The 72,089-nt window shown below is 45.1% G+C and overlaps 1 protein-coding gene and 1 long non-coding RNA gene across 2 annotated transcripts; both read right to left on the reverse strand.

The window, feature by feature from the left end:
• Positions 1-19,198: 19,198 nt before the first annotated feature.
• LOC109939529 (uncharacterized) lies at positions 19,199-29,061 on the reverse strand. Its single transcript, XR_002261999.2, has 2 exons — positions 28,615-29,061; positions 19,199-19,446 (listed from the first exon to the last, which is right to left on the reverse strand). It is a non-coding gene; the product is annotated as an uncharacterized lncRNA (long non-coding RNA).
• Positions 29,062-58,794: 29,733 nt separating this feature from the next.
• LOC100283627 (uncharacterized) lies at positions 58,795-60,405 on the reverse strand. The gene is made up of 4 exons (NM_001156528.2): positions 60,178-60,405; positions 59,971-60,060; positions 59,686-59,773; positions 58,795-59,503 (listed from the first exon to the last, which is right to left on the reverse strand). The coding sequence occupies exons 1-4, from the start codon at positions 60,289-60,291 to the stop codon at positions 59,076-59,078; spliced, it is 720 nt and encodes a 239-aa protein (NP_001150000.1). The 5' UTR covers positions 60,292-60,405; the 3' UTR covers positions 58,795-59,075.
• Positions 60,406-72,089: the final 11,684 nt, after the last annotated feature.

The raw sequence follows: 72,089 nt of genomic DNA on the forward strand, positions 1-72,089 counted from the left end.
ATACACACGCGACGTTACACCTTAAACAACCTGAAACAAAATGGATCGTCGCGCGACGAAGCGCACGACGCAACACAGGATAGAATCTGAATTTTAGACAAATCCGTCGCGCGGCGAAGCGCGCGACGCAACACGCTAATTAACAAATAATCACCGCGAGCGCGGGCGAGCGGGGACACGGTCGGGCGAGGCCGGGACGGGGAACGGGCGGCCGAGCTGGGGCCAGGGCGGTTGAACCGGCCAGGGGGCGGTTGAACCGGGGGCGGGGGGCGCGCGGGCGAGCGGGACTCGCCGCGCCGCGGGAGGGCGCCGAGCCACGAGGGGCGGGGCAGGCGAGCGCCACGCGCAGGGGCCGGGGCAGGGGCGGGCGCCGCCGCGAGGGGAGGCCGGGCGGGGGGCCGAGCGCCGCCGCGAGGGGCCGAGCGGGCGGGCCGAGCGCCGCCGCGAGGGGCCGAGCGGGCGGGCCGAGCGCCGCCGCGAGGGGCCGAGCGGGCGGGCCGAGCGCCGCCGCGAGGGGGCGGGCGGGCGAGCGCCGCCGGGGAGGGCAGCCGGGCGGGGCCGAGCGCCGCCGCGGGCGGGAGGCCGGGCGGAGGAGCGCCGCGCGGGGAGGCCGGGCGGGGGCCGCGCCGCCGCGCCGAGGGGCCGAGCGGGGGCCGCGCCGCCGCGCCGAGGAGGCCGGACGGGGGCCGCGCCGAGGGGCCGAGCGGGCGGGCGCCGCCGGGGAGGGCCGAGGCGGGGGGCCGAACGCCGCCGCGGGGAGGGAGGCCGGGCGGGGGAGCGCCGCGCGCCGCCACGGGCGAGCGCCGCCGGGGTGGGGTCGCGCGCGGGCAGGGGGAGAAAGGGGGCGCGCGGGGGGGAAGAAGAGGAGGGAGAGGGAGAGAGAGAGGAGAAGGGGAGGGGAGGGGAGCTCACCTCGGGGTCCAAAATCCGGTGATCGCCGTCTCCAAATCCTAGGGCACCACGGGGAGAGAGAGGTGGAAGAGGGAGAGGAGAGGTTGTTGCGCGGGAGATCCAAATGAGAGAGAGAGAGAGAGGAGGGGGGCGCATGGGGGGTTTGGGCGCCAGGGGCGCGCAGGCCGGAGCGGGCCGGGCCACTTCGCGGGTCGAAAACCCACGACGAGCGCGACCACTAAACGGAAGTAAATCGCGAACCGAAATCCGGAACAGAACGAGACGAACATTCAACATCAGACAAAGAAATGTGCTTCGGCATGATGCAACACCCATGACACTTAGGTTTTGGTTTATACATGACACGGACACCTGCCGCTATACTGGTTTGAAATTGGAAAGAAGGAGCAAACGAGGAAAGAGAAAAGAGAGTAACGCCCGAATTTGGTGAGAGAAAAGAAGAAAAAATTCTGCCCCCCAAATTCAGGGCGTTACAAACCTATCCCTGTTGGGGACTTGCTCTCAAGTGCTATGAGTTAAGAACAAGGCAACATAGAAAATGTTAATCGTTAAAGTCCTTCGTCCTCCGAAGCATTATTTCCCTTAGGATGTAATGACTTGCGGACGAAGGTTATGAAGGACATACCTTCATATATTCATTAAACAATGACGAAGGATGAAATATAAAGAATATAAAAGACAACATGAACAATCATATATTATTATCGGGCATAAACAAAAACATTGTTGAATTACAAGTGTACCTTCAATCGGAAGGAGATGACAGTACAGGTGTGACGCAAAAAGCGAATGTCAAGTCAGCGTGAACAGTACGGGGGTACTGTTCACCTATTTATAGGCACGGGACGCAGCCCATACAAAATTACATTCATGCCCTTTACATTTGATAATAATTCTATGGTAATCTATCGAGGTCTGAATAGCCTTTTCATCTTTAAGTCGGTTTCATTTTCTGCAACCACGCCGAAGCTTTCCTGCTGACATCTTCGGCGTTGTATCAAGACCTTCGTATTATCCTGGTCTTCCCCTGGCGTGATGACGACTTGAGTTCGAAGGTACCTGCTCACACATTATACTTCCAGAAATACTGTTAAATCCTGTTTTTGAGGACCTTCGGATGCCGAAGGTCCCCAACAGTAGCCCCTCGCAATATTAATTTGTTTAAAATAACGAATTTAAATTGTGACGCGAACGAAGGCTTTTCGCCGAAGGTCCGAAAAAACACCTTCCCTTTGCTAGAATAGCAACAATCACTGACAAGCGGGGTCTTTGAATTTTCAACGCTTTTGGCGTATAAATACGGGCATACCGCAAACTCATTTGACACGCTTTCTGGCCGACTGCTCTCGCTTACTCAATTTTTAGCTCTTGTGCACTACGATTTGCTAAGCTTTTATTTTTGAAGCTTCGGCTTTAAAAATAGTTTTTAGTGTCTCCGAAGATGTCTGAAGATAAGAAGACTGCTGCTGAGACGAAGCTGAGCCTCGACGAAGAGAAAAATTTGGGTTTTCTTATAGCGATGTCAAAGACCAACACAGAGAAAATTACCAAGGAGATTCTGGAAGGTTTATCTGAGGATACTGGTGACAGTGACAGCTATGATGTGGACAGTGGTGGTGAAGACTCCGAAGATCGTCCATGGCGACCAAGCCATTCAATTTATGGTAAATCGACCATCAAAGAGAATCATCTTATCAACATGAAAGGAAGGTATTTTTGGGATTTGTCCATTGTGAGGGCCGACGAAGGGGAGAAAACTTGCCCCCACCCTGAAGAGAATGAAGTCGTAGTGTACCGAAGCTTTTTAAAAGCTGGACTGCGATTTCCTTTGAGCAGCTTCGTTGTGGAGGTGCTGAAAATATTCGAAATTTATCTCCATCAACTTACCCCGGAGGCAATTATAAAGCTGAATATCTTCGTGTGGGCCGTGAGAAGCCAAGGTCTGAAGCCTGACGCAAAAAGCTTCTGCAATATACATGAATTATCATATGAAACAAAACCTTGGGGTAAGGAACAGTATCACAACAATTTTGGCTGCTACAGTTTCGTTTCTCGGTCCGGGTCAAGCTGCCCCGTGCCAACCTTTCGGAAGAGATGGCCCGGAGACTGGATGACAGAATGGTTCTATGTGAAGAATGATCTGACAATACGAGAAGATATCAAAGGTATAATCATGCGCCCTATTTGGCAAAGCTTCGGCCTTCGGAGGCCGAAGGTTGAAATGAATGAAACTGCCGAAGAATGCCAGAGGGCCTTCGGCGCAGTCTGCTCTTTCATCGGAACAAGAGACTTAGTTCAAGAGCATATTGCCTTCAGGGTATGGCCACTTGCGGAGAAATGGGAAATGCCACAAGAAACCGTAAAAGAAGCCGACGAAGGTGGACTTATCAGGTTGAAGTACACTTTTAAATTTGGAGATAAATTCGTCGAGCCAGATGACGACTGGTTAAAAAGTATTGAAAATTTAAGTGATGAACTGCTTGGGGCTTATTCAAAGGCCGAAGACACTGCAATGTCAGTAGCCTTCGGAGGCCGAAAGAAGAAGAGGCTGAATCGGGTATTCGATGCAATCGGGTTTGTCTACCCTGACTATTGCTATCCCATTCGAAGGCAGAAGAGGAAAAACACAACCTCTGCAAAAGAAGAAGCTACAATTGCTCCTAGCGAGCCAGAACCGAAGAGAAAGAAGATAAAGGTCCTCACACATCGGCCGCGCTATATTGAACTAGCTTCGGTGCCTGAGTTTACTGGAGAAACTCCTTCGGCCACCGGAGCTGAAAAACCAACCGAGCCAACCTTGCTGCCAGAAGTCGCGGAAACGGCCGAAGTGCCAACAAAGACAAAATTGGAGCAATCAAAGATTTTGTTATCAGAAACGAAAGAGAAGGCCGAAGCGCCGTCCACAGAAAAAATGGAAGAGGTAAAGGAAGCAACTGAGGGCTCCAAAACATCAGAAGTTTTGAGTCCTGCAGCAAACATTGAGACAGCAAAAAATCAAAAAGTGCCAGCCGTAACTCCGAAAAGAAAGAGAATGGCTAATGTGCTAGATGTACTGGAAACGATTAAATCTTCAAGCACACCTCCGAAGAAGGCTGCTGTCGCTCCTGAAACAACAACTGAAATTTCTTATTCTAAAGCTCCAGGGCAAGAGACTGAAACCGAAGCTGGGCCCTCAGAGTCCGCAAAGATAAAACCCTTGGAAAGTGAGGCAGAAAAAATAACAAAGCCAACTTTTGTTGAAGAAACCAGTGATATTGCCCCCGAAGCGTCCCCCAAAATTCGTGATTATATTATCCGTCATGCTTCGGGGAAAATACTATCAGAAAAAGAAGAGCAAGAGGCCCAGCACTACGCCCAAAAATTGAAATATCCAAGGGGGGCGTTAATATTCAATGGCAGTGGAGAAGAAGACTTCTTGTATTGTCTTCCCGACAGCAAGGAAATTTTTGTCTGTTGGGAGATGAGCAAGAGCTTCGGATTTCCAACTTTAGAAGACGGGCTCTCGGTGCTGTCGAAGAACGACCTGGCCGACAGCCTGGCTTACAATAGCTTAAAGGTGCGACAAATGAAATCCTTGTATTTTTTGTTGAGTCCAAAATTTTTCGTTTGTTTAAACCTTTTGACGCACTCATATTTCTCTTTGCAGGGCCTGATACTTAGCAATGCCCTCCGGGCACAGAAAGATGCTGAAGACGAAGGGTGTTCTATAGCTCTGAGCAACCTTCGTTCCGAAGTTATTGAACTGAGGAACGAAGGTCTTGAAAAAGATAAAATATTACACTCATTGATAAATAAAATAAAGGAAGACGAAGCTGCTTTTAAAAGTCAAGCTGAAGCTCAGAAGCGCGAAATTGAAGACCTTCGGAAACAACTGGCCAGAGCCAAGGAAGAACGTATACTTGAAGAAACAAAGCGTGAACTCAGCGATCAATGGGCAGATCACCTAGAAGTGACTGTTGAAGAGCTTCGTTCGTCCAAAAAGAGATGCTACAACAAATCTATAGATTGTGTTAAGAAGTTAAAGGCTAGCTTCGCCAAGGTCGGCGCATTCTCAAGTGAGGAAAACTTTTCGAGAGGCAATCCCGAAGGTGTCATTGAATGGATTGACCACGAAGCTGAGGCCTTCGAAGAAATTTTAAATAGCCGAGGAGATATATGTGCCTTCTCTGGCGCCAGAGGGATTGCCACCATCTTAGAGAAGAAGGGCTGCGAACATGTAAAAATTTTAGCTCAATCCGAAGCTGCTTTGCCCTTTGAAGATGCAAAAGATCCTTCGGCTGAAGCTAGTATAATTGGTGGAAAATTTTTTACTGATATCTGGGATAATGGTGGCCGAGAAATAGCCGGAGAAATTATTCGGAGAAGTGAAAAGGGCATTCACGACGCTAGAGAAGTAGCTGAGGCCGCTGAAAAGAGCACAGAGGCCGAAGGTCAATTAGGTATTAACTAATAGCTTTTATCGTGTTGTAATCTTAGGTTTTAAGATTTGTTTGCAATTTGTAATAGCAATGTAGCCGTATTCTGTATTGCTTCAGATCTGACTAAAGCGTCTTCGGGCCCTCAACCGAAGGGAGACGACGAAATTAAAAAGATGGCTGAAGATATTATGGACGAAGTCGTCAACCGGCTCCTGAACGAGGCTGCAGAAGTCGTTTTGAGAGAAGATTAAATATTTTTGTAAAAACTTCTGAAATGTAATATAGTGTAACATTTTGTAACCCCAAATGTAATATACCTATTTTTGTTACTCAATTCTTTACGATGCATGAAACTTTATACATACCGCTTTTGAGTCTTTTGACGAAAAAAACACCTTCCCTTCTTTTCATGCTTCGTGAAGAAGAATTTTTCTTTGTCACAACAATATCCAATATTCTGATGAATAATATCCAGGCTTCGCGTAAATATTTTCCGAAGCTACACTTCCGAAGATCAATGATGTATCTTTTTGTGACTATGATTTCTCCCTTTTTCAAAACGTTCTTCTGTAGATTGATAATGTGTCCACCTCTTGTGCCATATGCAAAATGATGTATGATGCTTATGCTATGCGAAATGATGCGATGATGTTATGTCATGTGAGATGATGTTTATTCCGAAGATACATACGCATCCCTGCAATAAAACACACAATCTTTTATAAGCCTCCCTTAGGAGCTTCTTCGCCTTTTACTTCAGCGGAATCAGCGTTTATTTTTCGCTGTAAGCCTCCCTTAGGAGCTTCTTCGCCTTTTACTTTCAGCGGTATTCGCGTTGACTTTTCGCGCTTCGCCTTTTACTTAGGCGGTATCAGCGTTGACTTTTCGCTGTATGCTCTGCATTCCCTTTGGAACGACTTTGGAGCAGAAAACTTACACTGCGCTCCCTTTGGAACGACTTTTTGTGACTTCAGCAAACTTACTCTGCGTTCCTTAGAACGACTTTTTGTTGCTTCGAAGAATTTTCGATAGTTCGAAGGTCCTCTTTGTTATCATAAGCCTGTGAAGAAAATATATTTTCCTTGTAGGATTCAACGAAACTAATTACATGAAATCTAAACAATGTCCTTTATTACAGAAGATAAAACTGAATGAAAAAGATTGCTATTGAGGTAGGATATTTTGTCAATAGATGTGCTTTGACTCTGGCACAATGCTATTGACTGTACGAGCTTCGGACTGCTCTCTGAAGTCCCTCTGGTGTGGAGCATACTGGCTCCCTTCTGGCTGCTGGCCTTGTTGCAACGGAGGTGGAGGCGGAGGCTGTTGCCAAGAAGCTTGAGGCTGACTCGCCGAAGCAACAGAAACTGCAGGATGATTGCCCACATATTCTGGAATGTAGGGCGAATGATACGAAGCTGTATGCATGACTTGCTTCGGCTGAGCTTGTTGTGCTGCTGCTTCAGCTATTTCCTTTTGCTTCTGAATAGTAACATGGCACATCCTGGTAGTATGGCCTTTGTTCTCACCGCAGAATAAGCAAAAGATTCTTCTCGGTTGATCGCCAAATCTTCCTCCAAAGCCCCTGGCGCCTCTGCCTCTTGGAGCTGGTGGTCGGAAAGAGTTTTGCTGTTGTCCCGAAGCCTGTGATGAGCATTGTGGCCTTTGCTGTTGGCTTCCTCTGTCATCATTTTGTGTAGAGTTATGAATTGATCTTACGTGCCTCGGGTAAAACCTCCCTCCGAAGCCCCTGGTCATTTCAGAAAACCTGAAAGCCTCCTCCCTTCTTTGGCGAAAATCATTATCGGCCCGAATGTACTCATCCATCTTCTGGAGAAGCTTCTCCAAAGTTTGAGGAGGCTTCCTGGCGAAGTACTGAGCTGACGGACCTGGCCGAAGCCCCTTGATCATGGCCTCGATGACAATTTCATTGGGCACCGTTGGTGCCTGTGCCCTTAGACGTAAGAACCTTCGGACATACGCCTGAAGGTATTCTTCATGATCCTGAGTGCACTGGAACAGAGCCTGAGCAGTGACCGGCTTCGTCTGAAATCCTTGAAAGCTAGTTAGCAACAAGTCCTTCAGCTTCTGCCATGAAGTGATCGTTCCTGGTCGAAGGGAAGAATACCAGGTTTGAGCAACACTTCTGACAGCCATAACAAAAGATTTGGCCATGACTGAAGCATTGCCACCATACGAAGACACTGTTGCTTCGTAGCTCATCAGAAACTGCTTCGGGTCTGAGTGGCCATCGAATACAGGGAGCTGAGGCGGCTTGTAGGATGGAGGCCAGGGTGTAGCCTGCAGCTCAGCGGACAGAGGAGAAGCATCATCAAAAACAAAATTCCCATGATGGAAATTGTCATACCAGTCATCTTCGTTGGGAAAACCCTCTTGATGAAGGTCTTGATGCTGAGGCCTTCGGTGTTGCTCATCCTGAGCAAGATGACGAACTTCTTCAGAGGCTTCGTCTATCTGCCTCTGCAGTTCAGCTAGCCTGGCCATCTTTTCTTTCTTCCTCTGTACTTGTTGATGAAGCATCTCCATATCTCTGATTTCTTGATCTATCTCGTCCTCTGGTGGTGTCGGACTGACAGCCTTCCTTTTCTGGCTTCGGGCCTCCCGCAGGGAGACTGTCTCCTGATTGTGGTCCAGTGGTTGCAGAGCTGCAGCCCCAGTCGCCGAAGCCTTCTTCGGCGCCATAACGAAGGTTTATGACCGCCGAAGGTGTTCAAAAAACTCAGAGTGGAAGTGAGTTCACCGGAGGTGGGCGCCAATGTTGGGGACTTGCTCTCAAGTGCTATGAGTTAAGAACAAGGCAACATAGAAAATGTTAATCGTTAAAGTCCTTCGTCCTCCGAAGCATTATTTCCCTTAGGATGTAATGACTTGCGGACGAAGGTTATGAAGGACATACCTTCATATATTCATTAAACAATGACGAAGGATGAAATATAAAGAATATAAAAGACAACATGAACAATCATATATTATTATCGGGCATAAACAAAAACATTGTTGAATTACAAGTGTACCTTCAATCGGAAGGAGATGACAGTACAGGTGTGACGCAAAAAGCGAATGCCAAGTCAGCGTGAACAGTACGGGGGTACTGTTCACCTATTTATAGGCACGGGACGCAGCCCATACAAAATTACATTCATGCCCTTTACATTTGATAATAATTCTATGGTAATCTATCGAGGTCTGAATAGCCTTTTCATCTTTAAGTCGGTTTCATTTTCTGCAACCACGCCGAAGCTTTCCTGCTGACATCTTCGGCGTTGTATCAAGACCTTCGTATTATCCTGGTCTTCCCCTGGCGTGATGACGACTTGAGTTCGAAGGTACCTGCTCACACATTATACTTCCAGAAATACTGTTAAATCCTGTTTTTGAGGACCTTCGGATGCCGAAGGTCCCCAACAATCCCCCTTAAAAGAATCTCGCCCTCGAGATTCAGGGTTGGCTAGCAAAGAGCTCAGGGTATTTAGCCATCAGATCATCTTCACGCTCCCAGGTTGCTTCTTCCTCAGAGTGATGATCCCATCTGACTTTGCACATTCTGATGGTCTTCCTTCGGGTGACTCTGTCTGCAACCTCAAGGATTTGCACTGGCTTCTCAACGTAGGTCAAGTCCTCCTGGACTTCAAGACCTTCCACTGGCAACTGCTCTTCTGGCACACGCAAGCACTTCTTCAACTGAGACACATGAAAGACATCATGCACAGCTGACAAATTCTCGGGCAAACTGAGCTGATAGGCCACTTCTCCATGTCTTGCAAGAATCTGATACGGACCAATGTAGCGGGGTGCTAGCTTGCCTTTCACTCCGAATCTTCTGACTCCTCTGATCGGTGACACTTTCAGATAGACAAAGTCTCCGACTTCGAAACTCAGCTCTCTTCTTCTTGTGTCTGCATAGCTTCGCTGCCTCGATTGCGCTATCTTCAGATTCTCTCGGACCATCTTGATGTTCTCTTCGGCTTCAAGCAAAATGTCTGGCCCAAACACTTGCTTTTCTCCAGGCTGATCCCATTGCAACGGAGTTCTGCAACTCCTTCCATAGAGCGCCTAAAATGGTGACATCTTCAAACTGGCCTGGTAACTGTTGTTATAGGAAAACTCTGCATAAGGCAATCTCTTATCCCATCCGGACTGATCTTGCAACGCACAGGCTCTCAGCATGTCTTCAAGAATTTGATTGGTCCTTTCGGTCTGGCCATCTGTCTGCGGGTGATAAGCTGAGCTGAAATTCAGATGCGTGCCCAAAGCTTCATGCAACTGCTGCCAGAAATGAGAGGTGAACTGCGTTCCTCTGTCTGACACTATCTTCTTTGGCACACCATGAAGACAAACGATCCGAGACATATACAATTCTGCCAATACGGCACTGCTATAGTTGGTCTTGACAGGTATGAAGTGGGCTGACTTGGTCAAGCGGTCCACTACTACCCAAATGGAATCGTAGCCGGCTCGAGTGCGAGGCAATCCGACTATGAAATCCATACCGATTTCATCCCATTTCCACTGAGGGATCTGCAACGGTTGCAACAATCCAGCAGGTCTCTGGTGTTCTGCCTTAATTCTTCGACAACTATCACACATAGCCACATGCTCTGCGATTTCCCTCTTCATTCCGTACCACCAGAATTTCTTCTTCAGATCCTGATACATCTTCTCACTGCCAGGGTGAATCGAATAGGCTGTCTCATGAGCTTCCTTGAGAATCAACTCCCGAATGGACTGGACATTGGGAACACACAAGCGGACTCTGAACCATATCACGCCTTCTGCATCTTCTCGAAAATCTTTGCCTTTGCCATGTAGAATCAGTCGCCGGATCTCACTGATCTTCTCATCATTCTTCTGCGCTTCTTTGATTTCGCGCCCAAGGTAGGTTCCAACTCAACTGTGACTCCTCGCGAATTGTTCAGAAATCCGAGACTCAACCTGTCAAACTCCTTGGCCAACTCATAAGGCATCGGACGAGCGACCATCAGATTGACTTGACTCTTTCTGCTCAAAGCATCTGCCACTACGTTTGCTTTGCCTGGATGGTAATGAATCTCCAACTCATAATCTTTGATCAATTCTAACCATCTTCGTTGCCTCATGTTCAACTCTGACTGAGTGAATATGTACTTCAGACTCTTGTGGTCTGTGTAAACATCGCATTTCTGTCCATACAGATAGTGCCTCCATGTCTTCAGTGCATGAACCACTGCTGCCAACTCTAGATCATGGATTGGGTAATTCTTCTCATGAACCTTCAGCTGTCGGGACGAGTAAGCCACAACTCTTCCCTCTTGCATCAACACACATCCCAAACCTGTGTAACAAGCATCGCAATACACCGAGAAGGGCTTGTGCACATCAGGCAAGACTAGGACAGGCGCTGTAGTCAACTTCTCTTTCAGCGCTTCAAAGGCCTCTTGGCATTTCTGGGTCCACTTGAACTCAACTTTGTTGCCTAGCAACGCTGTCATTGGTTTCGCAATCTTCGAAAACCCTTCAATGAATCGCCGATAATATTCGGCCATTCCGATGAAACTCTTGATTCCTCTAGCATCTGTTGGCGCTTTCCAGTTCAGAATGTCTGCCACTTTCTTCGGATCCACAGCCAATCCTTCTTTGTCGATTATGTGACCCAAGAACAGGACTTCACTGATCCAGAACTCACACTTGCTCAACTTTGCATACAACTGGTGCTCTCGCAATCTCTTCAATACCATCCTCAAATGATCTGCATGCTCTTCTTCGCTTTGAGAATAAATCAGAATGTCATCAATGAATACCACCACAAACTTATCAAGATAATCCATGAATACACTGTTCATCAAGTTCATGAAGAATGCTGGCGCATTGGTCAAACCAAAAGACATCACTGTGAACTCGTACAACCCATACTTGGAAATGAATGCCGTCTTCGGAATGTCCGAAGGTCGGATTCTGAGCTGATGATAACCTGACCTCAGATCAATCTTGGAAAACACACTGGCTCCTCTCAACTGGTCGAACAGATCTTCTATTTTGGGCAAAGGATACTTGTTCTTGATCTTGACCTCATTCAAAGCTCGATAATCGATACACATCCTCTTGGTGCCATCTTTCTTTTCCACAAATAAGACAGGGGCGGCCCAAGGCGAGGTGCTTGGCCGAATGTAACCTTTCTCTGACAGCTCATCAATTTGCTTCTTAAGTTCATCCAACTCTGGTCCAGATATTCTGTAAGCTCTCTTGAAGATAGGGGCGGTTCCAGGAAGAAGCTCTATAGCAAACTCAACTTTCCGCTCTGGTGGCATACCCGGTAAGTCCTTTGGAAACACATCTGGGAACTCGGACACAACCTTGATCCTCTCAATCGGGTCTGCTTCACTGCTATCAACAGCTAGCTGATAACAACTTCCTTTCTTTGGCTCAGGCGGGACTAACTCGGTCACCACTTCCTCTCCTAGTGGGGACACCAACTTGATGGTCCTTTTATCACAACTGATAACTGCCTGATACTTATCTAGCCAATTCATCCCTAGGATGACATCTATTCCCTGAGTACCCATTACTATAAGGTTGGCGGGAAACGCTATCCCCCTTATTTCCACACTTATATTCAAACAAATGCTATCGGCTCGAATTCTACCACCGGCTGAGTCAATTTGAATGGGGGTTGACATGGTAGTAATTGGAAGATTATGTGCTTCTACCCATGATGCAGCAATGAAAGAATGTGTTGCTCCAGTATCAAATAACACTTCTGCAATATGGGAGTCGACTGGGAACATACCTACTATCATGCCGGGGGTCTCCTGAACTGCTTCAGCCTCCAAGTGGTTCAGCCTTCCATGATTATAGCGCGGCTGAGAGCGATTGCCTGCTCCAGGCTGAGACACATTCTGCTTTGCTGGGGCATTGGGGCCTGACTGCTGCTGGGCTGCCTTCTTCGGACATTGCATCACCCAGTGGCCTTGCTCTCCACAGTGGAAACATGCTCTGTTTCCAACCTGAGCTGGTGCTGCCTGACTGTTCTGCTGGTTTGCTGGGGCAGGAAGACGAGGTGCCTGCTGATTCTGCCTCTGAAACTGACCTCCTGACTGATTGCTCTGTCGGTTCTGGTACTGGTGCTGAGGATACTGCCTTTGAAACTGCTGATACTGCTGAGGTGGACGCTGGTTCTGCCTGAACTGCTGAGGTTGATTGCCTGAGAAACGAGGACGACTACTGCTTCCAGGCTGGGGTCCACTGATCTTGCGCTTACGATCCTCCATCTCCTTACGCTTCCTTTCTGTCATGATTGCTCTGTCAATCAGGTGCTGGAATGTCGGGAAGGTGTGATTCATCAGTTGGTACTGAAGAGGGTCAACCAAGCCTCTCAGGAAACGGTACTATCGCTTGGCGTCGGTGTTGACATCTTCAGGAGCATAGCGAGACAATTGCAGAAACCTGTCCCGGTACTCACTGACAGACAATGACCCTTGCTTGAGGGCCAGGAACTCCTTCTTCACTGTCATCAGACCTGCAGGGACATGGTACTGACGAAAGCTACTTCTGAACTCTTCCCAGGTGATGGCGTCAGGGTGGGCATGGGTGGCGAGGTAAGACTCCCACCATGATTGGGCTGCTCCTCTCAACAGACGGGGACCATACAGAACTTTCTCCCTGTCATCGCACTGAGCGGTATGCAACTCCCGCTCCACAGTGCGCAGCCAATCTTCAGCATCCATGGGGTCAGAAGAATGAGCGAACGTTGGTGGATGACCTCTCATGAATTCAGCACGCTTGTCTCTGGGCATCTGAGGCATCTGAGGCTGAGGTGGAGCCTGCTGCTGTTGCTGCTGCTGCTGCTGAATGGCGGCCAAAGTCTGACCGATGGCTTGAACTGCCTGAGTCTGCATCAGAAACATCTGCTCGATCGACATCGGGGGCGGGGGCGGCAGGTGCTGCTGCTGGGGCACCTCTTCCTGTTGAGCGGCTCGCTCCTGCTGAGCACGCCTTCCTCCTCTGCGCCTCATCTCTGACATCTGCAGAATGCAACCACACATCAGAACTGATCTGGCAAATCTTGCAGCATAAGGAAAGAGAATAGAATTCTTCAACAGCACTGAACAGATGAGCATCTTCACTGATCTCCAACACAGACCACACAGCTTCTCAGATAAAGAGGAAAGTGGAATAAAAGGTTTCCCAACTATATAGCTAACTCCATTAACATACTAGATAAACCAAAATGCAGGGGATACCCACACTCTGGTGACAATCATTACAAAGACCCAAACCAAACATAGTTCATCATGACAAACATAAATGCACAGGATATAGCAAACCACCCTGTCTAACTAAGACTAACTAAGACCGAGACTAACGCTAAGACTGTAGCTTCTATGTATATATTTTGTATTAATTACAAGATCCAACTCTAACGATCTATGGTTCTAGAGTTATCTTGGTCTTGCAGTCGGGATTGCCATAAGACTGGTGTCCACGCTGAGGTGAGCGGTACGGGTGCTGAGTCCCAACGGGAGCGGGGGAACCACCATCCAGGTGACGACGTTCCGCGCGCTCAGCCCGCAGCAGGGCGATCTCAGCACGAGCCCTACTCAGCTCATCTAATGCATGGTCCAGCTCCGTGTTTAGCACGGCGGCTAGGTTGACTGTGCTGCTCAACCTAGGATTGCCCTCACCAACAGGTGAGACAATCACGCCTCCTGTGCTGCCAGATGGACGGCGGGGGTAATACTTCAGGTCAAGACCATCAGCTGCCCCACCGAAAACCGAGCAGTAGTGCGAAAGCGCACGCCGTGCAGCATCTTGCATGGCTGCCTCAGCTGAGTCCCGTTCAGAGATAGAATAGTGCTCTGAGCAGGCCTCCGCACCCTGGAGACTGTTCTCCGGGCAGCGCACCAAGCAGGTCGCCTCCCAGCGGTCCGGGTAGACCCCGCGACTATGCTGGTAGACCACACAGCGATACTCGACGGACCAAGTATGCCGGTTAAATGCCCGACGTAGCAGGGTGTCGAGCGCATCGTGGAAGTGACACCCGCGAGCAGCGTCGCGAGTGATGGGTCGAGCAACCCATCCTTCCGGCTCAGGGTTAGCAGAGAAGTCGGTGTCGTGGCTTGAGCTGTCGTCGCCATCTCCGTCGTCTGGGTCTCCTCCAGCAGCTACTCCAGAAGCTGGGGCGCCCAGTGGTGATGCAGGGGGCGGCTCCAGAGGAAGCACAGGGGAGCAGCTCCTCACAGACTCTATCTCCTGTTGGAGCGAGAAAGAGGAGCTCTGCTGCTCCTGCCGTCGACGTTCCTGCTCCTCACGCAGGCGGTGGTGTAGTCTCTCCAAGTGGCTGGACTGTCCGGCCATGGGACGGCGAAGCGGACGCTCAGCAAGGCGGGAGGGTAAGAAGGGGATGACTGACTTTCGTGCAGTGTGTCTAAGTCGAGCCATCTACAAAAGACATCGCAAGCAAAAGGGGTGAGAACAGAATTAATATGACCAGCAAATAGTGAATCATAAGTAAATGAAGGATTAGAATAAAACATGATTTTCAGCAAGGTATAATATATAGTAGAACATAGGTTTGGTCGGTATGACCAACTTTTGAAGGGATATCAAAGTCAAGGCAGAGACAGAGGTCTATAGTCCTTAGAGCGACCATTCTACTCTAGGTTAGCGGTCCTACAGTCAGCACGGCTTTGATACCACTTATGTCACACCCGGTTTTAGAAGGTAAACCGAATGCGAACCATGTACGTGCCAGGATCAGTTATTCACGTACACAGCAGTTACATAATATGGACATCATCACACAGTGCTCAAAATAGTATTAATAAGGGAAATAGTCGATTACATCATACGTCTGAGACGTCCATATAGTTCTTACAATAAATCAAAGTGCGGAAAAGAAACGTAGATAACCGCGGCCTTCACAGGCAGCCGACTGGGGGTTGCCGCTAACCCACACCTAGAACTCGTCGTAGTCTTGGAACTCCTGGAAGTCTCCTTCCACAGCTTCATCTTCGCCTGAGCAGTGGTTGCAATGCTGACAACCTGGGGATGGGGGGGTTTGGTGTGTAGAGCAAGGGTGAGTACACATCAACATACTCAGCAAGTATCCTGTTTGGCTGTAGTGGACTAGCTGTATGTGGGGATAAGTCAAGCAGTTGCTTTTAGTTGGTCAGATTATTACTTACTAGTAGAAAGCCAAGTTTTAGCATTAACCCAAGTTATTAACCCGATGTACCCTTTCCAAACGGAAAGAATACCACTTACCAGCACCATAGTCATAACCAGAATCATCGATCTCATAACCACCTGTACCAAAGTATCTCTGATCAAGTACCACTAATCACTGGAGCTCCCTTGGCCGCTCATAACCGCGAGCACGGCTGATATATCAGTTTTCAAACACTCTGCAGAGGTTGTGCACTTTACCCACAAGCCGTGATTCCCATTCTGCCCGGAGATCATGACTCTCCATTGATCACTACCAAGGTGACCCAGCAGGGCATCACTACGTAGCCTTTACAAAGATTCCCCGGGACTGTAGCCACCCGTTAGGTTTCCTAAATGCACCGCACTCCTCCCCAAGGGGCGAACCCAAACTTGGCAGAGCGAGCCGCATACACCGAGCCCCATTGACGGCACGACGGCTAAGCGAACTACACCCGGGTCCTCTAATTATTCAGCTAAGGGCACCCCATTCCACCCTCATGGTTGCACTGTTTTCCTGGGCAGTCATCCATAGAACAGGTCCTTACGGAGAGGCACTCGAGAAACCGCTCGAGCCCCCTTGATGACCACAAGCATAACATCATAATAAGAGAAGGGAAAACAGCGTATCATAGATATTCTCATCATGTTCATTGATTAGAGTTTGAGCAATAGCATAAAGCTAAACAGTAATAATCCAACCCAAATAGGTAAACAAGGACATGGATAACAAAAGCTAGTCAATCCTTAGGCATAAATGTGTAAAGCGGGAGGTGAATTAAATAATGAATAGGACATAGATAGGTCAAAGGACACTTGCCTCCACCAACCGACTGCTGCTCAGGGGCTTCTCCTGCGAGTTCCTCGGGCTCTTCAACCGGATCGTTCTCTATACGAGCGCAAACATACATACATCCACATATTTAATACCAAAGAACAGTACACCATACAATAGAATGCAATAAGTAAACAGACGTTCCACGCGGGCTCGCAAGTACGGTTAAGAGAGAAAGAGGAAAAGACAGTCGAGAAACGATCACGTTACATGATTATAAATTAACCACTCGCTTAATGGAAGGAAATTTAATGTAGACACTATGTTTAGCGTAAAGTAAAGTCATGTTTCATGTCTAATTATTATAAGCAGGTGGAGATAAATAAAAGGATGGTCGCGCGGCGAGACGCGCGACAAAGCTCTCTAAAACAAATTAAGAAGTTAACGACTCGTCGCGCGACTGAGCACGCAGCGAGATACTTCGCCTTAGTTAAGAGGAGACGCTAAGCGTCGCGCGACGAAGCGCACGACGGCATACGTCGACTAAACTGAGTCCAAAGTGGAACGTCGCGCGAATACACACGCGACGTTACACCTTAAACAACCTGAAACAAAATGGATCGTCGCGCGACGAAGCGCACGACGCAACACAGGATAGAATCTGAATTTTAGACAAATCCGTCGCGCGGCGAAGCGCGCGACGCAACACGCTAATTAACAAATAATCACCGCGAGCGCGGGCGAGCGGGGACACGGTCGGGCGAGGCCGGGACGGGGAACGGGCGGCCGAGCTGGGGCCAGGGCGGTTGAACCGGCCAGGGGGCGGTTGAACCGGGGGCGGGGGGCGCGCGGGCGAGCGGGACTCGCCGCGCCGCGGGAGGGCACCGAGCCACCATGGCCGGCCGGGCCGAGGGGCGGGGCAGGCAAGCGCCACGCGCAGGGGCCGGGGCAGGGGCGGGCGCCGCCGCGAGGGGAGGCCGGGCGGGGGGCCGAGCGCCGCCGCGAGGGGCCGAGCGGGCGGGCCGAGCGCCGCCGCGAGGGGGCGGGCGGGCGAGCGCCGCCGGGGAGGGCAGCCGGGCGGGGCCGAGCGCCGCCGCGGGCGGGAGGCCGGGCGGGGGAGCGCCGCGCGGGGAGGCCGGGCGGGGGCCGTGCCGCCGCGCCGAGGGGCCGAGCGGGGGCCGCGCCGCCGCGCCGAGGAGGTCGGACGGGGGCCGCGCCGAGGGGCCGAGCGGGCGGGCGCCGCCGGGGAGGGCCGAGGCGGGGGGCCGAACGCCGCCGCGGGGAGGGAGGCCGGGCGGGGGAGCGCCGCGCGCCGCCGCGGGCGAGCGCCGCCGGGGTGGGGTCGCGCGCGGGCAGGGGGAGAAAGGGGGCGCGCGGGGGGGAAGAAGAGGAGGGAGAGGGAGAGAGAGAGGAGAAGGGGAGGGGAGGGGAGCTCACCTCGGGGTCCAAAATCCGGTGATCGCCGTCTCCAAATCCTAGGGCACCACGGGGAGAGAGAGGTGGAAGAGGGAGAGGAGAGGTTGTTGCGCGGGAGATCCAAATGAGAGAGAGAGAGAGGAGGGGGGCGCATGGGGGGGGGGTTTGGGCGCCAGGGGCGCGCAGGCCGGAGCGGGCCGGGCCACTTCGCGGGTCGAAAACCCACGACGAGCGCGACCACTAAACGGAATTAAATCGCGAACCGAAATCCGGAACAGAACGAGACGAACATTCAACATCAGACAAAGAAATGTGCTTCGGCATGATGCAACACCCATGACACTTAGGTTTTGGTTTATACATGACACGGACACCTGCCGCTATACTGGTTTGAAATTGGAAAGAAGGAGCAAACGAGGAAAGAGAAAAGAGAGTAACGCCCGAATTTGGTGAGAGAAAAGAAGAAAAAATTCTGCCCCCCAAATTCAGGGCGTTACAGAAAGAGACCGAGGGGATGTGTCAACATCTTCAGTGGGTGGAACCCACAGAAGGTTGTAAGAGCCAACATGGCTACGACCTCCGTGGTGTTGTCAGCTCAAATCCCGACCGTTTCGAAGTCCAGCCAGCACCAACCTGGTTGTAGGGGATGAGGCTCCAAGGTTAGCCACACCCTACAACGAGGCACTCAATGCTCCTCGTATAGCTACACTGCTTACTGAGGAGGTGTGGGGTACCCAGCTTCGCTCAAAACCTCCCACAAAATAGAGGGGAAACCCTCCTGTGAAAGGTAGTCAAAGTTGAAGTGGGTGTCTCATCTGTCACTGGATGTAGGTGAAGCCAACTATGGAAGGGTAAGTGTAAGTGAGGGGAAAACTGGAAGAAAAAGGCGCTGAGTGTAAGAGACTAGAAAATCCTTTTAGGTTTGAGCTTATCCTGAATTAATTAAAACTCTCCTTTAATTATGGTTTGTTCCTAACCATGGTTTAGATAAGTTTTACTGGGTTAGGGTGACTTTTCTTTTATGCAGGTTTAATGATGAAATTTTTATGTTTATGATGCATGCATGCTCATCCTTGACATCCTCTCATCAAGCATAGGGGTGTAATAGCACCCCCTCCTATTATAGTAGTAGCCTACACGACATACTTAATAGCCACCTAGCTACCCATCTATTCCTAAGGCTTCATGTCCTAGGTCTATTCCTATCGTCCTAGCAGTCTAGCCAACACTTGGTTTCTAAGCAACTTTTATTTTTGAAAAAGTTGGTACGCATGACTTTTTGACTTCTCTAAAGTGGTAATCGCTCTGATACGGTGAAACCACCCAGATTATTCCAGCTTAAGTGCCCAAGTCTCGCCTTATAGGCAACGACACACTTAAATCAGAATAAACTGCTAGTCCGTCGGATCTAGTCCGATAAAACCACTTAATAAGGATCGAATACCACTTGCTCACTCGAAGGTGAGGCACAAAGAAATACAATAAAACATAATACCATAATTTAAAGATACCAATAGTGATTACATCATTCGGAGTTTAAAAGTAGTAACCATAGTTTTTTGCAGCAGAAATAACTAACGAGGGTAAAAGAATAACATGGTAAAGCCTGACCAAATCACTCCTCCTGGTCCTCTCCTGTAGAGGTAGCATCCTTCCACTCAACCGTCCAACCTGATGGCAGGGTGGAGGGCTAAGTTAAACCATCAACCATCCCTTGCAGAAAACCTGAAAGTTTTGGTGCCACAAGCAAGGATGAGTATACTAATACTCATCTAGACTTTGGTGTGAGCAGTCTAGTCCTCTACCTATAGACCATGAAGCTATTTGGCTGAGGGGTTTGGTTTGCCAAAAGCACTAGCTGAGTCTAAAACTAGTTTTAGCTTTTCAAGTTCTATAATATTCCTTAAGCTAGGTTAGCATCCTTCTAAGCATACATGATAACAAGCATTTAGTGCTAGCAACACTTTATATCATGAAACCTCATTATACTTCTTACTCAATGCAGTACAATGGGCCAAGCATCTCATTAGCTACGAGAAGTAGACGATTCGAATCTAGTTTTAACCTTGCAAGGTAAACCTAAACACACGACATGTAGGGGCACTCCGTCCCCACACACATCAGTCGTCCCCATCGATTCCCTGGCAATAGATTGGACCCCACTCCTGTCACACCCGGTTCTGGGGGCAAAACCGAAGGCATATCATAAGTGTGCCAAGATCCATTTTCCACACACATGTTGACGTCACAAGTGTAATATATCAAACGAAAATGCAATAAAGGCGTAAAGAGAGTAGAGTAACTTTATTACATCATCCAGACCATAGTGTCTTAAAAAGTATCATTATCAAAGTACAACAGAATTAAACATGGAAACTCTTCCACAGGAAGGTGACTAGCGCATCGTTAGACTTAGTATTCGTCGACTTCATCTACAAAGTCTTCTTCCTCACACTCTGATCAAAATATTAGCAAGGGGTGAGCTTACTTATGGTCGGGGCTCAGCAAGTGGGAGGAATAATGCAATGTTAGCAAGGTAGGCTATGGATAAGCAGTAAGCATTTTAGTTGGTCAATATTTTATTAACAATGATAATTTTGGAATCAAGTGGAATCGACGTGATACTCGGAATAGACTACTTGACCAAGTATGATGGAGTAATATCTTGTGCCAAAAGGATGGTTACATTAACCAGTCCGCAAGGAGAAAGAATTGAAGTCAATGTCAGTTTGCCAGCAACAGCAGAGGCAATGGTAAATCAGTTGGAAGATAAATCTTTGGAGCACATCAGGATAGTGTGTGAATACCCAGACGTATTTTCAGAAGAATTACCAGGTATGCCACCTGATCGTGATATAGAGTTTTCTATTGAACTATTACCCGGAACCGCACCAATTTCAAAAAGAGCTTACCAAATGGATGTCAAAGATTTAATTGAACTGAAGAAACAAATAGAAGAATTACTAGAAAAATATTTTATTCGTCCCAGTTCATCACCTTGGGGAGCCCCAGATCTATTCGTGAACAAGAAAGATGGTTCAAGGAGAATGTGTGTGGACTATAGAAGCTTGAACGAAGTAACAATTAAGAACAAGTACCCATTACCTCGGATTGAAGATCTGTTTGATCTGATGAGAGGAGCTACAATATTCTCAAAGATAGATCTAAGATCAGGCTATCATCAGTTGAAGATTCGGACTGAAGATATACCTAAAACAGCTTTCACTACAAGATATGGACTATATGAGTTTTTGGTCATGTCTTTTGGACTGACTAATGCACCAGCTTACATTATGAACTTGATGAATAAAGTATTCATGGAATATCTTGACCAGATTGTGGTGGTATTCATCGACGACATACTGGTATACTCTCAGAATGAAGAAGCACATGAAAATCATCTAAGATTAGTTCTATAGAAACTTCGTGACAATCAATTGTATGCGAGATTTTCGAAGTGTGATTTTTGGCTGAAGGAAGTTGCTTTCCTAGGTCATATTATCACCAATGGAGGAATCAAAGTAGACCTCGGTAAAATAAGTGAAATACTAAATTGGAAACAACCCATGGATGTATCCAAGATTAGGAGTTTTCTTGGATTAGCAGGATACTACAGAAGATTTATCGAAGGCTTCTCCAAAATAGTGAAACCCCTTACTTCACTATTGAAGAAAGGTAAAGAATTTAAGTGGGACGAAGCATGTCAGAAATGTTTCGAGGAATTGAATGAAAGGCTAACCACTGCACTAGTGTTAATTATGCCTGATATTCATAAAGGATTTGATGTGTATTGCGATGCATCATATCTAAGACTTGGATGTGTGTTAATGCAAGAAGGAAAAGTGATTGCCTATGCTTCAACGCAGTTACGAAAGCATGAAAGTATTATCCTACGCATGATTTGGAATTAGCTGCCGTAGTGCACGCTTTGAAGATTTGGAGGCACTACATGATTGGAAACAAGTGTAAAATCTTCACGGATCACAAAAGCTTGAAATACATCTTGACGCAGAGAGAACTCAACCTAAGACAGAGAAGATGGCTTGAGTTAATCAAAGACTATAATTTGGAAATACAATATCACCTAGAAAAAGCAAATGTAGTGACAGATGCTTTGAGCCGTAAAGGTCAAGTGAACAACACCACTACTCAGTTGATGTCACAGGAATTGTGCTGGGAAATGGAACAACTCAACCTTGGAATGCTCAATAATATGGAAGCAACATTTATGGAAGTTGAATCTACTTTGGAAGAAGACATTCGTAAAGGACAAGAGTCTGATGAGAAAATCAAAGAAATTAAGACACAAATTAGTTTGGGTAAAGCACAGATTTCACAGAAGATGATCAAGGAACAGTATGGTTTAAAAAGACAATCTGTGTACCAGAAATCGAGCACCTACGCCAACTTATCTTAAGAGAAGCTCATGATTCGGCTTACTCTATTCACCCTGGAAGTACTAAGATGTACCAGGACCTAAAATAAAAGTATTGGTGGTACGGTTTGAAAAGAGATGTGGCTACTCATGTTGCACTATGTGACGTGTGTCAACGAGTTAAAGTCGAACACCAAAGACCAGCAGGATTGCTACAACCTCTCAAGGTACCGGAATGGAAATGGGAAGAAATCAGTATGGATTTCAAAGTTGAATTACCCTGTACTCGGGATGGCTATGATTCAGTATGGGTTATAGTGGATAGGTTGACTAAAGTGGCACACTTTATACCTGTGAAGACAACTTACTCAGGAGCCCAGCTAGTAGAGTTGTACATGTCAAGAATTGTTTGTCTGCATGGAGTACCAAAGAAGATCATATCGGATCGAGGAACCCAATTTACCTCGCGCTTTTGGAAAAGACTACATGAGTCCATGGATACCAAGCTAAACTTCAGTTCAGCTTATCATCCACAGACGGATGGGCAAACGGAAAGAACAAACCAAGTGTTGGAAGATATTCTAAGAGCTTGCGCTCTAAAGCATGGTAGAAGCTAGGATAAAAGTTTGCCTTATGCAGAATTCTCGTGTAACAATAGTTACCAGACAAGTCTAAAAATGGCACCGTTTGAAGCAATTTGTGGACGAAAGTGTAGAACACCGCTTTCTTGAAATCAGACCGGAGAAAGTCAAGTATTTGGTCCAGAAATTCTCCAAGAAGCAGAAAAGCAAGTACAGATTATCAGAGAGAATTTGAAAACAGAACAGTTGAGACAGAAAAGCTATGCTGACAATAGAAGAAGAGAGTTAATCTTTGAAGTAGGAGATTACGTATACCTTAAAGTTTCATGGATGAGAGGCATGAAAAGATTTAAGGTTAAGGGTAAACTATCTCCTCGATACATTGGCTCGTTCAAGATTTTGGGAAGAAAAGGTGAAGTAGCGTACCAGTTAGAGCTACCCGATAGTTTGTTGGATGTGCATGACGTATTTCTTGTGTCACAACTTAAGAAATGCTTAAGAGTACTTGAAGAACAATTACCTATGGAAGAACTCAATGTTAAGGAGGATTTGGCTTATTCGGAGTACCCTATCAGAATTTTGGAAACATCTCGCAGAACTACACGGAGTAAAGTTATCAACATGTGTAAAGTTCAGTGGAGTCATCATTCGGAAGATGAGGCCACTTGGGAAAGAGAAGATGAAGTCAGAGCAGAATTCCCCCAGTTATTCTTAGAAGTTCCTTAATCTCGAGGACGAGATTCTTTTAAGGGGGGTAGGTTTGTAACACTACAAAACCATCAACCAATGTTTACAAGTCGGGCGACCAGCTCGTCGAGCGAGATTGGCGACCAGGCGCCTAATCGCGATTAGGGCGACGATTAGGTCGACTAATCGGTCTTGGTCGACCTCTGGTCGTCCGTTATTCGTCCTATTGATTTAAGGACATATGTATATAAGTATATATTAACTATACATGCACTGCATTTCTGTAGTAAAATCTGGGTACTGTGCTACTGCCTACTAGCACTGTCACACTGATGAACTCAGGGTGACTGCTCAAACAGAGGTCTGCAGGTGCACCTTCAGATGACAAGCTACCAGTGGTAATAGAGGGAAGGGAGACTGGGAGATAATCAGAGAAGGGAGAGCAGGTGCTACCTTCAGATGACGAGCTCATCTTCAATTCTTGACTAGGTGACATACGCTGGAGCACTGGAGTACTGGATGTCGGTGGCAGACGTTGGACGGCTGGAGCACTTGGAGCAGAGACGTCGGTAGAAACCAGAAAGGACAGAGGAGAGGATTAGGGTTTACTGGCGACTGAGAGGGTTTTTGGCGGCTGGGAGGATTTCTGGCGGGATTGTGGCGGCTGGGAGGGTTTCTGGCGGCTGATTTACTGCTGGAGGGGCGGTCTACTGTAGATGGGCCAAAAACTAGAGTGAAGCACAGTACCAAAATTGCGACGACAAAAACGACTAGCAAGCGTTCGACCAGACGACTAATCGCCTAGGTCGACGACTAGTCGGACGACTAGGACGACTTGAAATCCTAATCGCGTCGTCCACCTAATCGCCCTCTTCCAGGCGACCAGCCCGACTAATCGCGATTAGTCGGACGACTTGTAAACACTGCCATCAACTAAAAATAATGCATTTAGATTATTAATGGTAAATACGGTAATGAATTTTTCTTTCAAGTGTTTGATTATTATTTGCATTTAGAATGATTTTGTTTGCTCATATTTGATTTATGGATGTTTAGTAGAATTTCTTTTATATTGAAAATCCAATTAATTAATATAGAAATATTGGTTCCAAAATAAATATTTTAGTTATAAATTAGTTTAGTATAATTATTATGATTTTTAGAATTATTTAAAAATATATTTATTTATATTTCTAAATAGAAAAGAAAAGAAAAGAAAAAAGGAAAACCCTAAACCTAACCAGCCGAAACCAGCCCGTTAGGGGCCCAACCGCGCCCCCATCCCCCTCCCCTCCCTCTCCCCGACAAGTGGGGCCCGCCCTGGCCTCTCCTTCCTCCTCCCTCCCAGCCGCCGCCTGGCCCGAGCCACGCCAGCGCGCCGCGCCTGCTCGCCTCCTCGAGCTAGAAACCGCCGCCACGGCTCCTCCTCTCCCTCCCCCACGTTCTCTCTCTGTTAGTGGAGAAACGGACGCCATCAATGGCGTTGATGGCCGGTCGTCGCGCTCTCTCTCCCCTCGTCTCTCCCTCTCCTCCCATCTATCTATAAAATACCGAGCTCCTTCCTCTCTCCCTCGCCGAGCTCTCTCTCTCACACTCTCCTCTCTCCCTTGCTCGCCGTCGGCCACGCACAAGCCGCCTCGCCGCTCGCCGAAGCTCCGTCGACCGCGCCCCATCGTCCGCATCCCGGCCAGATGGTCCGTGCCCGCCCTCGCCTTCTCGACCGAGCCCCTGCTCCTCCCCTGCCCGGCCGAGCCCCTCCCACGTTGAGCTTCATTCCTGCGCGTGAGCAAAAGCTCAAGGTAGAAGAAGCACATTTTTCATTTTAGCCCTGGTTTTGTATAAAATTAATTCCAAGATTTTCAGTTTAGAAATTATCGAAAAGAGACCCCGATGTATACGTATAATCGTAAACAAGCCCTCCAACAATATTTTGGACAGGTGTATTATTTTATATTTCAAAAATAAAATGTCACTATTCACTAACTTGGTGATTTTCATACTAGAAACGTTTACGATTAACTTCGCTTTAGCACATGGAACAATATTTGTTAGTAGTGATTTAAGTAAATTTTTATTGATAAAAGAAAGTAGAAGAAATACTAGGCCACGTATTTTCGGTCAGATTAAAATATAGGTTTTACTAGTCATGATAAATGTATTTATATGTATAGCACTTAGTTATTTAGAATTAGTAAAATATTTATTTATGTCATAATAACCATGATTATGTTACTAAAGTCCAATTAGTAATTTACATTAATTCTTAGAATATTAATGTTAGGTGATTTTAGAAATAAACATTTTTAGCTATACGTAAAATTTCTATTTAGAAAGAAAAGGATAAAACCCAAAAGTCTATTATTAGTAATAAAGAAAATAATTAACAATTATTTCCCGTAAAGTTTATTAAGACATTTTTATCTATATTATACTAGATAAGCTAGCGTCATAGTCGCCTACTCATATTTTCACCAATAATAACTCAAAGTAGAAGTCATACTGGATTAATAAGTATTTATGCTTTAGACATATTTATGAGTATAGTTGTGTGATGTATGAATGTATATGTAATGGTGAATGATTACCCATGTAATGGTGTATGTTTATTTATTTGGCGTACATATTCTTTTGTATGTACGATACGCAAAATGATGCTAGAAGTTGACTGTGAGGTAGACGAACCAAACTCGTTCGAGGACAACCCACATGACACTTTCGAGCAAGGCAAGTGGATTCTCCCTCTGCATTTATATTTTTACCCAAAAAATGCATACAATAATGTTTACTTTTGGATATATATATTGCATAATTTGATGGGATTTGCCTAAATAAGGATTTCCTAGAATTACCAACCATATTCCTTGAATTACCCTGTGATAAATGCTATGCTTAGCAATTTTTGCTATTGCTCAACTTGATGAATATGATGTCACTCTTTTAATGATACTATGTTCCGGAAATGAAGTTTTATTATGATGTTAACCCGATGGTTAAACAATAACATTTTGTGTTAAATGGAACATGGAGTGACCACCCAGGATAACAGTGCAACCACGAGTGCTATAATGGCTCTGGCTTTGGCAATTAGCTCTATAGACTTAGTGCTTAGCAACCCTACCTAAAAGATGGGCAAGAGGGGGCGGCAATGGTTTGGTGGCAGCTCATGTTAATATGGGGTGGTAGTCTTGGCTAAGTTACCTCACCAGAGGGCCATCAATACTGACGTGGAAACCTTAGCGGGTGGCCTTGTACTAAGGATATTTTGTGAAAGCCTCATAATGGATCCCTAGCCATTCACCTCGGCAGTGTTTACGGGTCCGATCAACCTAGGCTAGATGGGATACATGGTTTCTGGGTAAAGTTGTACCACCTCTGTAGAGTGTAAAATTGATATGTCAGCCGTGCTCACGGTTAAGAGCAACCTGGACCCTCACATGATAATTGAACTTAAAGATGGAAAATAAATCATGATCTAATGATCTACCAGTGGTTTGCTTAAGTGATTTCACTTAAGTTCTTTTGATATAATCTTATACCTTTGATTAATTCGGATATTTGGGATACACACTTATTAGTAAGACAGGTGTTGCTAATAAAATATTGACCAACTAAAAATGCTTACCGCTTATCCATAGCCTACCTTGTTAACTTGCATTAATTTCCCCCACATGCTGAGCCCCGACCATAAGTGAGCTCACCCTTGCTAATATTTTGATCAGAGGGTGATGACGAAGACTTCGCAGATGACGTTGATGAGTTTTGAGTCTAACGATGCGCCAGTCACCTTCCTGTGGATCGGAAGAGTGTCCATGTTTAATTTTGTCGTACTTTGATTATGATACTTGTTTAAGATACTATGATCTAGATGATGTAATAAAGTCACTCTACTCTCTTTACGCCTTTATTGCATTGTCTTTTGATATATTACACTTGTGACATCAACATGTGTGTGGAAAATGGATCCTGGCCCATATATGCTATGCATTCGGTTTTTCCACCCGAACCGGGTGTGACAAGTACAAACTACATAATAATAATCTACGCGTTGCTACGAGATCGTGGGTTCGAGAACTACTAAGATCAGAGTCATGGTTAAGGAGTTATGATTTATGGAAGATCTATGTGATTTCACCATTAAACTATGTTATAACTTGGTTAGTGTAAATCATATGAGAGATTATTCTATAAATAATTAACTCAACATTAGTTTTAACTATAACTTGACTAGAGGTCGTATTTTAATCAAAATATAGTTATGGACATGTTAGATTTGATTTAGAAGAGCTAATCTAGTAGGTATAGGATAAATAAATATAAAAGTAAGCGACATGGTATAATTAATGTTGTTACTGCGTAGTAAATATTTATACGAAGCTAACACAACTGGAACGAGTCAATTCGGAATTAAAACGGAGGAGTTCTGAATTTCTGAAGTTTTAAGTGTTGGATAAAAAGAAACTAAAGTGCATAATTTTAGTTTATGTTTCATAATAATATATGGTTACTAGCTAATAAACAACATTATTATGAATTTAATGCAACTGGAATGGATCAAAAAAGAGTTAAATTCATCAAGTTATGAATTTCTTAAGTTTGGGACATCATTTTGCATTAAAAAGGATTTCTGTATTTAATTTAATTGATTTCTGAGTTACTTGGACTGCGGCCACAATTACAGAAACGTTCAGGGGTCTAAATCAAAGAAATCAGGGCCTTTCTGTAACTACTTAACACACAGTGTGGAGGGCGGGTTCATTTCTATAAAGTTCAGGGGCCCGACTGTAAAGTGTCTCGGCCGAAAGGGTACATAACGATTTAGGCCGTTGGATCTACCTTGGACGGTCGCGATTAGATTCTTATCCAATTCGAACCGGTCCGCAACGTCGACCGTAAGATCAGAGATCCACGGTCCACGAACGCCCACGATCCAAACCTCCCTGAACCGCACGATTAAAGTTCGATGGTTCGGATTTAAAATAACGAAGAGGTAAGTCTCTTTTAATCGAGAGCGCTCATCAGAATCCAACGGCTGAGGGCATCCCTGTCGTGGATCTAATCCTAACCGTTTACTTGGATCCGATGACCACCGAGAAGCCCGCCCAATCCCCTGTGGACCGCGGCGGCGCCTCCCTACCCGCGGCACGCCCTCGTCGGCGAGATACCAAATCCGCGGACACAAGCACAAATCTCCCAATCTGAAAGCTCCTACGCGATGCAGAGGTAATAGCGAACCCAACGGAGAATTCTTACCGGAGGAGGAGATGGAGAGAGGGTGCCACGCGGTGAATGGCGGCTAGTGGCCGGATTTGAACGACGACGAGCAATCGGGGGCGCCCCAACAGTCGATTTCCCCCCGACGCAGCCATGGGAGCATCCAAGGAGATGCAACGGATGTCCCCGACCACCCTTCGAAGGATTGGATGCGGCGTACTTGGGATTTGACCGCGGCGGCGAAATTCGTTTCTCCTCCGCGACGGTGGTGGGGCGACGATGGCTTGGGCTATGGCTTCAGGGGGGTCTCGCTTGGGTATATATGGGCGAGGAACGATCCCGAGGCGTGGGGATGGGGTCCTCAACCGATGCCCGCGCGGATTCCTGGGAGGACGTTGAGCTCGAGCGTTTGTTGCGCTAAGATATGATTCCTGCACCGAGGTGGGAGAACGAGCTGCGCAAGGGGGGCCCACACGTCATGGACTCGAGAGGGAATGGCTGCTGCAGGGAGGGACCACTTGACAGCAACAGGCGACATCACGCGCGGGCGGGTGACGGCCAGGGCCCGCGTGCTAGTGATGTAGGGTATGGGAGAAACCTGACCGACGGGGCCCACACGTCGGCGCAAATTCTCCCGCTCCTTCTCAGACTGGGCTGGTGCGATGGGAGGGAGCCGGGCCGTGCGACAAGCACATTGGGCCCGGCTGAGTGATTTTCCTTTTTCTTTTCTGTTTCTTTTTTCTTTCTTTTCTTTTCTTTTCACTTTTAAACCTCATTTTGAATTCAAATGTTGTTGTAAAAGTTCATACCTAGGTTGAATGTACAAATTCAAATCTTAGGATGAAAAGAATATATTTATTTGTATATTTATTTCCTTTATATTGTGTGGTATTTTTCCCTTTTTCTTTCTATATGTTATCTCCAAATTGTAATTTGGGCACTAATATTGTTTTATTGATATTACTATTATCAAATGCACAAACACATAAACTCCAGCATGATGCATAGGTTATTTATGTGTCATTTGTTAATTACCCACTTTTAAATATGGTTATTCACATGTTCCAATAAGTGGAGGGCAACACATACAAGGAGGTCAATTCTCTTCTTGTTCTTTACAAATTGGGTATTACAATTACTAATGTAGATAATTGTGTACCTAGTTAGAGTGATTTGAATTGGAAGGTTTTAGTAACCTCCCCGTATAGGGGAGGTGCTGTCTAGATCATATACAAAGTATTATGTTATTATGTGTGGTTAGTATTTAGTTATTAGTTAGTACTTGGTTATTAGTTAGTTAGCAAGTAGCTATTAGTGGGTTGTGGTTAGGCAATAACCATCCATAGTGGACATTGAATGTTTAATTCGTGTTTCAAATAGATGGACAATTTTTTGAGCTAATATCATGGAGGCAATGTGGAGGAAGATCACTATGGAAATGCCAAGTTCATTGACATGCGACACGTTCCCGTGCAATTCGTTGGTAGAACATCCTTGAGTGATGTGTTTAAAAGGCTAAACAAAAGCTAGGTTACCATGAAGATGATGACATTGCAGTTGATGGAGTGCTTAACATTGGTCATCCACCAAATGTCATAAGATGCGTCATCTCAATTGATTCTCAATTGGATTGGGAGAATTATGTTACTTCGGCTATGAAGATGCAGTTGCAACTCATGAAGGTTGTGGTGCGGCTGGTTGTAGTAGACCGTCCCCCTGAAGACTATGATCGTGCTGTGTATGACATGCCAACTGTGTCTGATGCTCAATCTAGCCCCAATTTGATCCCATTAAGTCAGCCAGGAGATGACATGCAAACAGATTCACCTGCGTGTATCCCTTTGGCACAAACTGCAGTAAGTTCCATTGGCATCAAATCTTCAATTTGGACCACGAGCAATTTGCTCATTCCATTGCCATGGGACTGATGATCTTGTACATCGGTAAATGTTGCAGGAGAGACCGCTGCTCTTGTGGTTTATCCTTAGACCGTGGCACGTGGTTGCTTTGGTGATGGATATATTGCCTCAAACAGTCCTGAGTTTAGGAATGAAGAGTAGCCATATGCCTTTGCTATGGCTGCTGATTCAGATGATGATTGTCTGGTTGGTGAACTCGCAGAGAGTGATATTGAGATGTTGCAACGCGTTTTTCCAGATGACCAGGATCCAAGAGTGCATGAGTTCAGCGATCTTAGTCTTTTTCATCAGGCAAATGTAGAAGGAAGAGATGATGAGCTGCTAGATGCTCCTGAGGCCGGTCCTAGCATGATGATTAAAAAGGGTAGAATCTTCAAGGACCTGACTGCCTTGAAGAGGTGGTTGCAGCATTATGCAGTCTTACATAAGAGGGCGTATAGAGTTCTTCATTTGTACAAGAAACGTCGTTACATGGTTGTATGCGACAAGGATAACTGTGCATGAAGGGTTTGTGCTAGGATACGAAAGATCACCGCAAAGTGGAAGATAACAAAAGTAGTGGGGCCACACACCTGTGCTGAACATGAGTTAATGATGAAACATCGACAATTGACATCTACCCTCATTGGGAAGCGGCTTATGGGAATACTGCAGTCGGAACCAAATATGAAGGTTAGGACAATCATGAGGATTGTGGAGAATGTGTATGATGGGTATAAGATAACATATGGTATAGCTTGGAGGGCTAAGCAGTGTGCGTGGAAGATGATATATGGGGAATAGGAGTCTGGGTACGAGCAGCTACCTATTCTTCTAAATGCAATGAAGGCGGTTAATCCAAGCATGCATTATGAGTACATCCCTAAACCAAATGCATGGATTGATGGGAGGCAGATATTCTTCTGTGCATTCTGGTGCTTTCCCCAGTGTGTGGATGCCTTCAGGCATTGTCGTCCTATCTTTTCAATTGATGGCATGTTTCTTCTCGGCAAGTACCAGAGCACACTTCTAATTGCCATATCTGTTGTTGCAAACAACAAGCTAGTTCCCTTGGCATTTGCTCTGGTTGAGAAAGAGAACAAAGATAGTTGGGGGTGCTTTTTGCGACTGGTCCAAATACATGTGGTTGGCCCAGGACAAGAAGTTGGTGTAATATCAGATCGGCACCAAGGAATACTCAACGCGGTCTGTGAGCAGATCGATGGGTACCCTCCTTTGCATCACATGTGGTGTACTCGACACCTTGCTGAGAATCTTCTGTGCAAGGATGGTGTGAAGGATAACTTTGAGCTTTTCTAGGAGACATGTCGCGAGCTGGAAGACAAGTTCTTTAGAGAAAAGTTAGATAAGCTCAAAGTCGCAATGAATGCCGAAGGCAATGATTGGTTGACTGGATTGATGCTGGATTTGGAGAAGTGGACGAGAGCTCACGACTTAGGTGGATGGAGATATGAGTTCCAGTGTAGTAACATGGCCGAGTCATTCAACAAATTATTGTTGGGCATACGTGGTATGTCGGTCACTGCTATAGTATCTTTTACCTTTTACAAGCTTGTGGCATGTTTTAATGATAGACACACCCATGCTATTGGATTGCAGAATGAGGGAGAGAAATGGGCTCCAAAACCTAAGACTTTTCTAGAGAAGGCAAAGGAAAGGGCGAATAGACACACTGTTGATTGTTTTGACTTACAGTCAGGGACATATGAGGTATTCCTTCAAGCTAGTACTACTTCTGACGGCGAGTCACAAGAGTCCAGGAAGCATGTGGTTGTCCTTAATGACTTGTCATGTACTTATGGGGCACCGAGGCAGTACCATTTTCCATGTTCTCATATTATCACAGTTGCCCGAGCTCGCAACTTTGACTTATAGAGAAGGATACCCCAAGAGTTTACTATTGACAAGCTTGTGTTGACTTGGAGTCCAAGATTCATTCCTTACCGTGACCCGGGTGAGTGGCCTCCATACGATGGCCCAAAGTACGTCATCGATCCAAGCAGTCGTTGGACCAAGCGTGGATCTAGGAAGAGGACGAGGCACAAGATGGTTATGGATCAGATAGCTGATAGGAGTAGGAGGGTAAGAAGAACACCATTTCTTACCGACCCCGAATAGTATGAGTGTGGCAAGTGCGGTAGACTTGGTCACAATTCACAAACTTGTCGATGGCAGATTAGTGAGGTTTGTATTGTTTAATATTTTTATATTACCTTTTTTATTTAATAAGTACATATTACTTTCTAACCTTAATTTGATTATGTAGGATGGCACAGTTCCACCTGCTCGACCCGTTCTACGACGAGAGCCACCGAGGGTGCCTTCTGGCGGAAGGCCAGGTATTCAATTTTAACTACTTTTATAGAATAGTTGTTGTACATATATTGTTGCTAATATAACCTTTTTTCATGCAGGACCTAGCAACCCTTCGTTCTAGGACACATAATGGGTTCCTAGGCATTTTTTTCAACGAGAGGTCCACTCCTTACCTCAAACGAGCAGGTCTAGATGTAATATCGTACCAGTTACGCCGAGGGTTGCCTACTATTAACTCGGCGGCCATTACTGCACTTGTGGACAGGTATTGTTTTAGGATTTTGTCAAATTATTCTTGAATCATTGAGCTCATTTACACTAAATTGTTTTTTAATTATGTAGGTGGTGGCTCGAGACACATAGCTTTCATCTTCCTTTGGTGAGATGACAGTCACATTAGAGGATACACAGAAGATACTTGGACTCGATGTTACAAGCAGAGCAGTGACAGACCAATGTGACTCTGAAGGTTGGAGGGCTAGAGTTATCGCATTTCTTGGTAGAGAGCTTCCTGATGAGGGCGTTTACAGGACTGCTGGAGTACACATCACATGGCTCCGTCATACGTTTGGTGTGTGCCCTACTAATGCTGATGCGGATACAGTCCAGTTCTATTGTCAGGCTTGGATCCTGCACATGTTTGGTTGTGTCCTCTTCTCAGATGCAACAGGCGACTGCGCGTCATGGATGTACATCCCATGTCTAACCGACTGGGATACAGCTAGACACTACAGTTGGGCCTCCGTCGTGCTTTCTTTTTTGTACCGGCAGCTTTGTGAGGCTTGCCGTCGTATCTCCTCCTCTTCGTCTATAGGCGGTTGCGTCTACCTCCTGTAGATATGAATGTGGTTTCACATACCAGTTGATCGGCCACGTGTTTTCTAGCCTAGACCATGGAACATTGCTGGAAGTGACCGTCTTTGACTGACGTATGCTTATGTTTGGGACCAAGTGGCAGCTCCTTTTGCTAGAGCTAAGAGGGCATATATGGAGTATGTGAACGATCTTGACACGCTCTCGGCCTCTACCATAAGTACTCAACATTTATATCTTATCATTATGAAATTTGTTTCATTAAACTTAACATTGATTTCTAAAAGGGAAATAGGGTTTAACCTTTTCCTATAAATGATTTTGGTGGTTGAATGCCCAACACAAATAATTGGACTAACTAGTTTGCTCTAGATTATACGTTCTACAGGTGCTAAAGGTTCAACACAAACCAATAAAAAGAACAAATTTGGATTCAAAAAGAAAGGAGCAAAAGAAATCGAAGAGAACCCTGGTCTGGTTTCAGAAGAGCCGCTTCGCTATAATTCACCGGACTGTCTGGTGTGCCACAGGACTGTCCGATGCACCAGCGGAGCAACGACTAGACAACACAACGGTCGGCTGCAACGGTCGCCTGCAACGTGAACAGTGCGCGGACAGTTCGCGCAGAAGTCAGAGCAGCTGCCAGAGGCATACCGGACACTGCACATTACCTGTCTGGTGCGGCACCGGACTGTCTGGTGCCACATGAAGACAAAGCTCCAACGGTCGAAAACCGTCAGAACCCTAACGGTTGGGTGACGTGGCTGACGCACCGGACACTGTCCGGTGGCACACCGGACTGTCCGGTGTGCCCATCGACAGCAGCCTGCCCCAACGGTTGAATTGGTGGTTGGGGGCTATAAATACCCCCAACCACCTCCACTCCAACCATCCAAGCATTCATCACACTCCATTCAATACAAGAGCAAAACAAAACACTCCAAGACACAAATCAAAGCCTTCAATCTGATCAAAGTCCCCAATTCAATTCTAGTCTTTAGGACTTGAGAGAGGATCGTTCTTGTGTTTATTTGTTGCTCTTGTTGCTTGGTTGGCTTTCTTCTTCCTCATTATTGTTCTCAAGACACTTGTAATCAAAGCAAGAGACACCAAGTGCGTGGTGGTCCTTGTGAGGGTCTAAGTGACACGATTGATTAAGGAGAAAGCTCACTCGGTCTAAGTGACCATTTGAGAGAGGGAAAGGGTTGAAAGAGACCCGGTCTTTGTGACCACCTCAACGGGGACTAGGTTCTTTGGAACCGAACCTCGAAAAAACAAATCACCGTGTCATCTGCTTTATTTTCTTGATTGATTTGTTTTCCCCTCTCTCCCGGACTTGATATTTGCTCTAACGCTAACCCCGGTTTGTAGTTTGTGGATTAAATTATAAATTTAGATTTCGCCTATCCACCCCCCTCTAGGAGACTTTCAATTGGTATCAGAGCCCGGTACTTCATTTAGAGTCTAACCACTCAAAGTGATGTCGAGAGGATCCGCCAAGAGGGAGATGGAAACAGCCACAAGCCACGGGAAGGCTCCATCAAGGGAGTCCGACGCCAAAGGAAGGGAGGAATCACCTCCCCGCGCCAAATCGCGCCGGAGTAGCGACAAGAAGAAGAAAATGAAGAAAGTGGTCTACTACGAGACCGATTCTTCGTCACCCTCTACATCCGGCTCCGACGCACCATCCATCAATTCTAAGCGCCATGAGCGCAAGAAGTTTAGTAAGATCCCCTTACGCTATCCCTACATTTTCAAACGCACTCCTTTACTTTCCGTCCCATTAGGCAAACCACCGGTTTTTTATGGTGAGGACTATTGTATGTGGAGTGATAAAATGAGGCATCACCTAACCTCACTCCGCGCATGTATATGGGATATTGTTGAGTTTGGAGCGCAGGTACCATCCGTAGGGGATGAAGGCTATGACTCGGACGATGTCGCCCAAATCCGGCACTTCGACTCCCAAGCCACTACTATACTTCTCACCTCTCTATGTCGAGAGGAGTATAATAAGGTGCAAGGGTTGAAGAGTGCCAAGGAGATTTGGGACGTGCTCAAGACCGCGCATGAGGGAGATGAGGTGACCAAGATCACCAAATGGGAGATGATCGAGGGGGAGCTCGGTCGATTCGTCCTCAACCAAGGAGAGGAGCCACAAGCGATGTACAACCGGCTCAAGACCTTGGTCAACCAAGTGCGCAACCTCGGGAGCACAAAATGGGATGACCATGAGATGGTCAAGGTTATTCTAAGATCCCTTGTTTTTCGCAATCCTACTCAAGTACAATTAATTCATGGGGATCCTAGATACAAATTAATGTCTCTCGAGGAAGTGATAGGAAAGTTTGTGAGCTTTGAGTTGATGATCAAAGGCTCCAAACAAATTGTCAACATGGAGCAAGGCGCCACCTCCACACCCAAGGTGCAACCCGTCGCATTCAAGGCAACGGAAGAAGAAAAGAAGGAATCTACACCAAGTAGAATTCCCATCGACGCCTCCAAGCTTGACAACGAGGAAATGGCGCTCATCATCAAGAGCTTCCGCCAAATCCTCAAACTAAGGAGGGGGAAGGATTACAAACCCCGCTCCAAGAAGGTGTGCTACAAGTGTGGTAAGCCCGGTCACTTTATAGCTAAATATCATATGTCAAGTGATAGTGACAGGGGCGATGACAAGAAGGGAAAGAGGAAAGAAAAGAAGAAGTACTACAAGAAGAAGGGCGGCGATGCCCACGTGTGTTGGGAATGGGACTCCGATGAGAGCTCCACCGACTCCTCCTCTGACGAGGATGCCGCCAACATCGCCATCAACAAAGGACTTCTCTTCCCCAATGTCGGCCACAAGTGCCTCATGGAAAAGGACGGCAAAAGGAAGAAGGTAAAATCTAGAGCCTCCACTAAATATACAACATCTAGTGGTGAGGGTAGCTCTAGTGAGGATGAGGATAACTTGCTTACCCTTTTTGCCAACCTAAACATGCAACAAAAAGAAAAATTGAATGAATTAATAGGTGCTATTCATGAGAAGGATGAACTCTTGGATAGCCAAGAGGAATTCCTTATTAAGGAGAACAAAAAGCATGTTAAAGTGAAAAAATGCTTATGCTCAGGAAGTAGAGAAAAATAAAAAATTAACTAGAGAGCTTAGCATTTACCATGACACTATTTCCAACCTTAGAAATGAGAATGTCAATTTAAATGTTAAGGTTGAAAAATCAAATGTTTGTCATGATTCAATTATCAGTCTTAGAAATGAAAAAGCTAGTTTAATTGCTAATATTGATAAGTTGAATGAATCAATTGCTAGCCTTAAAACTAAGAATGATAAATTAATTTCTAAGGCTAAAGATTTGAATGTTTGCAATGTTTCTATTTCCAATCTTAGAAATGAGAATGCCATTTTGCATGCTAAGATTGATGAATTAAATGCTTGCAAACCCTCTACATCTAATGTTGAACATGTTGCTATTTGTACTAGATGTAGAGATATTAATGTTGATGCTATTCATGATCACCTTGCTTTAATTAAACAACAAAATGATCACATAGCTCAACTAACTGCTAAAATTAATGAGCATGAGATAGAAAATGAAAATTTTAAATTTGCCAGAAGCATGCTCTATGGTGGGATACGCACTGGCATCAAGGATGGCAATGGCTTCCAACAGGGAAGCAATGTCAAACTTAATGCCCCTAAAAGATTATCTAATCTTGTTAAGGGCAAGGCTCCCATGGCTTAGGACAACGAGGGTTACATTTTATATCTTGCTGGTTATCCTGAGCACAAGATTAGGAGAATTCATGCTAGGAAGTCTCATTCTGTTTCCCATCATGCTTTTATGTACAAGAATGAGGCATCTAGCTCTAGGCATTCTACCCATGATAAAATGCCTAAAAAGAAAACTCCTACTGCATCAAATGAGACTAACATTTCATTTAAAACTTTTGATGCTTCTTATGTGCTTACTAACAAATCAGGCAAAGTAGTTGCCAAATATGTTGGGGGCAAACACAAGGGCTCCAAGACTTGTGTTTGGGTACCCAAGGTGCTTGTTTCTAACGTGAAAGGACCCAAGACTGTTTGGGTACCTAAGAACAAGGCCTAAATTGTTTTGCAGGTTTATGCATCTGGGGGCTCAAGTTGGATTATTGATAGTGGATGCACAAACCACATGACAGGGGAGAAAAGGATGTTCTCCTCCTACGAGAAAAATGAAGATCCCCAAAGAGCTATCACATTCGGGGATGGAAATCAAGGTTTGGTCAAAGGACTTGGTCAAATTGATATATCACCTGACCATTCCATTTCCAATGTTTTTCTTGTAGATTCTTTAGATTACAATTTGCTTTCAGTTTCTCAATTATGCAAAATGGGTTACAACTGTATTTTTACGGATATAGGTGTTACTGTCTTTAGAAGAAGTGATGATTCAGTAGCATTTAAGAGAGTATTAGAGAGTCAGCTATACTTAGTTGATTTTAATAGAGCTGAACTTGATACTTGCTTAATTGCTAAGACTAATATGGGTTGGCTCTAGCATCGCCGACTAGCCCATGTTGGGATGAAGAATCTTCACAAGCTTCTAAAGGGAGAGCACATTTTGGGACTAACCAATGTTCATTTTGAGAAAGACAGGGTTTGTAGCGCATGTCAAGCAGGAAAGCAAGTTGGTACCCACCATCCACACAAGAACATCATGACAACGGACAGGCCACTAGAGTTACTCCACATGGATCTATTCGGCTCAATAGCTTATATAAGCATCGGCGGGAGTAAGTACTGTCTAGTAAGTGTGGATGATTATTCTCGCTTCACTTGGGTATCCTTTTGCAGGAAAAATCTCAAACCCAAGACACCTTAAAGGGATTCTTGAGACATGCTCAAAATGAGTTCGGATTAAGAATCAAGAAGATAAGAAGCGACAATGGGACGGAGTTCAAGAACTCTCAAATTGAAGGCTTTCTTGAGGAGGAGCGCATCAAGCATGAGTTCTCTTCTCCCTACACACCTCAACAAAATGGTGTAGTGGAGAGGAAGAATAGAACTCTACTGGACATGGCAAGGACCATGCTTGATGAGTACAAGACACCGGACCGGTTTTGGGCTGAGGCGATTAACACCGCCTGCTACTCCATCAACCGGCTCTACCTTCACCGAATCATCAAGAAGACATCTTATGAATTCCTAACCAGTAAAAAGCCCAATGTTTCATATTTTAGAGTCTTTGGTAGCAAATGTTTTATTCTTGTTAAAAGAGGTAGAAAATCTAAATTTGCTCCTAAAGCTGTAGAAGGCTTTTTACTTGGTTATGACTCAAACACAAGGGCATATAGAGTCTTCAACAAATCCACTAGATTAGTTGAGGTTTCTTGTGACATTGTGTTTGATGAGACTAATGGCTCTCAAGTAGAGCAAGATGATCTTGATGAGCTAGATGATGAAGAGGCTCCGTGTGTCGCGCTAAGGAACATGTCCATTGGGGATATGTGTCCTAAGGAATCTGAAGAGCCTCCACAAGCACAAGATCAACCATCATCTTCAAATCAAGCATCTCCACCAACTCAAGATGAGGATCAGGCTCAAGACAATGAAGAAGAAGATCAAGAAGATGAGCCACCTCAAGAAGAGGACAATGATCAAGGGGGAGATGACAATGATCAAGACAAGAAAGATGATCAGGAAGAACAGGGTCAAAGACCGCCACACCCAAGAGTCCACCAAGCGATTCAAAGAGATCACCCCGTCAACTCCATTCTTGGTGATATTCATAAGGGGGTAACTACTCGATCTCGAGTCGCTCATTTTTGTGAACATTACTCTTTTGTGTCCTCTATTGAGCCATACAGGGTGGATGATGCACTAAGAGATTCGGATTGGGTGCTGGCAATGCAAGAGGAGCTCAACAACTTCACAAGGAATGAGGCATGGCATTTAGTTCCACGTCCTAACCAAAATGTTGTAGGTACCAAATGGGTATTCCACAACAAGCAAGATGAGCATGGTGTGGTGACAAGGAACAAAGCCCGACTTGTGGCCAAAGGCTATTCACAAGTCGAAGGTTTGGATTTCGGTGAAACCTATGCACCCGTAGCTAGGCTTGAGTCAATTCATATATTACTTGCCTATGCTACTTACCATGGCTTTAAACTTTATCAAATGGACGTGAAAAGTGCCTTCCTCAGTGGACCAATCAAGGAAGAGGTCTATTTTGAGCAACCTCCCGGCTTTGAAGATAGTGAGTATCCCAACTATGTTTATAAACTCTCAAAGGCGCTTTATGGGCTCAAGCAAGCCCCAAGAGCATGGTATGAATGCATTCGAGATTTTCTTATCACTAATGCTTCAATGTCGACAAAGCCAATCCTACTCTCTTTACCAAAACTATTGCAAAGGATTTGTGTGTATGCCAAATCTATGTTGATGATATCATATTTGGGTCTACTAACAAATCTACTTGTGAAGAGTTTAGTAGGATCATGATACAGAAATTCGAGATGTCTATGATGGGGGAGTTGAAGTATTTTTTAGGATTTCAAGTCAAGCAACTCGAAGAGGGCACCTTCCTCAGCCAAACAAAGTACATTCAAGACATACTTAACAAGTTTGGAATGAAGGATGCCAAGCCCATCAAGACACCCATGGGAACTAATGGGCATCTCGACCTCGACACGGGAGGTAAATCCGTAGATCAAAAGGTATACCGGTCGATGATAAGATCTTTACTATATTTATGTGCATCTCGATCGGACATTATGCTTTCTATATGCATGTGTGCAAGGTTCCAAGCCGATCCTATAGAAGTTCACCTTAGGGCCGTGAAAAGAATCATGAGATATTTAGTTTATACACCTAAGTTTGGACTTTGGTACCCCAAGGGATCCACTTTTGATTTAATAGGATATTTAGATGCCGATTGGGCAGGGTGTAAAATTGATAGGAAGAGCACATCAGGGACTTGTCAGTTTCTGGGGAGATCCCTGGTGTCTTGGGCTTCAAATAAACAAAACTCAGTAGCTCTTTCTACCGCCGAAGCTGAGTATATTGTCGCAGGTCATTGTTGTGCGCAATTACTTTGGACGAGGAAAACCCTCAGGGACTATGGCTACAAATTAAGCAAAGTCTCTCTCCTATGTGACAATGAGAGTGCAATCCGCATGGCGGATAATCCCGTTGAACACAGCCGCACTAAGCACATAGACATTCGGTATCACTTTTTGAGGGATCACCAACAAAGGGGGGATATCGAGATAGCTTATGTTAGCACCAAAGAACAATTAGCCGATATCTTTACCAAACCATTAGATGAGAAAACCTTTACCATACCTAGGAATGAGCTAAACATACTTGATTCTCGGAATTTTGATTGAAACATTGCACACATAGCTCATTTATATACCTTTGATCGTATCTCTTTTATGTCTATGACTAATGTGTTTTCAAGTGTATTTCTATGATAAGTCATAGATTGAAAGGGAAATGGAGTCTTCGGCGAAGATAAGGCTTCCACTCCACTCTACTGGTATCATTTACCCGTCGCCATCACTCCACATCACTCTCACTTTGGTATAATCTTTCACTCATATTTACTTGTACCAATGGGGGAGAAAGTAACGAGGGCTCTCAAAAGACTCCGTTTTTGGCAATTAATGCCAAAGGGGGAATATTAAGCCAAAAGCAAAAGGACCGCACCACCACCAAATTCAAAATTTTCAAGAATTTTTCAAATTGATATCAAATGAATTTGATCTCTTTCAATTGATATATTTTGGTATGTCTACTTTCAAAATTGGTATCTAAAACCCTCTTGAAAACTAAGAGGAGAATTTTATTTAGGGGGAGTTTTGTTTAAGTCAAAGGAAAAGCATTTGAAACAGGGGGAGAAATTTTCAAATCTTGAAAATGCTTCTCACAATTTTATTCATATACCTTTGACTATTTGCAAAAAGACTTTGAAAAGATTTTCCCAAACAAATTGCAAAAACAAAACAAGTGGTGCAAGCGTGGTCCAAAATGTTAAATAAAAGAAAGCAACCATGCATATCTAATACTGTTGGGGTCATGCTTCATCGCTGAAGGTCCTGCAGGAAGAAACACCTTCGGCAAATCCGTTTAAACGTAGTGCCGAAGCTACCACTCATGAAGCTTCGGTGCTATAACGTATCTGAAGATGAAGGTTCGAACCGACTTAAAGATGAAATGACTTCTTAGTCCATAAGGGTCTGAGTCATAATTGTAATCTTTTGTGAGGGGCATGATTGTAATTTCTCACAGGCTGCGTCCTGTGCCTATAAATTAGATGAACAGTACTCCTTTACTGTTCACACAATCCTGTAATCATCAATGCATCACACTGGAATTATTGTTCTTTGCCAAGGCAAAGGTATAAATGTGTCTAAATATTATGTTTTAATACTTAAGTTTGTATAATGAAATATATGTATAATAATATTTGTTTCTGGTATAAATTTCTTTAATGTTTCATGTTCTAGCATTGTCTACATTGTTTTATAGAACTGATTACGAAGGTAAGACCTTTGTATATTTCGCTTATGGTCTTCGTCCGAAGTTCATTATATCCTAAGGGAGATAATGCTTCAGCGGATGAAGGGCATCAACATTTAACATTTTATGTTGCCTTGTTCTTAATTCATAGCATTTGAGAACAAGTCCCCAACATTGGCGCCCACCTCCGGTGAACTCACTTCCACTTTTTGAGCTGATGGCTTCGTTCAACAACAAAGCTAGCGCTGCTTTGGCTACGAAGCTGGTGCTCCCAATAACAGGCGGATCATGCTCAGAACCGGCCAATAAAAAGCAGAAGAAGGAGGCACAGAGAAGGGTACAACATGTCGGGGTATAGGGACCATTCATCAAGTCAAGATGGTCTCATATCCCAATTACCTTCTCCCAAGAGGACCTTCAACTCAAGGATTACCCTCACAATGATGCTATGGTCATATCTTGTGTCATCAAAGGATTTCTAGTCCACAATGTTTTGGTTGATACAGGCAGTGCAGCTGACATTATATTTGCTAAAGCCTTCAGACAGATGCAAGAGCCAGAAGACAAGATTCATGATGCTACGCACCCTCTTTGTGGCTTCGGAGGAAGACAAATTGTAGCGCTTGGCAAGATTACCATGCTAGTGACCTTCGGATTTGTCAACAATACAAGGACTGAGCAAGTTGTGTTTGACATTGTCGACATGGAGTACCCTTACAATGCAATCATTGGTCGCGGAACACTCAATGCTTTCGAAGCAATTCTTCATCCAGCATATCTTTGCATGAAGATACCTTCGGATCAAGGACCTATTGCTATTTATGGGAGTCAGGAAGCTGCCAGAAAAGCTGAGGGGAACTGGACAGGTTCAAAGGCGATCCATAATATAGATGAAGCCGAAGCTTGTGAGCAGTACAAGTACAGAAGGGAGAAGGCTGCTTCGGCCGATCAGCCGAAACCCATGCTTTTATGCGAAGATATCGCAGAGCAGAAGGTGCTGCTGGGATCTCAATTGTCTGAAGAACAGGAGAAAACCTTGATAAGGTTTTTGTTCAACAACAAAGATTTCTTTGCATGGTCAGCTAATGATCTCTGTGGTGTTAACAGGGATGTCATTGAACACTCGCTCAATGTTGACCCATCCTTCAGACCTAGAAAGCAGAGGCTTTGGAAAATGTCTGACGACAAAGCTGAAGGTGCTCGGAATGAAGTAAAAAGACTTCTTAGCGCTAGGGTTATCAGAGAAGTGAAATACCCAGAGTGGCTAGCCAACACTGTTATGGTGAAGAAAGCCAATGGTAAATGGAGAATGTGTATTGATTTTACTGATCTCAATAAGGCTTGTCCAAAGGATGAATTTCCATTGCCAAGGATAGATTCTCTAGTAGACGCAGCAGCTTCGTCAGAGCTTATGAGTCTGCTAGACTGTTACTCAGGCTATCATCAAATTTGGATGAAGAAGGAGGATGAGCCAAAAACTAGCTTCATAACCCCTAGTGGAACATATTGTTATCTTCGGATGCCTGAGGGGCTTAAGAATGCTGGAGGAAGCTTCAGCAGAATGACAGCGAAGGTTCTCCATTCTCAGATAGGCAGAAATGTGCTAACCTATGTTGATGATATTATAGTAAAAAGCACCAAGCAAGAAAGTTACATTACTGATCTGCAGGAGACATTCGCTAATTTCAAACAAGCTGGTCTGAAGCTGAATCCAGAGAAGTGTGTCTTCGGAGTAAAGAAGGGGAAATTGCTTGGTTGTCTGGTCTCAGCAAAAGGAATCGAAGCTAATCCAAATAAGATCGAAGCTATTCTTCGGATGGAGCCACCAAGCACAAAGAAGGGGACTCAACGACTGACAGGAAGACTGACATCTCTCAATCGATTCATATCTAGATCAGCAGAGAGAAATTTACCATTCTTCGAAGTGCTTAAGTCAACCGAAGTCTTTCAATGGGGATCAGCTCAGCAGAGAGCCTTCGAAGAGCTGAAGCAGTATTTGATAGACCTAACGACGTTAACTCCACCAGCGCCAGGGGCTCCTCTGTTGTTGTACGTGGCAGCTTTGCACTCAGCAGTGAGTGCGGCACTTGTTCAAGAAAAACTTGAGGGACAAACCAAAAAGCAAGCCCCAATATACTTCGTCTCCGAAGTTCTTAGTCTATCAAAGAAGAATTATACAGAATTAGAGAAGGTCTTATATGCCGTCTTAATGGCATCCAGGAAGCTTCGACATTATTTTCAAGCATATCATATAATTGTCCCTTCGTCACAACCTTTGAAGGATGTCATGAGGAATAGAGAAGCTACTGGAAGAATTGGAAATTGGGCTGCGGAGCTCAATGAGTTCAGTATTGATTATGTGCACAGATCCTCAATACAGTCCCATGCGTTAGCAGACTTCATTGCCGATTGGACGCCAGGGGCTCAAGGAGAAGAAACAACTAAAGATACCAAAGTATGGACGGTATTTTGTGACGGTTCTTAGGGAACCTTCGGGGCAGGAGCAGCTGCTGTGTTAGTTGCACCCTCCAATGTCAGAACTTGCTACATAGCAAGACTTGATTTTAGCTGCACAAATAATATTGCTGAGTACGAAGCTTTACTTTTGGGCCTTCGGAAGTTAAAGGCAATGGGGATTAGAAGGGCGGTTCTTAAAACCGATTCCCAGGTTATTTCTGGCCATATTGACAAGAGTTGTAAAGCAAGGGACCCGAAGCTTGAGAAATATTTAGACATGGTCCGAAGGATTGAAGCTTCCTTTGAAGGGTTTTCTGTCAAAAACATTCCTCGTGGAGAAAATGAACATGCTGATTTGCTAGCCAAGTCAGCAGCACAGGGGCTGCCCTTACCTTCGGAAGTATTTTTTGAAACAATAAAAGCACCTTCGGTTGAACTTCTTGAAAGAGCAGTCCTCAATATATCTCCTGTTCATAGTGAAGATTGGAGAACTGAGATCATTTCTTTCCTTCAGGGTAATTTCCTTTCAGATGACGAAGCTTATAACAAGAGAATAGAGGCAACAACTCGACCATATGTTATAATAGAAGGGGAGTTGTACAAGCATGGAGTCTGTTCTCCACTACTCAAATGTTTATCTAGAGCCGAAGGTATAGAATTGATGAAGGAAATACACGCAGGCCTGTGTGGATCTCATATTGGATCTAGGCCTTTGCTGGGAAAAGTTTTTCATCAAGGATTTTATTGGCCAAAGGCAGCTTCGGATGCAGCTGAATTAGTCCAAAAGTGCGAAGGCTGTCAGAAATGCGCAAGAGATCAAAAACAGCCTTCGTCTTTGACTCAGTTAATACAACCCACTTGGCCATTGCAAAGGTGGGGCCTTGATTTGTTAGGCCCGCTACCACCAGCACAAGGAAATTTAAAATATGTTGTGGTAGCAGTAGAATATTTTTCCAAGTGGATTGAGGTGAAGCCTTTAGCCACAATAACTTCGGTTACCATTCAGAAATTTTTCTGGCAGAATATAGTTTGTCGCTTCGGAGTGCCGAAGGTCATTACTGTGGATAACGGAACACAGTTTGATGCCAAAGCTTTTAAAGAGTTCTGTGGACAAATTGGCACGAAGATCCATTTTGCATCGGTTAGGCATCCAGAGTCAAATGGACTTGTCGAAAGAGCTAATGGCATCATAATGATGGGAATAATGAAATTAATCTTCAATCAACCCAGAGGAAAATGGCCAGATGAATTAATTAAAGTGGTGTGGAGCCACAATACAACGACATCAAGGTCAACAGGCTTTACACCATTCAAGTTATTATTTGGTGACGAAGCAATAACTCTAGAAGAAGCAAAAGCAGGATCAATAAGAACAGCGGCTTCGACAGAAGACGAAGCTGATTATTCTGTGGATAAAGATGCTATAGAAGGGATCCGGCTTCAGGCTGTGGAAAACATCAATAAATACCAAGCCGAAACAATAAAATGGCGTGATAGAAAGGTTCGGCTAAAGAATATTAAGCCAGGATATTTGGTGCTTCGGAGAGTGGTCAACCCAGACACAGTAGACAAGCTACAACTGAAATGGGAAGGACCTTTTCTGGTAGTATCTTCGTCAAGACCCGGTTCCTACAGATTGAAGGATATGGACGACAACGACATTCCTAGATCATGGAATGCGGATGAGCTTCGGCAATATTATGTCTAGCTTGATGTAATTTTTTCTATTCTTTCTTATGGCACCCTTTTCCTTTCCAAAGGGGGAGAAAGGTTTTTAATGGGGCCACAACAAGTAATTTCTCTTTTTCTTATTTCAACTCTATAAGAGCAATATCCCCCAAAGATGTAAATGTAAAAGCTGAGAACGCACCATCGAGTGCAAAAGAAAAAAGAAAAGAAAACAGGGAGAAGCTCAAAAGTCGTTCCTAAGGGAATGCAGAGCTTACAGCGAAAAATAAACGCTAATTCCGCCGAAGTAGAAGGCGAAGAAGCTCCTAAGGGAGGCTTACAGCGAAAAATAAACGCTGATTCCGCCGAAGTAGAAGGCGAAGAAGCTCCTAAGGGAGGCTTACAGCGAAAAGACAGCGCTGATACACCGAAAAATAAACGGTGAAGCCGAAAAATAAGCGGCAAAGAGATTTGAGTCATTCCTAAGGGAATGAAGGCTATGATTATGGCTTTGAATATGTATTTGGACATTCATTTGCACAATACATTACATCATGGCATTTGCATTCATAAACATTCATTTAGACATACATAGGATCATTATCATCATATCATACAGAGAAGACAGATGCTTCGGCTATGAGGATAAAGCTTCGGGGAAAATAGGAAAAAGAAATTTTCATGCTTCGTTGTGTACGAAAAGAAGGGAAGGTGTTTTTCGCCTTCGGCTCAAAAAGAAAATTTCGTCCACAGCAAAGCAGATCGTACACGTACAAAGGGGTAAAGATATATTACGAGGTACGCACAAATTTACATAAATCTCTTTACAATCATATTACAAAATTTTCTCTAGAATCTTCTGCAGCAAAGTCTTTCGGAACATCTGTTAAGGCTTCAGCTCATCATTCTTTAGCTTCATCATCCTGTACATATTAAAACGGAATGAGAAATGCGCAGAGTTCAAGGTGACGGTAAAAGTAACAAGTATAAGTTTCTCACTGGCTTAAGGTGGCTTCGAGCTTCGTCACCAGCCATTTTTCGCCCGCCGTTTATCCAAATTTGAGTCATAAACCTGTTTCCTATACTTCGAGCTAGGCTGGGGATGTCAATCAAATCTGCTGGTGACAAACTGAAGTTTGGCCTATTAACAATTTTCCCGTGCGTGCAGCCAGTCTTCAGGAAAGCAGTAGCTGTGCCTCGAGAAGCTAACAGGGCGCAGAAATCGGCATGCCCAGCGATAACTTCGTCAAGCGCATCAACTTCGCCCTCAATATATTCAAAGGTGCTTGGCAGGTCTTCAAATGAAGGTGTAAATTTTTCAGAGCTGGCTCCAATTGAGTAAAAGACACCCTTCAGCCGCTGCACGCATCGGTTGCCGAAGTCTAAACATTTATCCTGAAGCTCTTTCAGTGATTTCTGCAAATTTGAACTCTTCTCAATTTCGGTTTTGAGATTCGTCTCAAGATTCTTCTTTTCTTGCTCAGATTTTTCTGATTTTATGAGTAATTCGCTGTTTAATCTGTCAATCTCGGCTTGAGCTTATACCAGCGAACCCTCCATGGAGTGGATGACGAAGTCCTTTTTCTCCAAAGCAGCTTCGTGATCTTTGATTTTATTTTCTAGATCTTTAATTGTAGCTTCGTTTTTCTCGTCTTCGAGATCTTGTTGCATCCTCAGCACTTTACTTAGTAATATACTCTGGCAAAACAACCTTCGTCAGAAAACATCTTAATTCAAAAAATAATAACAAGTTAAGAGTTTTACCTTAAAATTAGCATAGAATAGGCTACCGGCGACATGCTGTCGCCGGTACCTGCAGAGGTCCGCCTCAATCTTCGGCAGGCCAACACTCTCCGAGAAAGTCCTAACGACCTTTGCCTCGGTTCGATTCCGAAGGCATCTCAATTTCCCTTCATTGACTCCGCCAAACAGCAAAGCCCCTGGTTTGTACCCACAGGATACAACATATTTCTTCAGTTCTTCTTTTTTAGTTTCTGATAACTCTTGCCCTAGTATATCTTGAAAATTGAAGTTTTCCTCTTCCAAAGTATCTTCAATTGGCTCTTTTCCTTTCTCAATTGTTGTGTCCACCGCGGCCATAGCAGCTTCTTCCTCAGCCATTTTTAGAAGCATGTTATCAATATCACCAAGTGTGGTTTCTAGATCAGAATCTTCAGCGGTTTCGGCTTTGGCACCTTCGGCTTCGGTGGCTTCAGCTTCGGCAGCGCCAGCGTCTTCAGTAATTGGTATTTTTGACGCTGATGCCGGCGGCGGTGTCTGATGAATAACATTGGCCACTTGGATAATTCTCCGTTTTTTCAGCTTAGCAGGACTTTCCGTTGCCGAAGGCTCCTTTTCCTTCTGAAAAAGCTTCGTCAGTTGTGGCACCAGCGGACTTAGCTTGATAGGCAAAGGTTCAGTCATTACCTTTAGAATTTCTTCCACATCGGCAGCAGAAGGGGTTGCAGGAGCTTCTTCTTCTTGGCCCGACGTTTTTGGTTTCAGTGCCGTAGCTTTCCTTTTCTTTGAAGTAGCTATCTTCGGCTCAGGGCTCAGCTTTCTTTTCTCAAAAATTTCTTTGTCCTTTTTAGCCAATTTAGTAGCTTCTTTGTCAAGGATGCTGGCAACTCTTTTTCTCTTCTGGCCTTCGGCACCTCTGCCCAATTGCTCATAGTCAGGATAATCAAAATTCAAGACATCCATCACCCGATTCATTCTTCGCTTCGGACGAGTACCGAAAGCCGCAGTCATTAACTGATCTTCTTTCTTAGAATAGTTGCCAAGGATCTCGTTGCACATAACCTCAATTGTGTCCAACCACTCTTGGCAAGGTGCTTTAAAATGTTTTTTAAACTTGTAATGATAAGGTAGCCGAACAAGCTCTTTCTTCTTTTTCTCCCCTTTCAGCTTCGGCATGTCCCATTCCTTCAAAGTTGGGAATACTCTGAAGGCTAAGAATTCTTGGACCAGATCCCTAGTGCCAATGTGCTCTGCAACAACCCAAAATTCGCCCAATGCAATCTGGCATGGACTATTTGGATACATGACGCATTGGGGCCTAGTTTCTCCGAAGGTTAAACTCAAAGGGCTCTGAACTAGCTTCTCCTTCTTCTCATCCACTTTGACATAAAACCATTCACTCTTCCAGCCAGCTGGCCATTTTGTACGATAGCTGATAACTGGATACTTGGCATCTTTCCGATATGCAAAATTGTAGCAGCCGAAGTTATCATGTAGCCCATCTTCTCTAGCTTTTGTCTGGTAATGAAGCTCGTGTGCCCGGCAAAAACCTTCGGCAAGTGGCTCTGCCTCCTGGCTTCGGAGTGCCCAGATGTAAACACTAAGCCTAACAATGGCGTTCGGAGTTAACTGATGAAGGTGAATCCCAAATCTCTCTAAAACATTTGCAATCTTCCCATGCAGGGGAAATCTTAACCCTCCTTTGAAGAAGCTCTTAAAAACCACCACCTCATCTTTTTCTGGCTTCGGGGTAACTTCCTCTCCTCCGAAGCGGATCAGCCCCCTTTTGTCTTCACTAAAATAGCCTAGCTTCAGTAGTTTAGCCATATCACCTTCGGTAATATTAGACTTCCCAAACTCTAAGTGGCTGGGTTTAGATGGCGTTGCACCGTACTCATCTTCAAATTCATCTTATTCAACATCAGCTTGTTTTGCTTCGGCGGCAGATGTATCCTCTGATGTTGCCAGCCCAGACCGCCTCATTGCTTCGGAAATTGGGACAGTTTCAGTGGCTTCGGTCTCATCTCCCTCACGATCAACCCTGGCAGTGGAGCGCACTCTAGCCATTTGATTATGAATTTCTAGAAGTTTTTTGAAATTAATGACCTTTTTTTCCGAAGCTCTTTTTGTGACGAAGAAAAATCCAAGGTGATGCTTCGTTTGAATGCAAGGGTCAAGCTTCGGCTATGGTTAAATTCTTGACAGCAAAACAGTGCAATAGCAATGAATGTTGTGGTAACTTCACACCTACTCGTCTGTTTATATAGTGCTGCAGGTAAGAAGGTGAATCGTCAAGTCTCCTACACCGGACGAACAGTCGCTCGCACCCACTGAACGGTGGGCCACAAAACCCGAGAAGGTGAATCCGCATGGTGGGACCACTCCACGCTCGGAAATTTTATCGTTTCCCAGCAACGAACTCAAGGAAGGTGTTTTTCGGGCCTTCGGCTTCCCGAAGCCTAAGAGACTTTTTCACGGATCAAGCTCGTTACGAAAAACGATCTAGCACCGTGAAGGGGCTACTGTTGGGGTCATGCTTCGTCGCCGAAGGTCCTGCAGGAAGAAACACCTTCGGTAAATCCGTTTAAATGTAGTGCCGAAGCTACCACTCATGAAGCTTCGGTACTATAACGTATCTGAAGATGAAGGTTCGAACCGACTTAAAGATGAAATGACTTCTTAGTCCATAAGGGTCTGAGTCATAATTGTAATCTTTTGTGAGGGGCATGATTGTAATTTCTCACAGGTTGCGTCCTGTGCCTATAAATAGATGAACAGTGCTCCTTTACTGTTCACGCAATCCTGTAATCATCAATGCATCATACTGGAATTATTGTTCTTTGCCAAGGCAAAGGTATAAATGTGTCTAAATATTATGTTTTAATACTTAAGTTTGTATAATGAAATATATGTATAATAATATTTGTTTCTGGTATAAATTTCTTTAATGTTTCATGTTCTAGCATTGTCTACATTGTTTTATAGAACTGATTACGAAGGTAAGACCTTCGTAATATTTCGCTTATGGTCTTCATCCGAAGTTCATTATATTCTAAGGGAGATAATGCTTCAGCGGACGAAGGGCATCAACATTTAACATTTTATGTTGCCCTGTTCTTAATTCATAGCATTTGAGAACAAGTCCCCAACAAATACAAATATAAATTGGTTAATTCCAAGCAACCTTTGCACTTACCTCATGCAAACTAGTTCAATTCTGCACTTATATATTTGCTTTGGTTTGTGTTGGCATCAATCACCAAAAGGGGTAGATTGAAAGGGAAATAGGGTTTAACCTTTTCCTATAAATGATTTTGGTGGTTGAATGCCCAACACAAATAATTGGACTAACTAGTTTGCTCTGGATTATACATTTTACAGGTGCTAAAGGTTCAACACAAACCAATAAAAAGAACAAATTAAGATTCAAAAAGAAAGGAGCAAAAGAAACCGAAGAGAACCCTGGTCTGGCGCACCAGACTGTCCGGTGTGCCACCGGACAGTGTCCGGTGCCCAGGGCCATACGACTTCAAACTTGCTATCTTCAGGTTTTAGAAGAGCCTCTTCGCTATAATTCATCGGGCTGTTCGGTGTGCCACCAGACTGTCTGGTGCACCAGCGGAGCAACGGCTAGACAGTGCAACGGTCGGCTGCAACGTGAATAGTGCGCGGACAGTCCGCACAGAAGTCAGAGCAGTTGCCAGAGGCGCACCGGACAGTGCACAGTACCTGTCCGGTGCGGCACCGGACTGTCTGGTGCCACATGGAGACAAAGCTCCAACGGTCGAAACCGTCAGAACCCTAACGGTTGGGTGACGTGGCTAGCGCACCGGACACTGTCCGGTGCGCCCATCGACAGCAGCCTGCCCCAACGGTTGAATTGGTGGTTGGGGGCTATAAATACCCCCCAACCACCTCCACTCTAACCATCCAAGCATTCATCACACTCCATTCAATACAAGAGCAAAACACAACACTCCAAGACACAAATCAAAGTCTTCGATCCGATCAAAGTCCCCAATTCAATTCTAGTCTTTAGGACTTGAGAGAGGATGGTTCTTGTGTTTCTTTGTTGCTCTTGTTGCTTGGTTGGCTTTCTTCTTCCTCATTCTTGTTCTCAAGACACTTGTAATCAAAGCAAGAGAGACCAAGTGTGTGGTGGTCCTTGTGAGGGTCCAAGTGACCCGATTGATTAAGGATAAAGCTCACACGGTCTAAGTGACCGTTTGAGAGAGGGAAAGGGTTGAAAGAGACCCGATCTTTGTGACCACCTCAACGGGGACTTGGTTCTTTGGAACCGAACCTCGGTAAAACAAATCACCGTGTCATCCGCTTTATTTTCTTGGTTGATATGTTTTCCCCTCTCTCCCAGACTTGATATTCGCTCTAACGCTAACCCCGGCTTGTAGTTTGTGGATTAAGTTATGTCGGGGACCATAATTAGGGGTACCCCCACGACTCCTAATCTCAGCTGGTAACCCCCATCAGCACAAAGCTGCAAAGGCCTGATGGGTGCGATTAAGTCAAGGCTCAGTCCGCTCAAGGGACACGATCTCGCCTCGCCCGAGCCTAGCCTCGGGCAAGGGCAGCCGACCCCGAAGATTCATATCTCGCCCGAGGGCCCCCTCAAGCAACGGACACACCTTCGACTCGCCCGAGGCCCAGTCTTCGCCAAGAAGCAACCTTGGCCAAATCGCCACGACGACCGACCATATCGCAGGGGCATTTAATGCAAGGGTGGCCTGACACCTTATCCTGACACACGCCCTTCAGTCGACTGAGCCGAAGTGACCGCAGTCACTTCGCCGCTCCACTGACCAGTCTGACAAGAAGACAGCGCCGCCCGCATCACTCCGACTGTTGTGCCACTCGACAGAGTGAGGCTGACAGCGGCCAAGCCCGGCCTCAGGCGCCATAAGAAACTCCGCCTCGCCCGACCCAGGGCTTGGACTCGGGCTCGGCCCCAGAAGACGACGAACTCCGCCTCGCCCGACCTAGGGCTCGGACTCGGGCTCGGCCCCGGAAGACGACGAACTCCGCCTCGCCTGACCCAGGGCTCGGACTCGGGCTCGGCCCCGGAAGACGACGAACTCCACCTCGCCCGACCCAGGGCTCGGACTCGACCTCGGCCTCAGCCGACGGTCTCCGTCTCGCCCGACCCAAGGGCTCGGACTCGACCTCGACCTCGGAAGACAGACTCGACCTCGACCTCGGAGGAGCCTCCGCCTCGCCCAACCCAGGGCTCGGACCGACCACGTCACAGGAGGGGCCATCATTACCCTACCCCTAGCTAGCTCAGGCTACGGGGAACAAGACCGGCGTCCCATCTGGCTCGCCCCGGTAAACAAGTAATGATGGCGCCCCACATGCTCCATGACGACGGCGGCTCTCAGCCCTCTTACAGAAGCAAGGAGACGTCAGCAAGGACTCGATAGCCCCGACAGCTGTCCTTCCGCCAGGCTCCAGCGCTCCTCCGATGGTCACGACATCACACGAACAGGGTGCCAAAACCTCTCCGGCTGCCACGACGGCATGTACTTAGGGCACTAGCTCCTCTCTGCTAGACACGTTAGCACACTGCTACATCTCCCAATTGTACACCTGGACCCCTTCCTTACGCCTATAAAAGGAAGTTTCAGGGCCCTCTTACAGAGGGTTGGCCGCGCGGGGAAGGACGGGACGGCGCGCATAAGCCTCTCGTTCTCTCCCACGCGGACGCTTGTAACCCCCTACTGCAAGCGCACCCGACCTGGGCGCAGGACAAACACGAAGGCCGCAGGTTTCCCCTTTTACGCCTGTCTCCCTCCAGCTTTTTCCCCCCTTCGCGCTCCGTCTCGCGCCGACCCATCTGGGCTGGGGCACGCGGCGACAATTTACTCGTCGGTCCAGGGAACCCCCGGGGTCGAAACGCCGACAAGTTATAAATTTCAGATTTTGCTTATCCACCCCCTCTAGGCGACTTTCAATTTCTTCATTTATTTCAGGTCACATGGCAACCATACAACGCACCTGAGTTGGATGGGATGATCTTTAGGACAGTATGCAACATCGATGAGGAAATCTATAGGATGCAATGTCCTATGATCTGTTTCTGGTGTGTTGAGTGGCACCTACCGCACAGGGTTGAGAGGCAGTTTGGTAGGAACCAGATATGGCCGGTTGAAGATATTCCAACTTCTAGGGAGCTGCACAAGTAAGTTTGCAATATACAAATTCAATTATTCCAGTTGACTTCGTTACATCAATCATTTGTAAATATTTTGTGTTCTTTAAATGATATGGTTTGTGTGTAGATTTGACCGACGAAAGCAAAATAAGATAACAGACTTTCGTCATCATCTAGCATTTATTAAATAGTGGGATTTGGCTGCGAAGAATGTGCATGAAAACGATGAGTTGCACAACAACAGTGACTACAGGCGGTACCAAGCTTGGTACCATGGTGCGATTCGTTGTAAGCTTCGCCAGCAGTGGACAACAGATGACTACGCCGACATTGATTCTTCCGATGATGAAGACACGGAGTACAACCATTCCAGTAGACTAGGAACCCAAGTGGAGGCGGCACCCATCTTGGATCGAGTGGTAAGTTTTAAAATGGTTTTACTCAATTTTAATACTATACATGTATCAAGTGTATGTTTGATGCAAATTGTGTTGTACAGGGTAACACATTGAGACGCTCGGTACGTGACATTGATCGACAACTTTTGACTGTGGGCGACAACAACATGCAGCTTCTTGGAGGTAAGCCTACCTGCAACATTTATAGCCTTGATATGTTGTAAACTAATATGTCTTTGGCGTGTAGCGTTTATCTAGGCACCTACGTGGAGCTGCTGCTCGCTGTGGCTGCAGGACCAATGTTGCACAGGACGTTAATGTACCGTCGTATAGCCACACAGCAACGTCGTCCACAGGACTGGGCGTTTTCTTGGACTACGATCAGGACAAGATCGGACCTTCACAGCTTCAGGGGGCTCCTTCGACACAACCGTTACAACCAGAACATCGTAGGCAACACCTCTCTCCACAACATTACACTCCAGGCACCAATGCTTTAGGCAAGGGTAAGACTAGGAGACGTTGACTTGGTTTGGGCTGGTATGGACTGTATGGAGTTGTTATGCAGCGTATGCACTGGACATGACTTGTAATGGATTTGTTTGGCCTCTACGAACTTGTATGGACTTTTTATGGACTTGTATGAACTCTATGGACTATTATGCACTTGTTTGGACTTTTATGAGCTTGTTTGGAATTTTTTAAACTTATATGCACTTGTATGTTATATGCTTATGTATGTGTATATGTTGGATTGATATAAAACAGGGAAAACTCTGCCAATTTTTTGTGAAAACTGTGAATATGTCATCTAGCCTTTTCAGAGCTATTACATAGACTTTTCAGAAGCATCAATATCCTATATTATGAGTATGACATCTAGCCTTTTCAGATCCATTTCGTAGCCTTTTCAGGAGCATTAATATCCTACATTATCGTTGTTACATCTAGCCTTTTCAGAAACCTGTACATAGCCTTTTCAGAGTGTGACTTGTAGCCTTTTCAGAGCCTGTACATAACCTTTTTCAGAATCCATTACACTACATATTCTTTCGCCTATATATATATGATCCTTTGTACATTTGATTCATTGTGCAATACAAATGTCTTCAGGGTCTTCTAGGAGCAAGGGTGTGGGAAATGAGAGACGAAAGGATGGAGGGAAGTTACCTCCAATATGTTTCGATGGCCCTCTTGGTCCAGATTTTTTTGAAGAGGCGGTTTTTAACTTTCCAGTTCAAAGTAAAAGAGATTTCAACAAAGAGGTTAGACTTAGGTCTTACGATAACAGGAGAGAAGATTGGTCGAAGTACATGCATGGTGAGGATTGCTTGGTGCAGATGTTCGTCGAGGGGGGATTGATGGAGGCCGGCGTTTCTTCAGATGTCTTTATGCATATTTAAATATTAATTCTAATCTTTTGTTCTATATGATTTTGTTGTTGATTGAAACTAACTATAAACATTTATACATCATTCATTGGTCAAGGAGAATTATGGGTTCACTCGTTGGGTAAACCCTCATCCGATTTTTCCTCATGCGGAATACATATCCTACCTACAGAATAGGATATTTGATCTAGAGAGGGAAGTAAGCAACATAAATGAGGAGGAAGGCAGAGACAACAATAATGGAGGTGGTTCACAGATACAAGTATGCTCAGATCCATATTGTTGCTGCCCTTATCACAGCAAGAATGTTGATTCTCCAACTTCTCCACCACAGCCATAGCAGACAACAACAATGTGAGGATACTGTGGAGAAGGGTCCACACAATTTGGAATGTGGGAGCACTACTAGAAAACTCTTCTGTATCAATTGCTTTAAGCGTGTTGATTTTCTTTATCAATTGCTTTAAGTCGTCTTCATCAACTGCTTTTAAAGTCCAATTTGAATCCATAATAAGTAGTTCATTACCAAATAACATTGTTCGACAGTAAATAATACAGAATAAGAAGTTCATTACTACATGACATCAAATAAGCACCTAGACTACTGAGTGCAACGGGGCCATTTGCCATTGCGAAATGCATCAGAGTTCCCCTCCATTGCGTCCTTTGCACGACGTGCACGCTCAAGCTTCTTCTCCTTCTCCTCCCTGCATTCAGCAACACGCCTCATTTCCTGCTCGTCTACCCGTTGTTGCTCGGCCGCAATCTCCTCTCGTCTTTTCTCTATCCTCTCTTTGTCCTCTGCATCCCACTTTTTAAAATTCTCCAACCACTTCTTGTCTTTCTGTGAGATTTCTGTGTCAATCCACTGCTCAAAATCACAAAGCGGTGGAGGAGTCTACAAAATATGCAATTATTAGTAGGCAAAGAAAACATGCACCACTTCGAGTCTTCAAATTGTTAACATATTAAAAGATTATTCTCGCCATTAAATTCATCCGGCGCTGAACAATCGTTGGCTCAAATGCATAGTTAGCACACATCCAATACCTCTGTCGATAGGTGTCATGATCCTCAGACTTATCAACCTTGCAAGGATCACCACAAAAACACATAGGCACTGGAACACCAGTTGGCAAAGGCAGCGGGTCGAAGGCAGTTCCGGTCAAAGGACCCTTCCTAAATTTCGATAAGATCTATAAGAATCATAGACTCACAAATATAATTTAATACAACGCTTACCTTTGTTTAGCAGATTTATCGCGCCTAGACATCCTACAAATCGATAATATGATAATAAAAAATGCTTCTGAAAAATGATATCCAAACCTAAATATTACTCTATTAATCGTACATAACATAACAGCCTATAAAAAGGAGAGAACTTACTTTGATACAGAGTAACAATGGCTCCAAGTCAATAATTTAGGTTGATGTCTGTCGCTTCGAAGAATAGAAATGAGCACAAAAACTGATGGCAAAAGGGGCATATTTATAGGCGCGTACCTCGGCGCCAAGATTTACGGCACCGAGATACGTGCAACGTCAGTTCCACCGTGAGCCGAATTCTGACCTATGCACGCCAAAAAATTGGCGCCGACACGCATAAGCTAAGCGCCAATGATGATGGCGCCGACCGAGGGGTCCAGTTTTTGAAATGAAACTGCAAAGTACATATTTGTAAAAATAAAACCCAAAAAAGGCTAAATTGCAAAAAAGTTGGTTAGTGGGACTATTAAGATAATACCTTAATATGTATCTTTTTATTTATTTGTTTTATGATATGAGTATTTATAGATGTGCCTTGAGTTTATATATATTTTTATTAAAAAATAGTTTGAGCGGCCTCAATTCGTTTTAAGCTTTTATTATATTCATACAATAATTGATATATATGTTTTGGATACGTGTCTAAACTCATTATCATCTTTGAATATGGACATAAAAAATTAGAGCTAAAACGAACAATAAAATAGAACGGAGGGGCATATTTGAGGACAGAGTGAGTAAACTACACGGAATTATAGATCATGTATGATCTGTCTTTCCAATCTTTTCCTCGGCATATATACATTTTCACTCGCAACTTTGGGCCGGAGGCGGACAGCAAGATCCATTGCACAGCTGGTAGCAGGAATCCAATGCGGCACATGCAGATGCACTGCAACAGTGGGCCTCGCTAAACTGGCACACGGGGCTCAGTACCGCACAAACGGTACAACAGCAAACCAGTTATGGCCCGAAAACAACACACCAAGCACGTGAGCGGTAGACCCCATCGATCTCACACTCGGAGGTCGGAGCCGAGCCGAGGACGTACTACTTACAATTACTCTGCTAATTACTCCCTCCCTCCGTTTCTTTTTATTTGTCGCTGGATAGTGTAAAATTGCACTATCCAGCGACAAATAAAAAGAAACGGAGGGAGTAATAAGTAGTAGTATTTTATAGTACATTTTTTCTAAACATATATATAGGTCATAAAAAATATATATACACACATATGGAATTACTGAAACGTAAATCTAACCATTACAGCCGCGTTTGGGAGGGCTCGCCGGAGCCGCCCAAGAGCACTCCCAAACGGCAAGCAGTTTGCTGAATGCAGAAAATAGCATTTTTGTTGAATGCAGCAAGTAAGAAGTAGGAAAATTTCTGAAGGAGCCATTTTATTAAACGATTTACAAAGAAATACATTGGCTCCTATTAAGGAGCTGTTTAAAAGCTAGAGCCAGAGCCATCTTTGGAGCCGGAGCCTTACAAAACGGGGCCTACGTACTCGTCAATGGCCTGAGATTTAATTTCGTGATGTAGAGAGGTAGTGATCAATCATGAGTGAACCAAATTAAAGAATGATTGAGTTGAACCAAAACTGGCAATAATATACATACCTCCTCACACTGCATATGAATACGTAGTGGCAAAAAAAATAATATAGGCTTACATATACATACATAAATATCTAACACGGGTTTGCACAGCAATAACATCTGGAGCAACAAAAACATTGTGTGCATATATATGCAACAACAATATGGATGGTGACGTGATTAAAGAGCACGGTACACCAGCTAGCTAGCTAGGGGCAGCAAGCGCAAGAAGATGAACCTGCTGAACCCTAGCTAGCTAGGCCTTGGGTGTCTCCTCCTCGGCCTTGGCCGGCTCCGCCACGGCAGGTGCAGGTGGAGCCTCAGCTTCTGCCGCGGCCTCCGCAGCGGGCTGCTCTGTAGCAGCTGCTGCATCAGCAGGAGGAGCAGTCTCGGCGGCGGGCGGTGCAGGGGTGTCTTCTTTCTTCTCCTCTTCTTGGGTCTCTTCCTTCTTCTCGACGGCGGCGGCGGGGGCGGGGGCTTCCTCTTTCTTCTCGTCAACAGGCGCTTCCTTCGTGGCTGCCTCCTCAGTGGCGGGCGGGGCCGGGGCCTCCTTGGCCGGCTCCTCGGCAGCGACGACAGGGAGCAGCGTGGAGACCTTCTCGAACGTGGCGAAGATGGGGCCGGACAGCAGGGCCGGGCCGGCCTTGGAGATGCCGTCGCTCACTTGCTTGGCTCCAGGGAATTCTGCTCAGAAGATCACGCGCGCGTGGCGTGGCGCCCCTCGTCATCAGCACAGTACACAGATAGGATCGAGCTAGTAGCAACTACTTACTGTTCATTGATGAGATATGCGAATGTGTATTTATTAATTTGCTGTCTGTCTGGCACTGTCACTGTGTGGCCTAGTACTACATCGATCTACTCACCGATCTTGGCCAGCTCCTCGAAGAACTTGGTGATTGCGGCGGAGTTCTTCTTGATCCCGGACACCTTGCTCCTCTCCTTGATCAGGACCTGCCGTACACACACGTACACGAAGCATTTTTTTCAGTCCCTTACTATGTTGATGCCTGCAGCTGCAGCTAGCTAGCTAGATCACTGATCTGACACGCGTACGTACGCAGTACGAAATGCCGTACGTATGTCGAAGATGTACTGTATAATGACATAGCACTCGTACGTACACACATGATTAGCACTAACGTTCGTACCTTGAGTGGTGCAGGGGCAGACTCGTAGATCTCGACGACCTTGGGCTGGAGATCAGCCTTCTTCTCCTGGAACTCGCCATCGATCCCCTCCTGTATATGCACAAGAAGCACAACAGGCAACGACCACGGATCAATCGATAATACGCCATAATCCACCACCTCGCGCGCGGAGTGAGGAGCTTGACCCAAATGCGTGGCGGGACTGACCTTGGACTCGTCGAAGGACTTGACGAGCTCGGCGGCGGCGGCGGCCTTCTTGCCGGCGCTCTTGACGAAGACGAGCTTGATCTTGGGCAACACCTTGGACTTCCAAATGTCCATGGCTATGCTATGGGAAGGCAAAGGCAGGACAGCTGCGGCTGGCAGGCAGGTGCAGCACGGGCTACCTTGCTAATGAGTGGACGTGATGCTGTGGCTGTGGCATGGCAGTGTAAATGACGGGCAGGTTACGCCGCCCCAAGTTTATAGGGCTCGCTGCGCACCCACAAGACCTCCGGCGTCGCGAGGGATTTGCGGGAATGCCACCGCTGCCTGCGCTGCGCTAATAATTGGGGCTGGGCGGATGCCGAACGACGGCGCCAGCACAGCACAGCAGAGAGGTTAGCCTGATTGATAACGAAAAACTGTGCATACCTAGCTCTAAGATTACCAAATTGTCCATGCATCATGGCCGTCAAATAACAGACTACCGCATAGCTTCTGGTTTAGTATAAGTATAGATGGCCAAAAAGCACGAGGCCCGTAAGCCCGGCACGAAGCCCGGTTTTTAGGCCCGGTCCGAACCCGGCACGGTAGAATAAGCGGGCGGGCTTGGACAGGAAACTAGGCACGGCGGGCTAGCCCGGCACGGCCCGTTTACCTCTAAGCCCGTTAAGCCCGGTTTTTTTACACTAAAACGTGCTTACCGGCCCTTTTAGCACGTTTTCGGCCCGTTTTTTTCGTGCTAAACGGGCCGGCCCGGCCCGTTTAGGCCCGCTGCGGGCCGGGCTTGGACAGAAACTTGAGCACGATGGCACAGCAGGCCCGGCCCGGTTTTTGGCCGGGCTTCACCGGGCCCGGGCCGGGCCGGGCCGGGCGGCCCGTTTGGCCATCTCTAAGTATAAGTAACCTAGCCAGCAATGCCATCCATAATGATCTTTATCAAGTTATAAAAGCGAAAACAAGAGATTCTCTCCCCTTCTTCTGCCTCTGCATGCACGAGCACGAGCCAGCCTCTCTCTCTCCACTAGACTCCATCCAGAGAGACGGCCAAACAGGGCCGGAGAGGCAAGAGGACGACCGAGTGGCAGGGGCGTGAATAGGAGCAAACAGCAGGGGCAGGCACGTGGCCCAGGGGCAGGCACCGCTGGCGCCGCGCTGCCAGTCGCCAGTCGGCGTGACCACGTTGGGCCCACGCCACGGTGTCCCAGGATTGACGCGAGATACGCGCGAGCGGCCCAGGCGCGCTGGCGTAGATCTATACGGCACCGGCAGCAGGGCCCCCACCGGTTTTGGACCCACGCGCCGGTGACAGGCGACGGGTCGAGGAGCGGTGCTCCAAGCTGCGCGGCTCCTGTCAGGTATAGAGCCAGAGGCAACGGTCGTGTGGACTGTCCGGGTAGGGCCGTAGGGGTGGGGTGGAAGGGCCCGTCCAGCGGGAGACCGCCGACCACGTGGCCTTGCTGGCATGGCCAGCGTGGCGCGCAGCTGCCGTGTTCCCCCAGTTTCATATAGCACAAAAATCCTCGCCTCCATGGCAAGTTCGCAACACAAGTAATGTAGACAACCACGATCTGAACTACAGGGAGGTGTGCTCGGCTTGTTCCGGGATTCCTTCTCAACAAGCGCGTGCGTGTAAATTTGAGCTTTGTCATTTACAAAATGTGAAGATCCGAACGGCAAACTAAATGTAGCTCACCTTGTTAGGTTTCTTAAGGTCAAATAAACATGCTTACTCTCGAATTTAAAGCACCCACTTGCTAGTTGACACGGATATGGTTTTCCTTTTAAATTTTATACTCCATCTGTACCAAAATTAGTAGTCATTTTAGGTCTTCATTTTTATGTCTATATTCAAGCGAATGAGAATTGAATCTAGACATACATAAAACACATACATCAATTTTTGAATGAATTTATTAAAATGCTAAAATTACTTCTATTTTGGTACAGAATATTTAACGATAATGTGTTGTAGTTCCTCAGAGGTGCCTATAAAGATAGAATTTAGCAACACTATTTTTCTTATGATTGTTTTTTAGAGGGGATCATATACGTTTGTGTGCGTATAATGTTTTTTCGAAAAAAAAGACAAGCTAATTAGCAGAAGCTTTTAATTTACCTCAAATCAAACAACGGTAGAACTTATCAGAATCAGAAGACGAATCAATACCATGCTTATTCCAAACTGTAGTGAACGTCCATGTTGATACTTGATTTCAATTCCCTAAAAATATCAAAACCAATGCAACACAAGTTAGATGTAAATATCTTCGTCCTCTTGACTTAACACTTCTCTGAAGTATTAGAACGTGGGACGAAACTTTTTAGAGAGAAAATAATAAAATAATATGAAAGCGATAAAGTAGAACCACATTAAACTCATCTCATATGCCTTAGCAATTTATTCTATCTCTCCTGGTAAATGAGTCTACAAGCATACCTTCCGCTCCTAGACACAGGATGACACGAATGTTCTTCGTAGTCTAAGCAACATGACGCTATGGCCCTTAAAAAAGTACCTTATGCACCTTATGCAGGGCACTGTTCATCTATTTATAGGGAAGATGAACCGCCTTAGTATAAAATTATAATCGTGCCCCTCAAGACTTTAACCTCATTATTTACAAGTAAGATCAGGGTAGAATTGTAATTTTCTCATTTCTTCGCTGCTGCATAGGTCTTGACCTTCGTCATATGAGAGCTTCTCCGCTAGCTGGCATCTGAAACTTTTCTCCTTTTCCGAAGGTATCGACTTCAGTTCGTACCTTCGTCTTTTGCGCATATAGGCGAAACTTCTTTATATGTTCCTTCGACCGAAGGTCAACTTCGTCCACTAATAGAAAAGCACCTGAAACACAACTTGTGCCAAAATAAAGGTTAAATGGGGACCTTCAGCATGATAGGCCCCAAACAGTAGCCCCTTGCGAAATGAGTTTGTCTATTCATAACGAACTTAGATAACAAAATAGAAGAAAGTGGGAGGCCTTGTGCCGAAGGTCCAAAAATCACCTTCCCGAAGCTCGTTATGAACACCTTAACTGGTAGGGCCCAGATCTTAGTTAGTACAACGGTTAAGTTCAAAAATCTATAGGTATAAAAAGAAGCAACACCCGACGATGTTATTAAGACAGTTGCTTCTTTCACTCGTGTTGTTGTTCAAGCCTGCTCTGCCTTTGAAGCTTACTTCGATCGCTTTTCCACCTCCAAACATGCCTTAGCTAGCTGAAAGGTATGCTTTTTGATAGAAAATGGTAGGAAAGCAGCCTAGTGCTGATGTGCCCTTGGCACCTTCATCAAGCATCCAAGAGACGAAGGTTGAGAAGTTAGCTATAACAGTAGAGGATACTGCTTCTTAGGCTAAAGCTAGCGCTGTGAATTCGTCCGAGGATAATGATGACATTGATATTGAAGAGGATAGCACCACCTTCATCCTACGAAGCCAAACCATGTGGACTACGGTAAATCAAAGGTCAAAGGAGGACACATTGAGGTACTTAATCGCTTTGGCTATATTGACAATGTTGATTGGGTGCGGCTAGGAGGTGATGATTTAGTGTCGAAGCTAAAAGAGGACGAAGTTGTTGTGTTTCGAAGTTTTCTAAAGGCTGAGCTTAGGTTTCCTTTGCATAAGACAGTAGTTGCAGTTTTGGAAAGGTTTAACATATACCTTCACCAACTTACACTGAACGCCATAGTCTGTTTAGGAATCTTTATTTGGGCTATGTGGAGTTAGGGTGTTGGGCTTGATGCCGAAGCTTTCTGTGAAACCTTCAGCCAAATCCATGAATTACATTTTCAGATGAAAGCTACTAGGGCCTTCATAACAACTTCGGCTATTATAACTTTGCTTATCGGAGGGGTGCAATGTTCCTAGCTCCTGCATACCGAAGCAAATGGCCAAACGAGTGGGCGAGGGAGTGGTTTTACATGAAGAACAATTTGAATGAGCAGCCTGATATAAAAGGAATTATCTAGACTCCTATTGTCACATGTTTCGGATATAAAAAACCCAACATGTTATATCAACTTCGAAGCTCAGGCTGCTATAGTTGTGTTCAATGTTGTTTGTACACACATTGGAACAATGGATCTCATTCAGGAGTTTTTAGCATTTAAAACATGGCCACTAGCAGCTAAATGGGAGATGTCGAACATGTTTGAAAAAGATGCTTCAGACGTGGAGCCTAGGTTGATCAGACTTCGCTACAAGTATAAGATCGAAGACGAGTTTGGGGAGCCTAGTGACGGATGGTTAGATTTTATTGAGGCGAAGTGCAATCAAATACTTTGTAACTATAGTAAACCAGAGATCGAAGCTTTGCAACAGGCTTTGTGGCTCGAAAAAGACACCGATAAAACCGTGTTTTCGATGCTATTGGTTTCTTCTATCCTGATTATCCCAACATGGTTCAGGATTTAAAAAGAGGAAGCGGAAAATGACTACGAAGCGAAGTAAAGCTCCGAAGATACATGATGAATCAACTCCTATAGCTTCGGAGGTGATTCTAGTATAAAGGGTTTTCTGAAATCTATTCATTGCTTACAAGCTTGTTGTATTATACTTACTGTGTTAATGTTTTTTCAGGCTACACCTGAAGTTGAGTGCCGGCTATGCCTGAGGAAATTCCTTCTACATGAATCAAAGGAGCAAAGATTTAGTATGCTATCGATCTGATAGCTCAAAAGGTCGTTCCCTTGAAGCCGCTTTCAGAGAGTGAGGAGGAGGAGGATAAAGAACAGATAGCTCCAGTAATGAGCTTGTTCTTTGATATTGACAAAGGAGAGTCTAAGGAAAAGGATACTGTTGGTACAATCCTTACAGCAGAGGATATTGCACTGTCTAATGTGGTCGCGATCGTACCGAGAGGTCCAAAGGTTGATCTGGCAGCTATAGCGGTGACACCTTTGACAATTGTGGTGGTTGAAGAGAAAATTGGTTCTTCGAAACCCGCAATAGCAGAAGACAAGGCAAAGGGCCAGCAAGGAATGAAGAGGCTAAAAATGCCATTGAAGATGACACACCCCTTGGTGAAGGGCCCTTCGATCAAGGACTTGGTGGCCGAAAGTACAGGGTTCATCAAGCGTCTGGGAAAACACTAGGTGCCAAGCATCTAGCCGAAGCTATTGGCTTTGCTGAACAAGTTGGGTATCCTTCATGGGCTACAATCTTTGGGGGAGGGCTATATGATTACTTGTATTACTGCCAGGATGACATGGAAATTGAAGCATGCTGCTACATGGCGGACAATATTTGTTTTCCAAAGTTAGAGGCCATGCTGTCAACTATGTCTTCCAAAGATTTCTCTAACTATTTGGCTAACATGCACCTGAAGGTAACTTTCTATTGGCTTTGCTTCTAAGCCTCGGATTAGCTTGATATAATACTTTAGTTATCTCTCTTTTTTTTACTTCTCACAGGGTTTGTTTCTAAGCAAGGCCTTGAAGAACAAGAGAAATGTCAAGGGTGAGGCTGTCCATGAAGAGATAGTTAAGCTTAGGTCCGAAGTATCTGGACTTCGGTTTGACTGCAAACAAAAGGAAAGATCCTTTAAGATTTTAGAGAAAGATTTTGTTCAGAGCCGAATCGAAGTTTAGGCTTTGTTTGAAGAAAAAAATCAAGTTGAAGGAAACAATCGAGAACAAAAAATTAGATCTCGAAGCTTCTGTTACTTAAAAAGACAAGTGCATTGCATCTCTTGAAGCTGATTTGCAATGAACAAAAAAGGAGTTCGAAGCCGAAATAAACAAGGTAAGTCAAGCATGTGCCGAAACAGCTATCGACCTCAGCACCGCTCAGGTGAGAATAGACGATCTCAAAGATGACGTGAATTATGTGAGACAACTCAATGAAACTATCGAATCCTGGCGGCAAACTGTTACACTCTCGGCAACAAATGCTATAATGAGTTATTAAAGGCCTTCTCCTCTGCCAGCGCTTCGTCTAAAGAGAAGAATTTTTCGGATGGTGACTTGGAGGGCTTAATGCGTTGGGTGCTTAGTGAAATTCGTGCTTATAAAAGCATTCTCTCAGCATGAGAAGACTATTTTGCATGGATAGACGCCCGAAGCACTACTTCGGTTTTGCTGAAAGCCAGGTGCAATCTTCTGAAGATTTGCACCGACCTTGACTTTAGAGTTTCTGCTAACCACGTCCATAGATCAACCATCGAGGCTTTAGAGTGGTCTTAAAATTTCTTATCTGATATATGGAAGAAGGGTGGGAAAGAAATTAGTATCGAAGAATCTATAAACAAAAGGGAGAAGATTTGTACTTCATTACCTTCATCTTACCTATGCGGGGCGTACACACACTGTGACTTTCAAACTTTTGTGCAGGCTCGACAAGCTGCTGAAAAAGCTCTAGATATTAGACAGAAACTTCAAGGCAAGAAAGCCGAAGGCAGTTACCCTTTTTTGCGCTTCTACCATATTTTTATTGCATCGATGTTTTGACAATAGTTTTCTAACTTTTGTTAAGAAGTCTCTACTTCACAGGTGATCATTGAAGTAAAGCATACCGAAGCCAAAGCTAAGGATGCTGCTATTGAAGCCGAAGCAGTAGTGCTAGGGCTACAAAGAAAGCCGCAGATGATGTTGTCCTCAAAATTTGTGAGCGAATCTATGATGAAGTGATGCAGGGCAACAAAGGAAATTGATGCAATGGTGTGAAAACAATGATATTTTGTTGTAATATTTTTCTGGTATGAAGTGTTTGAATGCTTTGAAACTTTTCAAGTGATTTGTAATATATTCGTACTTCTTACTTCACTTTTGCTTCTATACTTTCTTTCGTGATGTGTAAAATTTTGTTTAACACGTGTTTTTTAGTCGAAGACAAAAAAACTCCTTCCTTCTTTCCACACATTACATAGCAATGCTTCTTTATAGAGACAACTTCGAAGTAAACTAAATTTATGTCGGTGTGAATGAATCGTAGCTCCGCATTCCCTTGGAAACGACTTCAGAGCCTTTTCACCATTACTTATGTGAATAAATCGTAGCTCTGCATTCTTTTAGGAATGACTTTGGAGCTTTTTTACCGTTACATAGGTGAATAAATTGTACCTCTGCATTCCCTTAGGAACAACTTTGGAGCTTTTTTACCGTTACTTAGGTGAATAAATCGTAACTCTACATTCCCTTAGGAACGATGTTGGGGACTTGTTCTCAAATGCTATGAGTTAAAAACAAGGCAACACAAAATGTTAAATGTTAATGCCCTTCGTCTGTCAAAACATTATTTCCCTTAGAATATAATGATCTTCAGACGAAGGTCATGAAGGGCATACCTTCATCATTGCAGTATATGTTAAAATAGAAGAAGAAACATATGACATATGAGAAACAACACAAATAATTATATCATATTATTCATTCTTCATTATATAATCATGGAAAGATAAGAACAATATTGAATTACAAAAGGTACCTTCGACTTGATAGAAGGCTAGAAAGTACAAGTGTGACGCAAAAGCGAGTACAAGTCCCCCGTGAACAGTACAGGGGTACTGTTCATCTATTTATAGGCACAGGACGCAGCCTGTGAGAAATTACAGTCATGCCCTTTACATTTATTATTGACTTGTAGATAAATCTATAAGGACTAAACAACCCTTTCCCCTTTAAGTCGGTTCCCTTTTCTGTGATTGAGCCGAAGCTCCCTTGAGCGTGGCTTCGGAGCAGCGGCAACCTTCATCATGACCATGCTCCTCCCGTCATGTATGCTTTTATCCTGAGTCCGAAGGTACCTGTCCATAAGCCATACTTGGAAGACGTTGTTAAATTACGATTTTGAGGACCTTCGAAGGACGAAGGCCCCCCAACTGTAGCCCCTCGCAGTATTAATTTGTTTAGGATAACGAATTCAGACTGCGACATGGACGAAGGCCTTAAGCCGAAGGTCTGAAAAAACACCTTCCCTTTGCTAGAATAGCAACAGTCAATGACAGGTGGGACCCTCCAATTTAGAGCGCGCCGAGCGTATAAATAAGAACTCACCCTGACCAGATTTGGTACACTGTTTGTGCCACTTGCTTTGTTTGCTCAATTTTATAGCTCTTGCTCACCAACGCTTGCTTAGTTTCTCAGACTTTCTAAGCTTCGGTTTTAAGGACACGTTTTCGTTAATTCCAAAGAAAAGATGTCTCAAGACAAGAAAGTTGCTGCTGAGACGAAGCTCACTGAAGAGGAGAAGCTCTTTGAGCAGAAGAAGGCTGCTAATCCTTATATAGCTGGGTTTATCGAGTCAATGACGAAGACAAATACAGAGAAGATTACCAAGGAAATCCTGGAAGGCCTGTCTGAAGACACTGGTGACAGTGACAGTTATGATGCAGAGAGTGGAGGCGAAGACTCTGAGGATCGACGCTAGAGGCCGAGTCATGCAATTTTCGGAAAATCGACCATCAAGCAAAGTCACCTTGAAAATATGAGGGGAATATACTTTCGGGACATGTATGTTGTGAGGGCTGGCGAAGACAACAATGTTCCTGCGCCTGAGGAGAACGAAGTTGTGATTTTCCGAAGCTTCTTCAAAGCTGGGCTTCGGTTCCCACTGAGCAGGTTTGTGGTCGAAGTGTTAAAAATTTATCAGATCTTCCTCCATCAGATTACCCTCGAAGCTATATTAAGGATGGGGATTTTTGTCTAGGCAGTAAGGAGTCAGGGGCTAGAACCGAGTGCAAAGTGCTTCTGCAGCATGCACGAACTCATGTATGAGATGAAGGCCACGGGGAAGGAACAATATCACAACAACTTCGGTTGTTACGGGTTCATCGCCCGTCCCAACGCAAGTTACCCAGTGCCAACATTTCAAAAGAGGTGGCTAGGGAATTGGATGGAAGAATGGTTTTATGTGAAGAACGACTTAGTGGCGAGGGAGGATGTTAAGGAGGTTCTTATGCGCCCCATTTGGTCCCGCTTCGGCCTTCGAAGGCCGAAGGTTGAAATCAATGAAGCCGCCGAAGCATGCCAGAAGGCCTTTGGTATTGTCTATTTTTTCATTGGTACAAGAGATTTAATCCAAGAGCATATAGCTTTCAGAGTATGGCCGCTTGTAGAGGATTGGGAGATGCCGACGGAGACTGTCACCGAATCTAGCGAAGGTGACTTGGTTCGACTAAAATACACCTTCAGATATGGAGATAAATTTGATGAACCAAATGACGACTGGCTGAAATGTATCGAATCTATAAGTGATGAATTGCTTGGGCCATATTCCAAAACAGAAGATAATGCATTATCCACATCCTTCGGGAGCCGAGGAAAAAAGGGATTGAATAGAGTTTTTGATGCTATTGGTTTTGTTTACCCCAACTACAGCTACCCACTGCGGGGACGGGGAAAGAAGAGGAAAGTTGCTGCTTCGACCACTCCAGATGAGCCTGCGCCGAAGAGCAAAAAGTTGAAAGTCCTTACCAAACGGCCACATTATATTGAGCCGGCCGTGGTGCTTGAGTTTGGCGGGGAGACTTCTTTAGCTGCTGAACCAAAGGAATTCATTCCTCCTACGCAGAAGGCTGAAGAACCGGCCATCATGCCGAAGGCGCCCTCAGCCGAGCAAGCTGAGTCAAATACTGGTAGAGATAAGGCCGAAGAGCCAAAAACTGAAGGAACAAAAATGTTAGAAATTTTAAGCCCTTCGGCGGAAGTGACAGTGCCGAAGGCACAAAAAGGTCTTACGGCAACTCTGAAAAGAAGAAGGATGGCAAATGTCCTAGACGTGCTAGAGACAGTAAAGGCTTTAAGCTATACTCCTTCAAGGAAAATTGCTGAGGCTTCAAAAATGCAAACCGAAGCTAAAACGAAGCTGGCCGAAATTGAAGCTGCAGTAAGCCAAGCTAGTGCCGAAGCTGGGCCTTCAGAGCTTGCCAAGAAAAACCTTCAGAAATTGAAGAGAAAGCAACAGAAGAAAAAGCCTCAGAGCAAACTTTGCCTGAAAAGGTTTCTACTCCTGCTCCCGAAGCTTTGGAAGAGAGCATTGATTATATCATCCGCCATGCTTCGGGAAAGATGCTTTCTTCGGAAGAAAACGAGAAGCTCACCATTATGCCCAAAAACTGAAATATCCGAAGGGGGCACTGGTGTTTAATGGCAGCGGAGAAGAAGATTTTTTATATTGTCTCCCGGATAACAAAGAGATATCCGTCAGCCGAGAGATAGGAAGAAGCTTCGGATTCCCGAAGTTAGAAGATGGCCTCTCAGTATTGTCGAAGGATGAATTAGCTGACAGTTTAGCATATAATAGCATAAAGGTATGAAAATCAATTTTTGTATTTGGAAATGAATTATTTGTTTATGCTTAATATTGTACTTCTCTTGCAGGGCTTGATCTTTAGTAATGCCCTTAGGGCACAGAAAAACATTAAAGATGAAGGGTACACAGTGGCTCTAAACAACCTTCGTTCGGAAGTAATTGAACTAATGAACAAAGGCCTTGAAAAGGATAAAATATTAATTTTATTGGTGAGCAAAATAAAAGAAGACGAAGCTAGTTCCAAAGCTCAAGCTGAGGCCCAAAAGAGTGAAATTGAAGACCTTCGGAAACAATTAGCTGAGGCCAAATTAAAATGCGCTGTTGCCGAAGCTGATCGAGATGCCAGCGAATACTGGAAAAATTATTTTGAAAAAATAGTTACAGAGCTTCGCGCATCCAAAGAAAGGTGCTTTGAAAAATCTGTGGAGTATGTGAAAAAGATAAAGACTAGCTTCGCCAACGTGGGCGCCTACTCAAACGAAGACAACTTCATACGGGGCGACCCTGAGGGCGTCATCGAGTGGATCAGTAGTGAAGCTGAAGCTTTTGAGGAGATTTTTGAGTGACCACGGGGACGTCTGCGCATTCTCTGGTGCGAGGGGGGTTATAGCTATTTTGGAGAAGGCAGGTTGCGAACATGTTAAAACCTTGGCCCAGGCCGAAGCTGCCTTCTCTGTTGACAATACAAAGGACCCCTCGGCCGAAGCGAGTTCAATAGGCAGAAATTTTTTTACTGATATCTGGGAAAATGGCGACCGAGGGATGGCTCATGAAATAATGAATAAGAGCAAAAAGATATTCATGACGCTCGAGAAGCAACGAAAGAAGCTGAGAAAACTGCGGAACTCGAAAGACGGATAGGTATTACTTAATGGCTTTTAGCTTTGTTGTTTATTTTCGTGACTTCGAACTAATTGATGTCTTCTACCGCAGCTGAACTATCTCCTCCCCCAGAGCTATTCGACCCACTGGCCGACCCAGAGACAAAGAAAGCGATAGAAATTATTAATATGGCTGAAGCTATTGTCGATGAAGTTGTTACCAAGCTGCTTAACGAAGTTGCAGAGAAAGTTTTGAAAGAAGAATAGCAATTATTGTAAAAACATTTCTAGGATATTAATGTAATATTTGCTGAACTAAGTCTGTAATGTTTGATGTTTATATTTTTCAATGTAATATGTAAATTGTTTGTAATTCAGTTCTTTGCGATGCATGAAACTTTATGTACATACGTTTTTGAGCCTTCGGCGAAAAAACACCTTCCCTTCTTTTCATGTTTCGTAAAGAAGAGTTTTTATGCCTCGTAAGAATCATCCACACTTTGTAAAATCATCAATGCTTCGTAAACAATAGATCCCTCTTTCCACATCAGAACTGATGAAGCTGTAATTCTCAGCTTACTTTGTGCCTTGGCATCTTTTCATTTTTTGTAAAGCATTCTCCGAAGATCGGCTTCGTTTCCAATTGATTTCATTGATGTGATATGATGTATGATGTGATGCTATGCGATATGATGCGATGATATGATGCAAAGAATGATGCTAATGCCAAAGACACATACCCACGCTGAAACACAATCTCTGTGTCTCCTTAGGAACCATCAAAATCTCTTTGCCGTTTATTTTTCGGCTTCACCGCTTATTTTTCGGTGTAAGTTCTGCAT

This window comes from Zea mays, chromosome 5, assembly GCF_902167145.1.
Source record: "Zea mays cultivar B73 chromosome 5, Zm-B73-REFERENCE-NAM-5.0, whole genome shotgun sequence".
Classification (NCBI taxonomy): domain Eukaryota; kingdom Viridiplantae; phylum Streptophyta; class Magnoliopsida; order Poales; family Poaceae; genus Zea; species Zea mays.

Coding starts and splice junctions, on each gene's coding strand:
- LOC100283627 (NM_001156528.2), bottom strand. CDS start 60,291: ATGGACATTTGGAAGTCCAAGGTGTTGCCCAAGATCAAGCTCGTCTTC. Junction 59,774..59,970: donor CTGCCCCTGCACCACTCAAG/GTACGAACGTTA, acceptor TGTGTACGGCAG/GTCCTGATCAAGGAGAGGAG. Junction 59,504..59,685: donor CGAGGAGCTGGCCAAGATCG/GTGAGTAGATCG, acceptor TCTTCTGAGCAG/AATTCCCTGGAGCCAAGCAA.